Source organism: Neovison vison, chromosome 4 (assembly GCF_020171115.1).
Source record: "Neovison vison isolate M4711 chromosome 4, ASM_NN_V1, whole genome shotgun sequence".
NCBI classification, from domain to species: domain Eukaryota; kingdom Metazoa; phylum Chordata; class Mammalia; order Carnivora; family Mustelidae; genus Neogale; species Neogale vison.
In genome coordinates this window covers 80,708,579-80,780,667 of record NC_058094.1, presented here as the reverse complement: position 1 = coordinate 80,780,667, position 72,089 = coordinate 80,708,579, and the positions used below count along the sequence as shown (strand labels likewise).

At 38.5% G+C, this 72,089-nt stretch overlaps 1 protein-coding gene across 2 annotated transcripts; it reads right to left on the bottom strand.

Moving 5' to 3' along the window:
* Positions 1 to 22,519: 22,519 nt before the first annotated feature.
* On the bottom strand, positions 22,520 to 54,944 carry OPRK1 (opioid receptor kappa 1). 2 transcript variants are annotated; one of them, XM_044244486.1, is made up of 4 exons: positions 54,872 to 54,944; positions 54,216 to 54,485; positions 38,441 to 38,793; positions 22,520 to 25,601 (listed from the first exon to the last, which is right to left on the bottom strand). In XM_044244486.1, exons 2-4 carry the CDS (start codon positions 54,467 to 54,469, stop codon positions 25,069 to 25,071), a joined length of 1,140 nt encoding a protein of 379 aa, XP_044100421.1. In that variant the 5' UTR covers positions 54,470 to 54,485; positions 54,872 to 54,944; the 3' UTR covers positions 22,520 to 25,068. The 2 variants fall into 2 exon arrangements, with proteins under 2 accessions (XP_044100421.1, XP_044100422.1); XM_044244487.1 differs by lacking the exons at positions 54,216 to 54,485; positions 54,872 to 54,944 and adding an exon at positions 40,259 to 40,306.
* Positions 54,945 to 72,089: the final 17,145 nt, after the last annotated feature.

The window sequence follows — 72,089 nt, the reverse complement described above, 5'->3', positions numbered from 1 at the left end:
CAATAATTTCCCCTGTTGCTATAAAACAAAGATAATAGGAAGTCTTAATTTTGGTCCTCAGGAAAGTTCCTTGGTTGCTAACCCATGCATAGTTAGTAGCAATTGTTTTTGGTATAGTTTGATGGTTTATAATTCATCTCAATATAAATCATTGCATCATCTCTTGATAATCATCTTGAGATGTACATACCATCCTCATTTTTCAGGTGAGAAAAACATAACTAAATTAAGGTTTTTCAGTGAAAACATGATTCAGAATGTAGGTCTGCTACTACCATAGCAACATTCACATTCTACTCCATGTAATCCACGCACATGTTCATTTATTTATTCAAAAACATTTGCTGAATAAAAGAAAGGGAATACAAAAAGCATGTCTTGGGCACAACCTAATGAGCTCCTATACAAATAGCTTGAATTTTGTTAGTCATAATCCTCTGAAAATGACCCCTAATCTTTCTATCAAACTAAATGGGAGCCTGTAAGTATGGCATTGTAGTTCTAGGGTAGTTTTACTAAGAAACAGAATGGAAATAAGTATAAGTCGTCAGTGCTATTTGATATTTTCTGAATTCCTAAGGTGATCTGCATGGAAGATGGAATCAAATGAGTCCTAGGGACAGAGAAATTGAGAGAGGAGACAACATGAAAGGAAGAGCAGGAGGCAGACCAAAGGAGAGAGTCAGAACATAAGAAGTTTCACAATGATCTTTCTACCTGGATCCACAGTCTTGTCAGGAAAAGAGTAACTGCCTCCTCTGAATCAACAAGCATGAAATCTAATCTGAAACTTAAAATGGAGACCACCTTGGACATATTCAGAACATGTGTTTGTTGTAGTCACATAATTGAACTTTCAGAGTTGAAGTACACGTTGAACCTATGGACTTTTAGTTGGTTGAACCTTTAGAATTTCTTCATGGTCTTTAGACTCACAGGAATTAATATAATGAAGCATGGATCTTTTTCATTGTCCGTGATTTTAATATGTTTAATATTAACCACACTGGTGTTCTAGAAGCTTTTGTTCTCAAAATTTAAGAATACATTCTCTATACTAAAATGATTGTAATAAGAACCACTCCATTTTACTTGTTTAGTTATTAGATATGTCCTTTTTTGAGCACCTGCTAAGTGCAAGGCACTTTGCTGGGTTCTGTGGAGAAAATTAAGTTCTTAATTGTTGCTTGTTAACCCTGAAAATATAAATGGAACTACTGTGTAAAGTAAGACTCTTAATCGAAATCGTTTGAGTACTTGGATTTTCTATACCTAATATTTGATGTACTCATTAAGACAGAATAAGAATATTTAATATTCAAGCCAGAATGCTTAACATCTCAGTTCAACAAATATTTGTCACACATAGCCTATGGATTCCACACTACACTAGGTTTTGAGGATACGCAGATAAGTATACCACCTTTTATCATGAAGCTCATTGAGACCCAGAGCTATTAACACCAACTATGCTGAAAAATTTCTGCAGTGCCTTAGAAATACAAGGACCTCTCATTGTGTTCCTCAGTGTTAATTTGGGACAGGACTTGGTATCTGTTGTTTTTATGCCTCATGGAGGATTGTAATACCCAGTCAATGAAAAGAATCACTAGTCTCATGGAAATTATTTTGCTTATGACCTATTCTTCATTTTTCAATGAATCGTGTTTCTCATATAACTAGACATACACCAGCCCTATCACTTAGCAGTTTTACTTCTACGTTACTCAAAACAAATAAATACACATGTCCACAAAAGGACATGTACAGAATGTTTATGGAACTTTATTAGTAATAGCTTGTGTGTTCAGCAAAAGGAAAATGGGGGGGTGACCCTCTGATATACAATGAAATACCACTCACCAACTTAAAGGAATGAACTACTGATATATACAACAATGTGAATAAATCTCAGAAAATATAATGCTAAATGAAAGAGGCATTATATAAAAACATGCATACTGGGGGCACCTGGCTGGCTCAGTGGGTTAAGCCTCTGCCTTCAAGTCGGGTTGTGATCCCAGGGTCCTCGGATCGAGCCCCACATTGGGCTCTCTGCTCAGCAGGGATCCTGCTTCCCCCTCTCCCTCCCTGCCTGCCTCTCTGCCTACTTGTGATCTCCGTCCATCAAATACATGAATAAAATCTTTTAAAAAATGCATACTGAATCATCCTATTTGTTTTCAGTTCTATAATAGGCAACCATGGTGGAAAATAATTAAAACAGTGATTGCCTTGGGGACGTTGGCAGTTGAGAAAGGCCAAGAAGGAACTTTCTAAGATGATAGCAATATTCTCTTTATTAAGAGAGATTTGGTTATCCTGGGAAATGTGTTTATCAAAACTCAAAGCATGCTGTACCTAAGAAAAGAAGAAACCTCCAAAAGAAAAAAAAAAAAAGATCTTGGGCTCTAATTGGTAGTATGTAAGTTGAAGTATCTAGGGGAGGAATGTACTGATGTAGCTTACATCGATGGATGGGAAAATGAGATAGATTGATAGCTGGAGGGCAGAATAGATAGATTTAATATAGCAAATAGAACAAAATATTAATGCAGAATCTAGGTGGTGGGCATAGGGGTGTGCACTATAAGACTGGTTCAGCTTTTTTGTATATTTGAAAATTTTTATGATTAAATATTGGGAAAAATTATAAAAGCTTATCTACAGTAGTTAATGTTATTCTAAGCACTTTGTATGTGTTAACTCATTTATTCTGCATAAGTCTTGTGACAGAAAGAGGCTGGTTGTCCACCAAATCCGCTACCTCTTCTCCCTGGTCACACAGATGCCTTCTAACCAATCATGTGTTTACCATGTGTTTACATGACAGTTCTGGCCAGTGGACTGGGAGTGGAAGTGATGGGTACCATCACAGGACCTGGTCCATAGAAATCTTTCCAATCTGAGAGTGGATGGAAACCTCATAACCTTGGTACTTTTCTCTGACCCACTGGAGGAGCAATACTGGCCCACTGGAAATATCTGTCTGGGACTTCTTTCGAGCTTGAAATATACTTCTTGGTTATACAATAGAAATGTGTGGTTTTATCTACTGTTGTAGTTACCGCTCTAACTTGCACATAATTCTACATGATAGGTACTAATAGTATCCTTATTTAATACATAAGGACATAATCTAGAGGTAAGACAGCTCAGCAGCAGCCCTGGGATGCAAAACAGACTCTAGACTCCTGAGTTTTAACACTATCTATGCCTCTTTCTCTCTTGTAGGTACAAGTAAGTAATTGTTTGTTTCTCCTTCAAGCAACAGATATAACTCAGTGGCAGTGGATCCCCTTTCAAAACACAAATTTGTATTCCCAGGAGCAGACTTTTCTTAATAATGACTGAGTGTGCAGGTCTGCCAGTTCTGTTCCAATCAGCCAGGCAGGGTAGACAGTGTCTGGGGAATGAAGGGGGAGGCAGGAGGGAAGAAGAGGACACAAACAGCAGCACTGACCTTTGAGGACACATTATTGTCACTGTTAATCTAAATAAGAATGGGGAGGAATCCCTATTCACTGTATATAACTTACTGATGTCCTTTTGACTGGTGCTTCCCCTGGTCCCCCAAATTCATATCAAAGTAGGGAGGGTTGAGCTTCTCCCTTAACCTCTACATGGCCATATCTCATCAGTAGTGATAATAGCAGAAAAGGTAGCTTCTTCACCCCAGATCAATACTTGATATAAACCATGTTTATTGATTTACTGAACTCCTGGTAATGAAGCAGTGTCTACAAGACCCAAATGTAAAATGGACATACCAAAAGAGAACCTCTGATATTTTGCTGAGCTGAGTTTTGATAGGTTCACCATATTCCAGAGAAATAAAATGCTGAGCATAGATCCTCCACCATGCACATAGAGGCAGGAAGCAGAAAATTTGTACATAAACCTATTACTGTGGTGCTCTGGAACTTTTACTAACCATTGGGCTCCTAATTACCAGATGCCATGGAGCTTTGAGTTACATTTAGGAAATTACTGAGGTTGCCAAATTCATATTTAAAAAGAATAACAAGGCACACAGTAATGTCAGATAGCCTTGTGAATCAACATGGAATCAAATGAAATTCAGCCATGCCCTTTCTGTTTTCATGTTTGTTATGCTTTATCAGGTCACTGAATATGAAAGCAAATCATACAGATACTGTACTTTTTGTGTTTGTTATGCTTTATCATGTCACTGAACATGAAAATAAATCAATACAGATCCTTTTGCTTTACTCTGGTCAGAGGTTGCAAGCCAGCAAACACTTGGTACCAGGATTATTGGCAGTTGTTTCTGAGTATTAATGGTATTAATGGTTAAAAATTTCCGAGCATCTAAGTGATCTGAAATTTCTTAGATTTCAAAATGCAGTTCTCAATTTCCTCAAAGATCTCTAGATCTTTTTCAAACCTTACTCTTTAAATTTAGCCTTTAAAAAACTTTCACAGTCTGAGCCTAACTAAACCAATAGCATTTTGTGAGTGTTGACAGCACCATCAGTTTTTCCCATTCATGTCAGATTTTGGGGTTTGGTTCCCAAGCCTTTGCTAGGTGAGTCCCTAGAGATGACCCTCAAGGTCTCCTACATTGGTCACTGTGAACATAAAGAATTGTATCTTAGATTCTTGGCTCTGCTCTACCACAGAATTTCTGAGAAGTAAATATTTATTTAACTACCCAACTTCAAATAGTGCCCCCCAATCCATGTCCAGGCAGAACCCCAGAAGATGACCTTCCTTGTAAATAAGACTTTTTTTCAAATTTCTTTTCAGTGTAACAGAAAAGTTACATTGTTTTTTTGCACCACACCCAGTGCTCCATGCAATCCGTGCCCTCTCTAATACCCACGACCTGGTAAATAAGACTTTTGCAGATACAGTCAAGTTAAGATGAGGTGACAGTGGATTAGAGTAGCCAATAGTCCACTATGCCTCATGTTTTATTTGTTTTTTAAAAGATTTTATTTATTTATTTGAAAGAGAGAGAGCAAGCGAGCGTGAGCAGGGAGGGAGGAGATAGAGAAACAGACTCCCCACTGAGCAGCAGCCTGATGTGGGGCTCCATACCAGGACCCCAGGATCATGACCTGAGCAGAAGGCATACACTTAACCGACTGAGCTACCAGGATCCCTGATGCCTGGTATTTTTATAAGAGGAGAAAACACAGATAAGAAAGACACATGTGTAGAAGGCCAAGTGACAGTGGGGGCAGGCAGAGTTTGTTTGTCTTCAATTCAAGGATCACTAAGGATCACCAGCAACTACCAGAGCTAGGAAGAAGCAAAGATGGAGCCACCCCTAGAACCTTCAGAGAGAGCCAGGTTCTGCCAATGCCTCGATTTCAGAATGTGACAACAGACTCTGTTGTTTTAAGCTACCCAGTTTGAGGTTCTTTGTTTGGCTGTCCTAGGATCTCATACAGAAAACACCTGATACAAAGATAATGTTTCCAAAGATTTATTATGAAATACTTGAAACCAAATTAGCAAGGAATACATGATGCATTTCTCTTTTTTTGCTCACAAGCTGGCCTCTAAAAACAAAAAAGAAAAAAGTACTTTTGCTGAGGTGGTAGCTAGTGGACTTCAGGGCATTTGTCACCCTCCACTACTGTGTCTGAAGCAATGACAGCCTTTCCATGATAAAGAGGAGCCAGAGAGTATGCCCAGAGCCCCCAAGACCTCTTCTCCAGGGACCAGCAGTATCTTCTGAGATGGTACCTGTGACACTGAACTTGAGAACACCCTTGTTGTTTATAGTCGCAAAGCATAGAGGCATCCCTTTGCAAAAAAAAAAACATTTGGCACTAGGTTCCAGGGCATGAGCTCAGTGGCCCTTATCACACGTTTGGGCTTGCCTAGCTGGCCTACCCTTCCAAAGCCTTAATTTCCTCACCCAGGGAATGCTAGTCATGGTACTGCCTGTCTCTCTTAGTTATTCTGAGAGTTGAATGAGTTAACACGTGGAAAGTGCTTGGATTATAGCTGGTACACAAAGCCCTAAATCAATGGCAGGTGCTATTCTTGTCTAGGACAGCCCAAAAGCCCCAGAAGGAGAGCTTCATACAGAACATTCTTCATTGCTTCATATGGCAGAAGAGTTTGGAAACCACTTCCCTGAAGAAAAAAGTTCAATATTGAGGATAGCACAGTCTAGGAGACATTTTACTTGATTCCTATTTCCAAATGCCTACAAGAGAAGACTGGAACAAGTCTGAGACAGGTATTTATACATTGACCAGAGTAAGGAGGTAGGAGGTTACCTCTTTTGGGTAAGGAGGTTACCTCTGTGGTAAATAACCTTGTGTGTCCCTTGGCACAAGCAGCTTCATAGCTTCCTGACAGCAGTGATGAAATGATCTTTGGTGCAGAATAAGTGAACCTTTCCTTGCACCTTCTTGAATTAAAGAGAGCACTCAACCTTTAGCAGAGCTGAGATCCAATTTTAAATGACATATTCAGTAGAGCTGGCACCAAATTTTTCTCCTACATTGTGGAGGATTCTGACTTCATCCACATTTGCACCAGGTATTTGTGAGGCTGACAGACACCTCCAGTGCTCAGAAAGCACAAGTATCTTCACTGAAAATTTGGTCTGTCTTGCATATTCCGGCTTTCTGAATCTGACAGTCTCTAGTCTTTTACAATATGTGTACCTCCTAGAGAAAAAGTTGATCACTTAATGGAAACAACCAAAAATCTGTCACAAAATTTTGAGATCCCCTTAAAGCAAAAGTTTAATGAGAAAGAAAAATGTAAGTCACACTTCTAAGAAAGTATGGAGTCTATTTAATGCCTTTCCACATAAATTTGGTTATTTAAGCTTAAGCTGCTTAATTTCCTTGACCTCTGTGTTGATTAATTTGCTCAAAGTGTAGAATAATAGAATGAAGTGTCCAAAAGTTGGATGGTATCGACATAGGACTGAGTTTACATCCAAATTTCACACGGCCTGTGGCCAAATGGCTGTCAAGACAACAAAGAACTATCTTCTATTCTCAAGCTACTGCAAGTCCCTGCATTCAGTGCCTTGAATGGGCAACATAGCCTGACTCCATTTTATTTCTGGAGACCTCCAGGTTCCTGTCTAGCAAGTAAAGAGCTCAGATGTGATCACTCCCATCCTTCCCACAAGAGAAAAACTGGAAATCAGTGACTTTTCTTCAGATCTATCCAAGAACTGAGTTGACAAGGCAACTCAGCCTGAAAACTGGAAGGGAGTACAGAGAACCAGAACCCACAGGGAGCAGACACTGCAGCTGGTGGGGACACGTGAAAGATATGTAACTGTTCCGGAGGCTGAGTGTGGATTAGCTCAAGAGGGAAAAAAAATATTCCTGTGAACCCAGTCTTAGGGGTACCTCATACTTCTGTGAGTTTTACCTGCAAGAACCACACCAGATTCTCAAGGGAAAGATCAGATAATAATCCCTGCCTACTTCAAGCAAGAGGAGAGAAAAGTAGCCATTATGAAATATACCCAGAACATTCTGTTCTCATACAAAAAAGCCTGCCATCAAGGGAAACTATCTTCCTAGAACCTCCTGGCTTGGGTTTCACCTGAGTCTGACCAACAGAGGAGAAAGGAAATGCCCAAGACCAGCCGCCAGTAGTCTTTTTACCCACCTAGGAGGGTGAAAAGGAGGTGAGAGATGCCAGTGAAGGTCATAACCCAGGTCCATGAGCCGACACCTAATCATAGGAACACAATGCATCACCCTCCCTCAAACCTTACCACTGTAGCCAAAACATTCCTTTATAGTAATGGAGGATTAGAGCTAAAAAGAACTGCAAGATTCAGACCCAATTTTAGGAGTCCCTAAGAGAGCCTAAACACAATAGAAGAGATGAAAACAAGGACACCAGAGGATATATTAGCCCCTGGAACCTGCCAGCATAGCAAACAGTAAATACAGCCTACCCAGCAACCAGACAAACCTGAGACCTCACACTGAAGGCATATTTACCTTTGTTCTTCTTACTCAGTACATCATGTCTGTCCTTTAATGACAACAACAGCAACCACAAACACAGGCTAAAAAGCAAAAGTACAGATGGGAGAGGCATAACAAACATCACAACTGGACTCAGATACGTCAGAGATTTTGAAATTATCAGACCAGGAATTTAAAATAAAATGAATAATTTGCTAAAGGCTGTCAAGTGGACAGGAAAAACAGAAAGGTGGACAACATGTAAGAAAAAACAGGTAATGTAAGCAGAGAAATGGAAATCTATGAGGAAATCAAAAGGAAATGATAGAAATGAAAACTACTATAGTAGAAGTGAAGAATCTCTTTGATGGGCTCATTAATGGACTGAATACAACTAAGGAAGGTGTCAGTGAACTTTAAGATACATCTACAGAAACTTCCCAAGATCAAAAGCAAAGAGAAAAAACAATGGCTGAGGCTGGGAGCCAGAACCAAATATACAAGAAGAGTGGGAGGATTATTTTGTCTTAAATAGACTTATTTTTTTAGAACAGATTTAAATTTACAGTAAAATTGAGAAGATAGTTCAGAATTTCCCATATACTTTTTACCCAGCTTCCCCTATTGCTAATATCTTACATTTTCATGGTACATGTTACATTTAGTGAACCAATATTCATACATAAGTATTTACTAAAGTCTAAACTTTATTCTGATTTTCTTAGTTTTTTTCTAATGTCCTTTTTTTGGTTCCAGCATCCCACCTGTACACGTTACATTTAATGATGTCTCCTTGGGCTTCTTTTTACTGTGACAGTTGCTCAAACTTACATTATTTTTGATGATCCTGACAGTTTTGAAAATTATTATTCCTTGGGATTTTCCTTGGGTTTTTATCATGATGTGGATTTGAGTTACAGTTTGAGAGGAAGAAAACAGAGGTAAAATGCCATGCTCATCACATCAAGGGTACATACTATCAACATGACATATCATTGTTGTTAGCCTTCATCACCAGGCTGAAGGTAATGTTTGTCAGTTCTCTCTACCATGAAGTTACTCTTTTCTCTTCCCATACTTTGGAAGGCAGTCAATATGTACAGTCTGCACTTAAGGAATGGGGGGTTATATAACACCTCCTTAAGGGAGAAATAACTACATAAAATACTTAGAGTTTCTTTCTTCCTTCCTTCCTTCCTTTCCTTCTTTCTTCTTCCTTTCTTTCTTTTTCTTTCTTTCTTCCAGTATGGACACATAGATGTTTATTTTACACCTTGGGTTATAATATAATACTTTTTTTTTCCTTGCTCAAATTGTTCCAGCTTTAGCCATTCAGAGACTATTCATTTTCCTTTGACATCTTCTCAGAATTATGGCTTTACATATTTGTTTTGAACACATCCTCACTTTCTGGCACTAAAGTTGTACTAGGCCCATCTTATATATTACTTGTCTCATCCTAGAATTGTCTCTGGTCACTGGTACTGGAGGATGTTGTTAGAAACCACAGTCTGGGTGCTAGGCATGCTCATTGCTACTGGGGCTTCATCTCTTTAAGACTATGTCACTTGACAGAATAAGGAACAGATGTTATAGAATAGCACAAGTATATCCACACAACTACATTTTCTATATCCAACTATCTGTATCTGTATTAAGATCAACATGATGTTAGTCTGAGATCTCCATCTCATTGTTACATTGGTTATGCTAGCTTCCTCCCTTTACTTGTCTGTAAATTCCCACTCCAACTTAAAAAACTTGGCTCACACCATCTGCCTTCTATTCACTCAGTTGCTTAATACCAATATACAGGTATGCAGTATCAGCATTGCTAATCCTTACCCTCTTGGGAAAAAAACCTTATCCACTGGAGTACAGTGCTTACATGTAGTTCTTTTGTCTCTAGTCTTATAGACTCCAGTATTTCCAACTAATCAGCACATTTTCCCAACTCCATCAGGGAACTTATTTTATATATTTGTAAATACTTAGATCCTCTTGTCATGATTTGCTTTCCTTCCTGGGACCCCTCAACCTCATAAACTATTCTTAAAATTTGTATATGTTAAGTTTCCCTTATTATACTGTGAAGTACTAAGGGTTTTGAAGTTCATATGTTTTTTATTGTACATCCACCATCACAGTATCAGGGAAATTATTTCACTGCCCTAAAATTCCCTTGTGCTCTGGAGTGCCTGAGTGATCAGTAGGTGGAAGCCTCTGCCTTCAGCTCAGGTCATGTTATCAGGGTCCTGGGATCGAGCCCCACATTGGGCTCTCTGCTCAGTAGGGAGCCTGCCTTCTCCTCTTTCTCTGCCTGCCTCTTTGCCTAAATGTGATCTCTGTCTGTCAAATAAATAAGTACAATCTTTAAAAAAAAAAAAAACCCTTGTGCTTTACCCATTTAATCTCTCCCTCCCCTTGAGCTTCTAGTAGCCAGCAATCTTCTTATTGTCTCCATAGTTATGCCTTTTCCAAAATGTCATCTAAGTGGAATCATATACTGTGTAGCTTTTTAAGAATGCCTTCTTTAACACTGAAATGTGTATTTGACTTTATCCATATCTTTTTGTGGCTTAATAGCTCTTTTTTTATCACTTAATAATATTCCATTGTTTGCATATACCATGGTTGTTTATTTAGTCACATATTAAAGGATAGCTTTGTTGCTTCCAGTTTTCAAATCACTTGGGGACACACCTAGGAATGTAATTGCTGGATTATGTGGTAATACCACATATTTTAAAAATCATTTCTTGTACCAATGTTTTATGATCCTACCAGAAGTAGCATTATTTCCATTTTATAGTAATGGTTAATAGTAATAAAATACAAAATATGAATATAGGGAAAGTAAAAAATAACAGAGATATACCATACCAACACCATTTTCTCCCCAAAATATTCTCAGTGAATTAATGCTTTCTCTTAACTGGCTTATTTGGAATTAACAACAAATTTACATAGTGAGATAGATGCTGATCTATTGTGAATACACCTAAGGGATATCAAATAAATCAATGTATTTTCATGCTAATAGCCATTAGGAAGTCATTTTCTTTTTCAGTGTTTCAAGGAATACTCATTGGCCCATCTCTTGCATTCGGTGGGATAAGTTCATGACACATATTATCAATGTTATATAGTCATGTGACATCAACACCGTGTTTTATGCTATGACTTTTAAAATTGATAACAATGCTATAAAATATTCTTGAAAGTTGCTAAGAGAGTGTATCTTAATTGTTCTCACCACAAAAAAGAAGTAATGGTAATTTATGGAACATGATGAAGGTATCAGCTAACCCTACACCAGCAATAGTATTACAATACACAACTTTATCAAATCAATATTTTGTACACCTTAAAGTTCTAAAATGTTATATGTTAATTATATCTCAATGAAATTGGGAAAGAAATGAGACTTTTTTGGAAAGAGACCTGATGAAATTTGAATTTTCTAAAAGTTTTCTAAAAGCTATACTCCAAAGCATTGTGCTAAGCTCTGAGGAAACAGATATTATGTGTAAGACTCTGCAGCTAGACTCAAAAGAGCTTGTAACTGTATGCAGGTGGCTAAGGGAAAGGGATTGGAACATGTTCCAAAGTGTTTCTGGAAGAAGATAATTTAAGACTAGTATCATATGAATAAAAGAGAAGACTATCACAGGCACAGTTAAGATGAAGAAAGTATTTCCTGTGGAAGTGATCAATAAGGTTGAGATTTCCAACTGAGCAATGCCAAATGAGTGGCTTTGTATAACTCAATAAAAGTCATTAAGAGCCAACAGGAATCTCAATCCCATTTGAAAAAGACACTTCATGAACCAAGCATTCGATTCATAAAGAGAGGTGACCATACTAACCATATTAAATGCCCTGCTATTAAAGTTAATTCTTGACAGTTATTTAACAACTGGACAATGTTACTAATCAAATAGTATTTTATGAAGTATTTCTCTTTTTCAAATATCTGGGTATGAACTTATACATAGATGCAGGGGTGTTATTGAGAAGTACTTAATGAAAATAATGTAAATTAATATGAAAATTAAATATCCAAAGCATAATACTTGAAACTGTATTTCTTTTTATTTTCTAAATAAGATTGTATATGTGGGGGTGCCTGGGTGGTTCAGTGGGTTAAGAGTCTTCCTTCACTGTGCAGAAGCTTTTGATTTTGATGAAGTCCCAGAAGTTTATTTTCGCTTTTGTTTCCTTTGCCTTTGGAGACGTATCTTGAAAGAAGTTGCTGTGGCTGATATCAAAGAGATTACTGCCTATGTTTTCCTCTAGGATTCTGATGGATTCCTGTCTCACGTTGAGGTCTTCATCAAAATGAAAAGCTTCTGCACAGCAAAGGAAACAGTAAAAAAAAAAAAAAAAACAAAGAGGCAACCCGCGGAATGGGAGAAGATATTTGCAAACGACAGTACAGACAAAAGGTTGATATCCAGGATCTATAATGAACTCCTCAAACTCAATCCACACGAAACAGACAAACACATCAAAAAATGGGCAGAAGATATGAACAGACACTTCTCCAATCAAGACATACAAATGGCTATCAGGCACATGAAAAAATGCTCATCATCATTAGCCCTCAGGGAGATTCAAATTAAAACCACATTGAGATATCACCTTACACCAGTTAGAATGGCCAAAATTAACAAAACAGGAAATAACATGTGTTGGAGAGGATGTGGAGAAAGGGGAACCCTCTTACACTGTTGGTGGGAATGCAAGTTGGTGCAGCCTCTTTGGAGAACAGTGTGGAGATTCCTCAAGAAATTAAAAATGGAACTCCCCTATGACCCTGCAATTGCACTCCTGGGTATTTACCCCAAAGATACAGATGTCGTGAAAAGAAGGGCCATCTGACCCCAATGTTTATAGCAGCAATGGCCACCGTCGCCAAACTATGGAAAGAACAAAGATGCCCTTCAACGGATGAATGGATAAGGAAGATGTGGTCCATATACACTATGGAGTATTATGCCTCCATCAGAAAGGATGAATACCCAACTTTTGTAGCAACATGGACGGGACTGGAAGAGATTATGCTGAGTGAAATAAGTCAAGCAGAGAGAGTCAATTATCATATGGTTTCACTTATTTGTGGAGCATAACAAATAGCATGGAGGACAAGGGGCGTTAGAGAGGAGTAGGGAATTTGGGTAAATTGGAAGGGGAGGTGAACCATGAGAGACTATGGACTCTGAAAAACAATCTGAGGGATTTGAAGTGGCGGGGGGGGGGTGGGAGGTTGGGGTACCAGGTGGTGGGTATTATAGAGGGCACGGCTTGCATGGAGCACTGGGTGTGGTGAAAAAATAATGAATAATGTTTTTTCTGAAAATAAATAAATTGGAAAAAATATATACTTAAATTAAAAAAAAAAAAGAGTCTTCCTTCAGCTTAGGTTATGATCTCATGGTCTTGGAAATCTAGGCCCACATCAGCTCTCTGCTCAGCAAGGAGTCTGTTGTTTTCTCTCCTGCTTGCTCATGCTCCTTCTCCCTCTCGAATACATAAATAAAATCTTTTTTTAAAAGACTATATGTGTGTAGCATAAAACTGCCTTCCAAATGATATACGTTCATGTCATTGTAATCATTTCCAATCATTGTCATTTTAATCATTTATTGAGTTTAAGAATTTCTTTTCCATGTAACCTATTGATTATACTGCTTGCTCATCATGGGGTGTCCAGTGCAGACTGAGTTCCCCTGAAAGAATGGCTGGGAGTGAGGGTCTGCTCTTGGGACTAGCATCTCCCACAGGCCCCATGTTCTTGCCCACAGTGTCCCTATCACTGCTCCAAGCTCACCTCCTCTTCCAGTGCCCTGCCAGCTGGAACCTGGAAGCATGGAGCGCCGCCAACCCCAGTGCATCTGCTGCCACCTCCCCCTCTGTGTTCTTGCACCAGCTCACAACCTCTGCTGGGAATGCCATCCTCTTAGGCTCTTTGCCAAATGGTATGGAAGATTTTTCAGCTTGTCCCTCTATACCAGGGCCACAATTTAATTGTGTGTGTGTGTGTTCAGAGACAACAGATGTATATTAGGTAATGAAAGAAATGATCCTATGCATTTAAATTATAGTCTCATTTATGGAGAATAGCAGAAATAAAAACTTCTCCCCTCCCCTCCATCCCCTTCACCTTCCATTTCCATCTGAACATACAAGTCTTAAATGAAAGTCACTGTAAACTACAGTCCAAACATTCTGAGTTTTAAAGAGCTGACTATAAGCTCTCCTGTTTTTTTTTTATTCTGTAAAGTTTTAATGAATTTGCTCCTGTACTCTGTCATATAATCTAATACCCCATCTGCCACTAATGCAAACAGAATAAACTACAAATAAAATAAATAAATTACTCTAAGAGCAAATAATTATGGGCTCTTTGATGCTTCGTTCAGCCTATTAAGCTTTATATGATTTGCCTCAGGAAATGTATTCAACATTGTACCAACATAGGACATATCTATTTGTATTTCTGGTTTTAAGTCAAAATTTCAAACAATCTATTTTATAACAGATTATTAAAGTAGATATTTTTTATTTTCTTTTTTTTTAGTAGGTAAAGAAACCAAGACCAAGAACTGTCAAATAACATTCAAAGTCATAAAGTCAGGAAATGGAGGTGATTCCAAATCCCAACATTCCCACAACATTATGGGAATATCATTTGTGTAGTTTGATACAATATCTAGAAATCTGAAATATATGTAATGATAAATTTACATTTTATAAGCTATTATGATGGAGAAACTATCCATACCCAAAAGAAACTTATTTTTTGTATTCTTATAAAATGTCTATACCTACTGCTTATTTCCATTGTTAATAAATTCATTGCAGTATTATCTCCCACTCCTTTTTAGTTATGTCTATTTTCCGCTGCTTATGGTCCAGTAACATCTAGAGGAAGGAGATTTAATATGAGTCTTGGAAGCCTTAGCATTTATATACTTCTATTCTTTAGAAGGGATATGCACTGGTGAGTTAACAAGGTTTGGAAGCTCAGGGTGATTCCTTTTCTCATAAAGAGGAGTAGTTTTTCATATCTTCCCTATGGAGACATGAACGGGGAGGTTCTGAGTGGAGGCAGGTCATGAAATCTGACTGCTTCTATCTGTGTCTGTTCTGGTTATTATATGACAAAGTACTGCAGAACACTGTGGTGTAAAATGAGCATCTTTTTCATGGTCACTGATTCTGTGGGTGAGGAATTTGGAGACAGTGGGATGGCTCACTCTGCTTCACATCTGGGTTCTCAGCCAGGAGTGACTGTACAATAGGGACTGGAATCACAGGGAGGTATCTTCATTTGTCTGACAGCTGAAGCCATCTGTTGGCTGGGCTTCAGCTGGCTCTTCCACTGACCCATAGCTTCTTCATGCGGTCTCTCTGCAGAGGCTTGTTTGGTCTTCCTCACAGCATGGCAGATGGCTACACGAGAGAAAGGCAGAATTTTGTGGTGTTTTATAACTTAATCTCAGAAATCACTTGGCTTCATTTCCACCATATTCTGTGAATTGAGACAGTAACACTGATCTATTCAGGTTCAAGGGAGGCACATAAAACTCCCAGTAGATAAGAAGAATTTCAAGATAATCACACTATATGAAGTTTACTTGGAATGAAAGATAAAGTCATGCCATTTTGAAAAATACAGTCTGCCACAATGAGTCAAATCTGTCTTGAAAATTACTGTCATTATTTCATAAGCTGTGTGATTTTCCAGCAGCAGAAGTATAAAGAGAATCAATGGTCTGAGAGTATTTTTAAGTTAAATTGTCCATGCCATGGACCTCCTTCTGGAGACCAGTGAAAGTTGATTTATGTCCATTCTTTATGACTGGATTTTTGCTGCTTCTATATTCCTATGATATAGAAAGAGTGATGTAAGATAGCTAATACTTTACTCATTGACTGCCAATCATTTCCTCACCTGCTCCATGATAATGACAAGAAAGACACTAGCAAAGCCTGCTCAAGTATATGTCACCCAGAAAACCCAATGCAACATATAGCTGAATCACAAAAAAATGAAATCCTGGAATGCCTTGACCAAAACAACTTAGTAATAAAGATAATGTTGTCATTCAATTTTTTTTTAATCCCTGACAAAATATTTGAGATTTGGGGCATGTATATATGGGTTGGTATTGTTTAAGTCCTTAGTTATATTTGAACTAATATTTGAATGGAATAATCAAAAAAATGGCCATAAGTCAAAAAAAAAATTTGCCTACATATCAATCCAAATGGAAATACCCTCTATTCCTTAAAAGTAGGCCTTAGAAACAGATGCTTATGTACAGAAGAATGATTTCAAAATGTAACTTAAAGAAACACTGAGATTTATTTTTTTAATTTTTTTTAAGATTTTATTTATTTTATTTGACAGATAGAGCTCACAAGTAGGCAGAGAGGCAGACAGAGAGAGAGGGAGGAGGAAGCAGGCTCCCCGCTGAGCAGAGAGCCCGATGCGGGGCTCAATCCCAGGACCCTGGGATCATGATCTGAGCCGAAGGCAGAGGCCTTAACCCACTGAGCCACCCAGGCGCCCACTGAGACTTATTTTTTAATCTGAAAATAAAGTTAGGTGTGTGAAAGTAGCTTAGAATAAAGGAAGCATACTGGAAAAGATCTTGAGAGGGTCATCTTGTTGTAGTGCATTCATCTAAGCAGAATTCCAAAATGAAAACAGCCTATTAAAAAAAAATCTTCTACTTTACAAAAAAAAAATTGTTTATGAGAGCACTAGTCTTCAAATTATCTCAGAATATAAACATTCTTAATTTTCCCTCAAATGGAAGCATGTTCCAGCTGGCATTTGTCCTGGTTTTGTGTAGGGTTATGGGAAGAATGGCAAAACTCTCCCATCTGTACACAGATTGAAGACATATTATTTTAAGTAATTTTCCCTCATTGCCCCCGTCTTGCAATCTCTTCTCCATGCCAATAAAATGCCTGAATCTCTCATCCTCCAAATGGTGTCTAATTTAGACCTGAGAGTTACAGGATACATTTGGGTATAAATAGCAACAAAGTCTCATTGTTATGCAAGATGTAAGGGAGTATAAAATATGAAAGATATGGAGGGTATAAGAAAAGCACAAATTTTGTCATCACGGTAAGCAATTGTACATTGTGTTTTTATTAGCAGCGCCATTTTTAGTGTTATTTCTAACATCTGCACATATTCATTTTTTTCTAACAGATGTCACTGTGTATTATTTCTAAAATACTGTCAGTGTTAGGACCCTTCAAAAGTATTACTTATTCTGACTTATGTGTTAAATTTTACTTACTAAATTGAAGACTATTTAATGATTCTTTTTTAATATAAAATTTGTACATTTGAATACTAATTGTTAAATAGAATTAATTACTGAAGAATATAAATATTTTCATTGTGGGTTTTCTTCCTGGCTATACATAAATCTGGAGCCCCTTTCCCAGAACAGAAGAGAAATGATACAGCTGTCAGAATGCCATGTTCCCCATCCCTGTGGCAGCTGAGGCAAATGACAGTGCAGTTCTCATTCTCCTCTTCCCACATCTCAGCTCACCCTCCACCACCACCTGTCAATACCATTCACCTGCACATTCCTTTAAATGCTGCTGTCTCTGATGGCTAATGATGATGAACATTTTTCATGTGTCTGTTAGCCATTTGTATGTCTTCTTTGGAGAAGTGTCTGTTCATGTCTTCTGCCCATTTTTTGATGTGATTATCTGTTTTTTGAGTGTTGAGTTTGAGGAGTTCTTTATACATCTTGGATATCAGCCCTTTGTCTGTAGTGTCATTTGCAAATATCTTCTCCCATTCTGTGAGTTGCCTCTTTGTTTTTTTGACTGTTTCCTTTGCTGTGCAGAAGCTTTTGATCTTGATGAAGTCCCAAAAGTTCATTTTCACTTTTGTTTCCTTTGCCTTTGGAGACATGTCTTGAAAGAAGTTGCTGTGGCTGATGTCAAAGAGGTTACTGCCTATGTTCTCCTCTAAGATTCTGATAGATTTCTGCCTCATGTTGAGGTCTTTAATCCATTTTGAGTTTATCTTTGTGTATGGTGTAAGAGAATGGTCAAGTTTCATTCTTCTGAGATACCACCTTATACCAGTTAGAATGGCCAAAATTAAGACAGTAAACAAGTGTTGGAGAGGATGTGGAGAAAGGGGAACCCTCTCACACTATTGATGGGAATGCAAATTAGTGCAGCCACTTTGGAAAACAGTGTGGAGATTTCTTAAGAAATTAAAAATAGAACTACCCTATGACCCTGCAATTGCACTACTGGGTACTTACCCTAAAGATACAGATCTAGTGAGAAAAAAAAAAGGGCCATCTGTACCCTAATCTTCATAGCAGCAATGGCCACAGTTGCCAAATTGTGAAGAGAGCCAAGACGCCCTTCAACAGACAAATGGATAAAGAAGATATGATCCATATATACAATGGAATATTATACCTCCATAAGAAAGGATGAATACCCAACTTTTGTATCAGCATGGATGGGACTGGAGGAGATTATGCTGAGTGAAATAAGTCAAGCAGAGAGAGTCAAATATCATATGGCTTCACTTACTTGTAGAGCATAAGGAATAACACAGAGGACATTGGGAGAAGGAGAGGAGAAGTGACTTGGGGAAATTGGAGGGGGAGACAAACCATGAGAGACTGTGGACTCTGAGAAACAAACTGAGGATTTGGGAAGAGAGGGAGGTGGAGTGTTGGTTGAGCCTGGTGGTGGGTATTAAGGAGGGCGCGCATTGCATGGAGCGCTGAATAGGGTGCATAAACAATGAATCTTGGAACAGTGAAAAAAATAAAATATATATATTTTTTCTTTTAATGCTGCTGTCCCTGACTTACTACTCCCACCAGTCTTCCCCTTTCTTCTTTTGGAGCCACTGAGGAAAGAATGGAAGGTTTGACAAGATTGGTACTGTGGTCGATAGCTGTGGGAGTTCTCTTTCCAGAGTTGTGTCCTCGCTACCTGCTGGACCTCACATGGCATGATGTGTCACATGGCAGTGATGTGTCACATGGCAGTGATGTGTCACATGGCTGTGTGAAGCAGCCCACGGGGAATCTCAGAGTTGTGCCATTTTAGAATGGGAAAAAACTATGGAAATCATGGAATCCAATGTTTTTGCAGTGGGTATAATTGAGAATAATAGTAATTATATTAACTAAAACTTATTGAGTACTGACTTTTGTTATAGGAGCCCAATAATTCCATGTGGGAGATATTCTTTCTGTCAATGTTTAACAGAGGTTACTGTCATGCAGAAAAAATAGTATCTTGCCTAGACCACACAAATCTGAGCTGGATCTGGGATTTAATCAAAGCCATCTAATTCTCAAGTGTATGTTAATGTTTACTTTCTCGATCTCTTCTGTTGCAGCTTACCAACATCTGAGAACACCAATCCTGAGAAATGTCATTATTTTCCATATCATAGTCTCTGCCACTTATTCTGTCACACTGGCAAACTTACTTGACTTTTCCATTTCAACTAACTCATAGGCTCATTGAGTGTGTGAACTCAGAACATAGAAAACACTCAATATAACAATAAACAAGAGGTTGTATAATAATTAGCACTAGCCATAGCAACACTGTTAGTTTAAAATCACTGATTAAAACTGATTAAACTGATTAAACTTAACTGATACTTTTCTTTAGTAAATAACTTCTTTAGTAAATAACTTTTCTTTAGTAAATAACTTCTTTAGTAAATAACTCCCTAGACTTGAACAGCATATTTTTAGACTGAATTTCCAGTTGAGGCACATTATCACACAGAAATATAAAGTTTTATTTGTACTTTCAAGGATACAGAAAACCCACAGTTTTGATGAAGTAGAGAGTCATCTGAGACTTCATGGTGGTCCCTTGGTCCTTCTTTCCCACATCTGACATGGAATCTCTTTCCCTAAATAACAGCTGAGGTTTCTGATGCAATTGTAGGCCCCTTCAAACAGCAAGGAGTGTTTACATTATGAAACATACCCACTTTATGCCCTTCAAAAATATAAACTTACTGGTTTATTACAAGTAATCTTCTAGCCAGTGACATCCTGCTAAGAGCGTTCTTGGATAAGGTCTCTTCCACCAGGCAAAAATCATTATTTCTCAGACATCCTGTTGAGGATATTAGGCAGTTAACAATCTTTGTTTCTGTCCCACCTGTAAAGAGGGCTCCTCTTCAAAGGGATGAATTGATTGCAAACCAGCTATTTTTAACTATTTCCTCCCTATTTCCATTAAAAAATGTTGAAAGTAACTACACTAGACCCTGTAGTTTGGTCTCTGTTTTACAAACACCTTTATAGCACAGGTCATAATTATCAATGTCTCATCATTTAGTATAATTCCAAGATTATATCATTCCTGAATGATTTAGCTTTCAACATATAGCCTTCCTTGACTCTTTAAAACCCACAAAGTCACTTATCTTATTTACTAGTAGTTGCCATTTTAACTATCTTCATATGTAAGAATACCATTACTCTAACTTTTCTAGTAGTTTCAAGTGCAATGTATAGACATAGATTAAAGCATTTTTAAAAGTCTGTCTACATAAATGGATAGATAGAATAGTTTGTATTCTAATAGAATACAAACTTTTAGAATAGTTTGTATCCACTAAGTTGTGCCCTCATTACAGTACATTGTAATTATTTCCTTAATTGTTTGTTTTTCTTAGATAGAAGTATCAAAATTATACCTGTTTTGTTTACCTAGGAAGAATCTGGCATAATTCCTGACATAAATATGATTGAACATCCTCTCAAGCAACAGCTACTGAAAAAATTAGTTACGATATTTGTTTTGTTATCATTATCAACTAGTTTCTACAAACCTCGAGGCTATCTGTAGGAATGTACAGCATAACAAATTACAGAGAGAAGATATCGTAATGCCTAAAATTTGCTGCAAATTGAGTTTTCTCTTCAGTACAGCTATAACACACTTGATATCCAATCCCAAAAGAAATTGAGTCATCAATCAAAGATAAAGTTTGTAACAAGAAATTTGCTGTTTTAAATAAAAGTAGGCCATGCTAGTGTGTTCTCTCCAATTAGCAAGAGGAGTCCCTCTTTGACTTCCTTTCTCTAAGTTTGTTTCTACTTCAAAAAAAAAATCTTCCCTTTGTCAAGATACAGGTTTTTAAATTACTCTTTATGTGTACAAATACCACGAGGCTTCGAAAAAAGTAATTTATGGTGGCAATGCTGTTGTATTAGAAGAAGGGCAGCAGAGGTTGATTTCTTTATGTTTTTAAAATTTTGAATATTTTCCATAATGGAAAAGTGATTTTCCATAGAGAAGGCTGTGTGTAACATTGATTTTTGGATCCTGACAGGATAACTGTGTGGAAAGACATGAATTTTCCTAAGTGATTGGTAGGTTTTAGAATTTAAGATCATAGTTTAGATCCTTACATGTTTTGCTCCTTTCCATTAATTATCCACAAAATTGTCATGGATGAAAAAACAAAGAGACTGTTTTTAGTTTTGAGAAACAGTTAACATTGTTCTTGAAGTACAGCATCATCAAAGCCATTAAAGAATATGATTTACCACAGTAATTGACTTGTGTTTTGAGCAGGCACAATTTTTATTTTATTCAAGACACACAATCTTATATACAATGTTTAATTATCACCTTCCAAAATTACAAGATATAAATATATACAATAAAGAATATGTGATTATACTTTTGTTTCAGGAAAGAAAACTGTTTCAGAGCAAACAGGTTTATGCCCTTTTGGGATAGGATTTCATATTTATGCTGAAACTTCCAAACAATTCTTGTTTAAAAAATAAATCTCATTGGATGGACATACAGCCTTGTCATAGTTCTGTCCTTAAAAAAGTCTAATTTTAGAGTGAGCTAGTAAGGAATACCAATGAAGTGTATTCTAGTTATTCATCTTATTATGTCCCAATACTAGATAAAACATCTATAAATTATCCAATAATGGTTTTACAGATTTAAGAACCTGTATTTCTCAGCAACACATCATAGAATGAAACCACTTTCTTAAGATTTATGTGAATATTCCTTGATTTTTTCAAAACTAACTTTCCAAACTGTGTTCCTTTGTAGCATTATGCTTCGAGTTTTGACTTAAGCTCTCTGCATAGGGGGTGCTTTTAGATTCTTAGGAGTATTTCTGAGACATTAATGCCAGTCTCCCCCAGCTAGAATTATGGGTTTTCATCCTCATTGCTGCCTCCTGCATGGTTGTTTCATTTCTCTGTATCTTTTTATGACCCCTCAATAGATCTTATCTTCCAGAAGTCACCAGGGTGGGAAGATGGAATTTAGGTAGAGTTGATCTTGAGGTTTGATACACACAGTTCTGGTCTGTGTGTATCCTCCTTGTTGTGATGAGAAAGCAGGAATATCAAAACATGGAACATAGACATACATCATCTCACATACACATGCATGCATGTGAACACACAATCACATATATACACACACGCACTCACACTCACACATGCATGCACACAAAATCACATAAACAAAAACACATATACTCATGAATACTCACATGCACAAACATGTACACACACATGTGCATACTTACACAATCACACGCATATATCCACACATGCAGCCATGCACACCCACCATGCACACACAGAAAGACAATATTGACACTTTCACATATGTATGCTCACATGATCACATGAGCACACACAGACATATACACTCATTTCTTGCACACACATGCCCACATACACACTTTTGACAAATTAATATTTTTGTGTAAATGGTATTTTCTTTAACATGGATGACTCACTTTTTCATTCTTTAAAATTGTGCCCTAAAATGACAAAGCCTTTCTCTCTTCTTCCAGTTTGGGGAAATCGGTGCCCACAATAATAGAGAACTTAGAACATCTCTCATGGGCACTCAGAGCTACTTCTCTCTCTCCATGGGCTGCAAACTTAGATATAAAGACATGCAGGATAATCTGGTTAAAGTCCAGACTCTAATAATGGCAACAGATGCCATAAGGGCATGAGGGGTGCTAAGTGAAAGAGAAACCATTACTATAATTACTATAATCTTATTCTATGAATGTATATTTTTGCACTGTGTAAGAATCCTTCAAGAAAATCCCCTGGGTCTTACTGTTCCATAAACAGATTTGTATATTTCTCCCATCAGTAGGGCTTGTTCCTGAAACTGCTCTCTGCATAAATATCCCTTCTACATGGTAGCCAAGATTTTTAACCATGGGGTAAATGCCAACAAATATTTAAGCCGTCCCTATCTACATTTAGTTGTAAGAATACAAGGACATGAAAGAAAATCAGTGAAATTTAAGAAATGTTCAAAGAGCACTGTGGGTTCATTTGGAAGAACTCTGCCTTTTGGCCTTAAGTCATCTGTCAGATGCCATGAAAATCTGGGATATATAGACAAGTATCATCAATAGCCACATATAAAGCCTTCAGTGCAAGGTTTGCTTCCAAAAGAAGTATATACACAAGGCAGAAAGTACACAGTGAACAGAAATTATAGATGTAATAATGTCTATAAGTATGTAGGACCATAAATTTGATTTTCCCATTAAATTCCAGGAGGTGCTGCCCTAATAACATATAAGATTAAGGAAGAGAAGAGACAGGGGTTATTTCTAAATTATCCCTTTCTTCTCCCCAGGCAAATTACAGAAAAAGCCATTACCTTTGAAATCATAACTTTCAGGGGAAAGATGAGGGAATTAATATATCATCTGGAAGTTTTAGCAAAATTATCCTAAATGTGCTCTCATAGCATTATCCTCAGCTGGTATGCTCTTCAAAGAACACAGTGAAAGGTATGGCCAAGCACCACAGGTGACATAATGTCCTTCTTCAGCCCTCAATTAGAAATATTTCTACTTCCTACCAAAAACCACAAAATCCTAGCTCAAGATTAACATGAGCAAAATGCTCTCCCTCCACAGATAAAGAACGTTTGGTAAAGCTATATATTCATGAAGAGATGTCGCATATAAATTGGATTCTGTCAAGTCAACATCCTGGGAATAAGTAAAATATGTTATGGTTGTTTAACACATGAGTTATAAGCACAACTGAATTGCCTACATGGTGCTCAAGGGTCTGAAAAAGACGGAGTCAGACAAAGATGGCATCTAACCAATTCCCAGAGTGAAGCTACTGTTGCCACAAAATGTCTCCACATCAATCGTTAATAACTCCGGGGATATTGTGAGTGTGTCCTCAGGAAAGTGCCTGACTGGGGGGGCAAGCCCAGCCCTTATTAGCATGTATACTATTAATTACAGATGCAATATATATACTTCAGTGGTATTTAAACCACTTTGTATTTCTTGACATCAGGACATGCTTTATCATGAAATTATTTATCTGAAGAGCATGCTGCGAAACGAACCGTGCCTTTTAAGAAATTAAACTATGTTGGAAATCACATTTTGCATGTTTAAATAACTTCATAAATATCAAGATAATTTCCTATTATACATAAACATCAGACACCTCAGGTGTGGGTCCAAGTCATACTTAAGCCAGAGTCATTACTACACAGCCACATGAAATGTGTGTCCACATAGCATAAAGTGAGCTAGGCACATGTCCTGGAAATGGTTCTTGTTTTTTTCAGGTTGTTGTTGTCAATGTAAAGCATCTGGATAGGTCATCCACTAAGCTCTGAAACCAATAGTTTTTCCTTATCCTTTTTTCTAAACAGAGCTTTTGGAACCACACTGCACAGAAAGGCCACAGCAGATGGGTCCTGGACTAAATCTAGGTAACCAGAAGAAAAATACTTATTTCTTTGTTCATCAAGGGAACTGAGAGTCAGTCCTGCCTCCTTGCCTTAGGAAGGCAAGGAAGGCTGAATTTGCTTCCTCAAATCCCTACAGCTTTGATAATTTGATACTTTGATACTCCCACAGACCTGAGTGGCTAACCCAGCCTGCATCTTACAACTTCAGACCATGAGATTTCTAAAAGTTTGTTAAAAATTCTACCTTTCCATCTCAGACTTCAGTACTAATCTGAGTTAACCCGAGATCATTAAACTCTTCTCTTCCTGAAGAACTGTAAGAAGACATCTCCACGACTAGTCATACTGGTTTATTTATTCCATCAACATCCCTCATATAAGTAGGATCCTGAACTGTATTTCTGACTCTACTAGTGCTTTGTCGCTCCATCCTCATCTTAATTGGAAAGCAGAAGTCTCTGAAACACCGCTTGAAGTTTTCATCAAGAAAGGCATAGAGAATGGGGTTCAGGCTGCTGTTAGTATAACCTAAGGCAATGCAGAAATAATAGCTGGAAAGGGCAGCCGTGCTGTGAGACGCATTCCCCAGAGCCTCCACAAGGATGAAAATGTGAATGGGGGTCCAACAGATGATAAAGACTGCCACCACCACCAGAACCAGCCTGGTGATCCGACGGAGGTTGCGATCTTTCTCTCTGGAGCCAGAAAGGAGTCGGACGCTCTTCAAGCGCAGGATCATCAGGGTGTAGCAGATGATAATGATGATGACAGGGATCACAAAGGCAAAGACGAAGACACAGATCTTCATGAAGAGGTCCCACCAGGAGTAATCATCATCTGGGAACTGCAAGGAGCACTCAATGACATCCACATCTGGACAAGGTGAACAAAACAAACAGAAGCACAAAAAGAAAATCTTTTCTTACTACTGTGGCTGCAAAGCATTCTAAAAGTGAGTTTTAATATGTCTGGGTACCAAGATCCAATTATGGTGAGATGATATTACCTAATGTAGATCACAAATTAGGAATGAATGCTCTGTATATTAACCATCCTATCCATGCTTTGATCAGTGAAGCCAGAAAGTCACCATTTATTGTTAACATATGCAATGCTATGAAATACATATTACTAGCTAGTGATAGGAATTATGTAGTTGTGGAAACCAGCTTTATGTGAATGACTTTCAGAAGAACTAAACTGGTAATTTATAGCATAAGCCCTTACTTGCAATTCCAATCATTAACAATTCTCCCAGATCTAAGGCTGTGACAATAAAAGCTAAAGCTAGTATCTATTTGTAATAAAGGAGTAAATGTTGCAAATATAGCCATTCAATTTAGCAAAAGCCAACCTGTCTGAAAACATCAAGTGATTTACAAAAAACATTATGTGGGTAAAAACGTATACAAATTGTGTCTAAATATGATGCAGGAGTTGTGACTTAAAGGAATCAATTGATTAAGGGTGTTGTTGAAACATGAGTAAATTTGGGGGGAAGGAAGAGGAGGAGGAAGAAAAGAAAAGAAAAAAAACAGAACAAGGAAAGGGAGAAAAAGGAGGAAGAAAATCATCTTCATTAACACCATCATCAAGGAAATTCATAAGTGAGACATATTTTTCATTTTTATCAACACTACGTAGCAGATAAAACAAAGTATTTTATTTGATCGATTGGAAAATTGTGTTATTTGCTCTGCTTCTCTTTGCTGGATAGAATTTCTTTGGAGTGCCCTTCATAGTGGAAAGAGCAGAGACCAGAAAAAACAGAGATCCAGGAATAAGCACTTTTTTGATACTTTCTTTGGGGGCCTGCTCACCCCTCTGGGGCTCCCTTCTTCCTCAAGAATCAGCTAGTCCACATTTTTTCCTCTTCCCTCTGAGAAATCATTGAGCACAGAGCAGGAAAAATTCTTTGTCATGATCTGATCCTTCCTTACTGATAAAGTAATCATGGGCAATAAGAGAAAAATTTTTATAATGATATATTCTTCTGACATTGAGAAAAATTACTTCAAAAATAGAACAAGAATACTTTTAAGTAGTGAAACATCTCTATTTATATTTTCTAAAACATTTTAATGTGATCTTAATCAAATATCTCTAAGTAAAAACAAAATGTACCATCTTAGAATTTCAATTAGACATACTTACAATACAAAGAATATAATCATTTTGCCCAATTAAGATGACTATCTCAGAAATTTATCTTTTATCAACTAGATATCAGATAAAACCTTTCATTAATAAATGCAAACTTTCAGAATAACTTGTAATTTTTGATTCTCTGGAAAAAAATCATCATTTAAAGTATTATTACTATGAAGACAATTAGAAACAAACAAGCATCTTTTAAAATTTGTGCTTTTAGTGTTCATGGGAATACTAATAGTTAAAGTCATTTTTTTAAAAACCATCACTATTATTTAAAAAGTATTTATTAAGCAACTTTTGACAGGTGCACATTGCAAAAATCTGAATTTTAAAAATATACCAGTCTGGATTTGACTTGCCTATTGAAACTAGTCTCCTTGAAAGTAGGGAACATGTTTAGTTTTGTTTTGTCCTTTCCAGGCTTAGCTTTTGTGTATACCAACATTGTCTCTTTCTTGAGGTTGGCTTCAGTTTAAATGTCACATCAGAGACATTTATACAGAGTCTGATCCATTTGAATAGTTCTGTCCCTTGCAACTTATATTCTCTCTATATATTATAATCAAATTATTTTTAAATCATTATATAATGACAGAGGCTAGAAAGAATCTCTTCTGTAATAATATGTTACCTTTCCTGGTATTTTTCTCTCCATCCAGAATGCATACTACCTTAGGGTGGATAACCAGCTTGCTGTCCTCAATATATAATCCTTGCCACATAGGGTAGAAAGAACATAGAATGCTTAAGGAATACAAATCTTCAACTAAGAACATAAGGTGCTTAAGGAGTACAAATTGTTAAATAAGTGAATAAATGAATACCACAGGGAAACCCTTGAAAATGGGGACTGATTACAGTAGTTATTATGGAAGAGCAATCTGCTGAGAGAAGTAAGGAAACCTAAGAGCTGATGTTTAATCAGCTTCCTCTTGAAGAAATTGTCCTGCATGTTGCAGGGGCTCAATAAATATGTGGTAAATGGGTGAAATAATCAACGACCACTACTTTTATAAGAGTTTGGAAAACATTCAGTGATAGAGTTAGAAATATCCTCCAGAAATGTCAGTGAAACTAAGCTTATACCAACAAAGATAAAGGAGAATACTGAGGCAATCATCAAGGAAATTCAAGTCCACATGCACCACTTTTTATTAAATATTCTCTTTCAGGAAAAAAAAATGTATCTTTTGCTTTAATGACACACATAGGTTGAAAGTGAAGGGTAGAAAAAGATATTCCATGCAAATGGAAACCAAAAGAGAGCAGAAGTATCTATTTTTTTTTAAGATTTTATTTATTTATTTGACAGACAGATCACAAGCAGGCAGAGAGGCAGGCAGAGAGAGAGGGGGAAGCAGACTCCCTGCTGAGCAGAGAGCCCGATGTGGGGCTCAATCCCAGGACCCTGAGACCATGAGACCAAGACCTGAGCCAAAAGCAGAGGCTTAACCCAGTGAGCCACCCAGGCGCCCCCAGAAGTAGTTATTCATACATCAGACAAAACTGGCTTCAACTTAGAATCTGTCATAAGAGGGAACAAAGTCACTATACGATGATAAAAGAACCAAGTTATCAAAAGGATGCAACAATTGTAAGTATATATGCATCCAACATTGGAGTAGCTAGATATATGAAGCATATATTAACAGAACCGAAAGGAGACAGAGATAGCAATAATAGGGCACTATTTTTTTATTGTGTTCTGTTAGTCGCCATAAAATACATCATTAGTTTTTGATGTAGTGCTCCAAAAGTAATTGTTTACATATAACACCCAGAATAGGGCACTTCTATATCCCACTTTCAACAATGGATAGATCATTCAGATATAAAATCAATTAGGAAACAGTAGACTTGAGCAACACTATAAATTAAATGGGGTGGTGGGGGAGGCCTGGATGGCTCAGTTGATAACGTGTCTGTCTTTTGGTTTTGGCTCAGGTCACAGTTACAGGGGTCATGAAATTGAGCTCTGGGTGGGGCTCACCGTGGAGTCTGCATAAGATTCTTTTCTCCTCCCTTTCCCTCCCCTTCTGCTCCTCCCCCACCAAAATAAATAAGTAAATAAATAAACAAACAAATAAATAAAATCATTTTAAAAATAAATAATACATTAAAAAATAAAATGGACTTCACAAACATATACAAAAAATTCCATTAACAAGAAACAGAATACACATTATTCTTAAGTGCACATGAAATATTCTCCAGTATAGAACATACATTATGCCATAAGTCAAGCCTTAACAAGTTTAAGAAGACCGAAATCATATCAAGTATCTTTTCTGACCACATGAAAATAGACATTAAATAGGAAGAAAATTGGAAAATTCACAAATCTGTAGAAATTAAATAATATGCTCCTGAACAACTAAGGGTCAAAGAAGAAATCAATGAAAAATTTTAAAATGCTTAAGATGAATAAATAGAAATACAATATACTAAAACTATGGGATGTAGTAAAAGTTGTTCTTAGAAGGAAGTTTATAGTGATAACCACCTACATTAAGAAATAAATAACATAGCTTACATATTAAGGAACTAGAAAAAGAAGAATGAACAAAGTCCAAAGTTAGTAGAAGGAAGGAAATAAAGAAAAGAGCAGAAATAAATGAAATAGAGACCAGAAAACAGTAGGGGAAAAAAAAAAAAAGTTTTTTTGAAGATAAAAAAAGTCAAACCCTTAGACCAGGAAAAAAGGAGAGAAGACTACATCAAAGAAAAGACATTACAAGAGATAACACAGAAATACAAAGGATCATAAGAGACTACTATAAACAATTACATGTCAACAAATTGCATAACCTAGAAAAAATGGGTAAATCCCAGAAACATACAACCTACAAAACTGAATCATAAAGAAATAGAAAATCTGACAGACCAATAACAAATAGATTGAGACCACATCAAAAACCTCCCAACAAAGGAAAACCAAGTGCCAGATGGTTTCACTTGTGAGTTCTATCAAGCATTTAAAAAGGATACCAATATATTTCAAACTTTTTCAAAAGTTGAAGAACAAAGTATACTGCCAAACTCATTTTATAAGGCTAGCATTAACTTGATACCAAAACCAGACAAGGACACCACGATATCTCTGATGAACATGATGCAAAAGTCCTACAAAACACTAGCAAACCAAATTCAACAGCACAAGAAAAGAATCATATATCATAATCAAGTGGGATTTATCCCTGGGAGGCAAGTATGGCTGAACATATACAAGTCAAATAATGTGATATACCACATTAATAGAATGAAAAATTAAAAATCAAAAGATCAGGGTGCCAGGGTGATTCAGTCGGTTAAGCCTTTGCCTTTGGCTCAGGTCATGATCTCAGGGTCCTGGGACTGAGCCCCGCATTGGACTCTCTGCTCAGCAGGGAGCATGCTTCCTCCTCTCTCTGCCTGCCTATCTGCCTGCTTGTGATCTCTCTCTGTCAAATAAATAAAATCTTAAAAAAAAATAAAAAATAAAAAGATCATCACAATAAATGCAGAAAAATATTTGACAAAAGTTCAACATTTATTCATGATTAAATATCTCAACATAGTAATTATAGAAGGAATGTACCTCAACATAATAAGGCCATATATATGACAAACCCATAGCTACATCCTACTCAATGGTGAAAGACTGAAAGCTTTTCCTTTAAGCTCAGGAACAAAGCAAAGATGCTCATTCTCATCACTTTTATTCAACATAGTACTGGAAATCCTAGCCATAGCACTTAGGCAAGAAAATAAATAAAATGCATCCAAATCAGAAAGAAAAATATAAAATTTGTTTGGAGATGACACAATCTTACGTATAGAAAACCCCAAAGACTCCATTAAAACACTATTAGAAAAAACTAATTCAGTAAAGTTGCAGAATTCAAAATCAACATACAAAAACTGGTTGCATTTCTTTTTTTTTAATTTATTTTTTATTTTCAGCATAACAGTATTCATTATTTTTGCACCACACCCAGTGCTCCATGCAATCCGTGCCCTCTATAATACCCACCACCTGGTACCCCGACCTCCCACCCCCCGCCCCTTTAAAACCCTCAGATTGTTTTTCAGAGTCCATAGTCTCTCAAGGTTCACTGGTTGCATTTCTATACACTAACAATAAACTATCTTAAAAAGAAATAAAATAATGACATTTATGTTAATCTGCAAATAAACCTAATATATCTGTATACTGACAACTATAAAACATTGATGAAAGAAATTTAAGAAGATACAAATAAATGGAAAGATATCCTATGTTCATGGATCAAAAGAATTAACATTATTAGGGGCACCTGGGTGGCTCAGTGGGTTAAGCCGCTGCCTTCGGCTCAGGTCAATATCTTAGAGTCCTGGGATCGAGTTCCGCATCGGGCTCTCTGCTCAGCAGGGAGCCTGCTTCCCTCTCTCTCTCGCTGCCTGCCTCTCTGCCTACTTGTGATCTCTCTCTGTCAAATAAATAAATAAAATATTAAAAAAAAAGAATTAACATTATTAAAATGTCTAAACACACAAAACAATCTAAAAATTCAGTACAACCTCTATCAAAACCCAAAAGCACTTTTCAAGGCAACAGAATAAAATAATCTTCAGGGGCACCTGGGTTGCTCAGTCAGTTAAGTGTACAATTCTTGATTTAGGCTCAAGTCATGATCTCAATATTGTGAGATTGAGCCCCATGTGTAAGGCTGAGCATGGACGTGGGTAAGATTCTCTCTCCCTCTCCCTCTGCTTCTCCCCACCCTGCACTCAGTCATTCTCTCTCAAAACAAAACAAAACAAAATGAAAAAATAATCCTCAAACTCATATGGAACCACAAGAGACGTTGAATTGTCAAAGGAATCTTGAGCAAGAACAAAGGTATCTTTGTTCATCAAAGGTATCACAATTCCTGATTTCGAATTATATTACAAAGCTATAATAATCAAAACAGTCTGGTGCTGGCATAGAAAACAGACACATATTCCAATGGAATGGAGAATAGAGAGCCCAGAAATAAACCCACACATATACAATTAAGTAATCTTCAATAAGGATGTCACAAATAGAATGGGGAAAGGATAGGCTCTTCAATAAATGGTGCTGGGAAAATGGGATATCCACATGCAAAAGAATGAAAAGAATGGACACTTATCTTACACAATACATAAAAATCAACTCAAAATGGATTAAAGACAATGTAAATAAAACCACAAAACTTCTAGAAGAAAACATAAAGGAAAAGCTTCTTGATACTGGTCTTGGCAATGATTTTTTTTTATATGACACCAAAAGTACAAGAAATGAACCAAAAATAAACAAGTGAGATTACATCAAACTAATTCAAACTAAAAACAAACAAACAAAAACCAAAAACCCAAAACAAACAAACAAAAAACCCCTCCTGCATAGCAAAGGAAACAACAAAATGAAAAGGCAACATACAAAATGGAAGAAAATATTTGCACATCATGTAACTGATAAGGGGTTAATATCTAAAATATATAAGGAAATCATGGGGCACCTGGGTGGCTCAGTGGGTTAAAGCCTCTGCCTTCAGCTCAGGTCATGATCCCAGGGTCCTGGGATCGAGCCTCACGTCTGGCTCTCTGCTCAGCAAGGAGCCTGCTTCCTCCTCTCTCTGCCTGTCTCTCTGCCTACTTGTCATCTCTGTCTGTCAAATAAATAAATAAAATCTTTAAAAAATAATAAATAAATAAAATATACAAGGAAATCATACAACTCAATAGCAGGAAAGCAAATAACCTGATTTAAAATGGGCAAAGAATCTAAATAGACATTTCTCCAAAGAAGACTTAAAAACTGCCAACAGGATTACAAAAAGGTGCTCAACATCACCAATCATCAGAGAAGTGCCAATAAAAATCACAATGAGATATCACTTCATACTTCTTACTGTGGCTATTCTCAAACATTTAAAAAAAGGTAAGTGTCGGCAGGGATATGGAGAAAAGGGAACCTCCATTGGTGGGAACGCAAACTGGTACAGCCACTCTGGCAAACAGTATGGAGGTTCCTCAAAAAGTTAAAAATAGATGCGTTTGTCTGTTTCGTGTGGGTTGAGTTTGAGGAGTTCATTATAGATCCTGGATATCAACCTTTTGTCTGTACTGTCATTTGCAAATATCTTCTCCCATTCCATGGGTTGCCTCTTTGTTTTTTTGACTGTTTCCTTTGCTGTGCAGAAGCTTTTGATTTTGATGAAGTCCCAGAAGTTTATTTTCACTTTTGTTTCCTTTGCCTTTGGAGACGTATCTTGAAAGAAGTTGCTGTGGCTGATATCAAAGAGATTACTGCCTATGTTCTCCTCTAAGATTCTGATGGATTCCTGTCTCACGTTGAGGCAAGATATGAACAGACACTTCTCCAATCAAGACATACAAATGGCTATCAGACACATGAAAAAATGCTCATCATCATTAGCCCTCAGGGAGATTCAAATTAAAACCACATTGAGATTATGCTGAGTGAAATCAGTCAAGCAGAGAGAGTCAATTATCATATGGCTTCACTCATTTGTGGAGCATAACCAATAGCATGGAGGACAAGGGGCGTTAGAGAGGAGTAGGGAATTTGGGTAAATTGGAAGGGGAGGTGAACCATGAGAGACTATGGACTCTGAAAAACAATCTGAGGGGTTTGAAGTGGCGGGGGGGTGGGAGGTTGGGGTACCAAGTGGTGGGTATTATAGAGGGCACAGCTTGCATGGAGCACTGGGTGTGGTCAAAAAATAATGAATACTGATTTTCTGAAAATAAATAAATTGGGGGGAAAAAAACCCACATACTTGAAGAGAAAAAAAAAAAAAAAAACACATTGCGATATCACCTTACACCAGTTAGAATGGCCAAAATTAACAAAACAGGAAACAACATGTGTTGGAGAGGATGTGGAGAAAGGGGAACCCTCTTACACTGTTGGTGGGAATGCAAGTTGGTGCAGCCTCTTTGGAGAACAGTGTGGAGATTCCTCAAGAAATTAAAAATAGAGCTTCCCTATGACCCTGCAATTGCACTCCTGGGTATTTACCCCAAAGATACAGATGGAGTGAAAAGAAGGGCCATCTGTATAGCAGCAATGCTATATAGCAGCAATGCCCACAGTCGCCAAACTATGGAAAGAACCAAGATGCCCTCCAACGGATGAATGGATAAGGAAGATGTGGTCCATATACACTATGGAGTATTATGCCTCCATCAGAAAGGATGAATACCCAACTTTTGTAGCAACATGGATGGGACTGGAAGAGATTATGCTGAGTGAAATAAGTCAAGCAGAGAGAGTCAATTATCATATGGTTTCACTTATTTGTGGAGCATAACCAATAGCATGGAGGACAAGGGGCGTTAGAGAGGAGTAGGGAATTTGGGTAAATTGGAAGGGGAGGTGAACCATGAGAGACTATGGACTCTGAAAAACAGTCTGAGGAGTTTGAAGTGGTGGGGGGGGGGTGGGAGGTTGGGGTACCAGGTGGTGGGTATTATAGAGGGCACGGCTTGCATGGAGCACTGGGTGTGGTGAAAAAAATAATGAATACTGTTTTTCTGAAAATAAATAAATTGGAAAAAAAAAGTTAAAAATAGAGCTATCATATAATCCAGTAGTTCCACTTGGTATATGTCCAAAGGAAATCAATATCTCAAAGATATCTATACTCCCATGTTCACTTCAGCATTATTTACAATAGCCAAGATACTGGGGGGGGGAACTGTGCACCAATGGATGAATGGATAAAGAAAATGTGGTATATGGTGTGTATATACACATACACAATGGAATATTATTCAGTTATTAAAATGAAAGAAATCCTGCCATTTGTGGCCACATGGATAGATCTGGTGAACATTATGCTAAATGAAATAAGCCAGACACAGAAAGACAAAAACTATATGATCTCCCTTATATGTGGAATTTCACAGAAGCAGGAGTAGAGCTGTGGTCTCCAGGAGCTTGGGGCAGGAAGGATGGGAGGCAATGGCCAAAGGTTACCGTTAAGCAAGTAAAAAAGTTCTATAGAGGGGCCCCTGGGTGGCTCAGTGGGTTAAGCCTCTGCCTTCAGCAGGGTCCTGGGTTTGAGTCTCCCATCGGGCTCTCTGCTCAGCGGGGAGTCTGCTTCCCACCCCCCTGCCTGCCTCTCTACCTACTTGTGATCTCTCTCTCTCTCTGTCAAATAAATAAGTAAAATCTTTTAAAAAAAAGTTCTGTAGATCTACTATGCAGTTAGGTTTTATAGCTAATGATATTGTACAGCATACTCAACATTTGCTAAGAGGTTAGATCTTATGCTAAATTTTCTTATCACATAAGAAAAATAATAAGGCAGAAAGAAACTTTAGGAGGTGACAGATGTCTGTGGTCTTGATGGGGTGATGGTTTCACAGGTGTATATTTAACTCTAACTCACTGAGTTGTTCACATGAAATATGCACTGCTTTTTGTTCATAAAGTGGTTTTCTAAAGTCTTTCTTTTCTCTTTATAGTAATATTAAAAGGCTGTAGCTTTCTGTAGCACATGTTCCAATGTCTCAAGGCTGTCATAATTATGGAGTTAGTTCTAATATCTAAACTAAAGCTTGCCTTGTGTTTATTCTTTTTGTTAAGAATAATTCTGTTTCTGTTTGTAGTCATTACCATAACTTAGTAATTATAGTAGTGGTAATAAACAGACTATGAATTCCCAAAATAAATAGTACACACATGTATACTGTGTAAAATGTTATATTTAACATGATATACCCATAAAGTGAAATTCTTGCTGCACGCAAGGGCCCTCATATTGAATGAATACCCTACAGATGTTAATAAACATAAGCAATAAGGCAGGACCAGTTAAAATCACTATGTCAGATAAAGATGCTAGTTAACATTTATCAATGGCTTACTAGACATGGCCCTGCTTCTTAACTTTCCATGCACTGACTCATTAGATCTGGAAAACACCTAGGAGGTAGACACTATTATTTATCCCTATTATGCAGATAAGGACATTGAGGGACAGAAATCTAAGTAATGTCTCCAAAAGGATAGTGTCCATAAATGATGAAATCAGGATTCAATCTCAGGCACTTTGCTTCCAGAATCTGTGGTCTTAACCAAAAAGAAACCAGAAAGAAACTCAGAAGCATTAACTGAAATTTCTCATCAAGGTAGATGTGTTCTAAGGTAGTTGATGCCTGATTTCCTTCAGTAAGCATTCTCCACAAACATGACAGTATAAACTACCAATGCCATTCAGTTCTGATTCAGGGTGCAGAGATTGTCTAAAATACTCCTCTTGGTCACCCAACAGTCTTTGAGTGTCATTTAGCACTCAAAAATGAATGTACTAGATGGTTCAGAGACAATCTTTCATCACATACTCAAAATCCACTTTAGAAAATTGTTTTAAGAATCATCTTCTTATAATTAAAAAAAAGAAGAAGAAACAAAGAAAGAAATGAGCTCTCTACAAAACTACTTTAATTTTTCCCATTTTCCCCTCTGTTTGCTGCACAAATTAATCTCCCAACACTGGTGGATCCTTTCTTTCATGGCATCTGCACACATTCATCTACAGCAACTTCTTCCTGGAAAACCTACATTTATCTTCATTTTGTCTTTCAAAAACTGAATTGAAATCCATTGCTTCTATGATGTCATTTTTCTGACAATGATTAGAGGAGTCCAGTGGCTAAGTCTGCAAGTATGTCATGAAATATCAAAATCAGTTCCTCACTTGCCTAGGGAAAATTGCAACCTTCTTTTATCACTTGGCCCATTCTTCTAGTCCTCATGGGGTATATGCAGCCTCTCCTTTTGAATCCAGTTATTAAACATCAACACCCTAGGCTAAAGCATTTCTTGCAACTATATATCCATTTGTTATATACACAAAGAAACAAAATCCTGTGTATAATTAATCATATTTTAAAATGCTTCTCTGATAAAGTTTGGCATATCTTAAAATTTACCAAATATTATAGCTTAACACCTTCCACAGCTAAGCTGGAAATTCATTTTATAGTTTAAGAGGGAAAAGATTGTGTTTCATTACAAATGTGGACTATACTGGAGAAGCTATGACTTTAGCACCTGCCCTTTCTATGATCTGGTAGGTCCCTACTACACATATTCAATTATCTGTATTTACAAGGTTATGAGCCTCCCTAATAAACTAGACTTTTTAGAGAACTGCTACAACAATAAACAGCATTTATAAAGTCCAAAGTGATGGTTCTGTTCCCCTCTCCCCAACGGATTTCTACTAAGACCAAAGATATTTTCATAGCTTTACTTTTACTAGTAAAGTAAAACTGATGGGACAGTAGTCCTCACCCTGGCCATATTAGAGTCCCTAGGGACATCTTAAAAATCTTAACACCCAGGGGTGCATGGGTGGCACAGATGTTAAGCATCTGACTCTTGGTCTCAGCTAGGATCTTGGGATCAAGCCCCCCTTAGGTTTCCTTCTCCCCCTCCTTATACCTACCCCCCATAAATCAATCAATCAATCAATCAATCAGTCAGTCAATCTTTAAAAATACTTCAATACAAAGACTGTGCTTCTGGTCAATTAAACCAGAGCCTCCAGGCGTGGGACCGAGGCAGCAGTATAGCCCTTGAACAGCATGGGTTTAAACTGCACATGTGCACTTACATGCAGTTTTTTTTTTTTTTAATTACAGAACAGTACTAAAAATTAATTTTCTTTACTTTATGATTTTCTCCATTACACTTTATTTTCTCCAGCTTACTTTATTGTAAGAATACAGCATACAAACATATAACATATAATATGTATTAATCAACTGTTTATGTTATCAGTAAGGCTTCTGAGTCAACAGTACACTATCAGTAGTTAAGTTTGGGGAGTCAAAGGTAGTACAAGAATTTTGACTGCCTGGGGTTGGTACACCAACATTATTCAAGGATCATCTGTATTTTCTGAAGTACCCACGTGAATCCAACATGCAGCCCAGGGTGAGAACCACTACCCTAGTAATACTGGGAAAATATCAGGTATCCTGTTCGCATTGCGTAAGAACTAGTATAACCAAAACCTAAGTTTTGCTCATGTGTACTATCATCCATCAGTGAACCCAATTCTGAATGTCCTACAACCAAATGAAGGAGTTATAATGGTGACATGGAGATTAATCCCTAAAGAAAATGCGTAAAGAGTCAGCATAGGTTTCTAATGATTTAGCATCCTTTTTTAAGGAGAAAGAAGAGGACCAAGTAGGTGTATCTTACAATTGCCAGCATGCAATAGATTGTATTCTAAAAATCCACATGCCTGTGGTTCCCTGCTTCATCCCCACCTCTCCAGATTCTGATAAACTCTTCCAGAGTAGCAGATAGTTTGGGCATCTATGTTTGGGTAATGTCTTTATCCATCCTATGTTTAGACATAGAAAGCATAAAAGTGTTGTGTTTCTCACCTTCCATGGATTTATGCCTTGTGTTTCCACTGGTTTTTGGTTTTTCCCCTAGATATGTGTCCTGCTCATTTCCAAACTAAGAGTTTGTCTAATTAGAAGTAGGATTGTAAAAATGAGATGAACACAACTGTTCTTACCTTCCCTGACTTTGGTCCCTCCAAGGACTATCGCAGATATGCCAACAGATGATGATAAGAGCCAAATACAGATGTTAATGATCTTTGCCTTCATGGGGGTGCGGAAGTCTAAAGCTTTGACGGGGTGGCACACAGCAATGTATCGGTCCACACTCATCATGGTCAAGGTGAATATGCTGGTAAACATGTTATAGTAGTCAATGGAAATGACTATCTTGCACAGCACATCCCCAAATGGCCACGAATTCATCAGATAAACCGTGCTCTGGAAGGGCATGGTTGTAGTAACCAAAGCATCTGCCAACGCCAGGTTAAATATATAAATGTTGGTTGCTGTCTTCATCTTTGTGTATCTAAAAGACAAGAAACAAGAGCATTTCTCTTCAACTTTGTATCAAATCCATGAGTGTGTTTGTAACACAAATCCAAATGTGTTTGTAACAACCTTTGAACTATTGAATTTGTTTTTCATTCACTTATTCTTTACATATTTGTTGAGCATCTAATATGTAAAAGGACTGTTCTAGACATTAAAGGTAATAGGAAAAAAGTAGACAAAAATCTTTGACTTGACTTAGCTTTTATTCTGGTGCTTTGTTCAAAATACAGTGCAAATAAAATAGCATAGATGAATAGATGAATATACATAACAGATCTTTTTGACAGACTCGCACATAATACAGGTTGGTCTTTATTTTGTGACTGGCAATTCATTTTAATCCTACCTGGAGTTGCTTGCTTTTAAGCATTTTTTATACTTTTTTATTTCTTCCTCTTCACTGTGTAAAACAAAAGATAAAGCTTCTACAACTTTTCTACAGGGTCATTTTGAGAAATCCATCATTGTAATTACGTCTTTTGAAAATTCAAAATGGTTTTCATTTTTAAAATACATTCAATTTCAATGGCTAAAACACAGCTAAGTTTGTTGACTTTTGTTTGCCAGTGTGCCATTAGTTTTTCATTGTAAATGCATTATGTAAATAAAGCTGGCTGAGTTCTTCCTTATACACATCACAGCACAAAATGTAATCTAGCACAGTAGGTGAGAACTCAGTTCTTCTTTATTCTCATCTTGAGAGATTTTTTAAACACATAAGTTGTTTCTTCTTCCAACTGAGGGGACAGTAATTTTCAAAAGAGACCAAAAACATTGCCTTTAAGGCCAAATTATTCTTTCCATTATAACATGAAGTTTAGAACAATTCTACTTTCAACTAAAACTGAATTAAGAGGACTGTTTTACCAAGAGAATGCTCCCTGAGGGATCTATAGGGCATGAAACATTCCAAACAGTATCAGCAGGTTTTCAGAGGCCAAATGCCTCTGAATATGTAGGGGAAATCCATGTTAATTACTTTCTATACACCTCAGATTTATAGACCTTATCATAATTAATTCAGTCATGCCCCACATACCTTCTTAATGTTATGGTTTTAACTGTTATTTAGGGTCACTTATAAGGAGCTGTCCTATGGAAAATTGCTTTATAAAATCTTTATAAAATCAATATCTTTATTTATAAAATCAATATCAATGGTTTTTATTGATCACTGCTAGGGTGTCTTTCAATAAATGAATTTCTACATGAGAAATGTTTTTTAACATGTGACAGAACAACCTTGGCTCTCCTGGGAGGCAAGGTGGTCTTCTATGAAGTCAGGTCATCCAGAGTCTGGATTTAGTGTATGACTTTTCTGAGTTTCGTGTCCTGTCACATAAGATAATAAAACCGAATGGTCATACCAGAGGTAAAGGCAGTAGATGACTTGACTCAAAATGTGTGACATACAGGATCACTCTTAGCATCCCACTTACCCTCTCCCAAATCTTCCCCTCCTCTCTTTCCTTCGTGCTAGAAAATGTTTTGTCTGTGCTGGGCTGAAGGCATGGTAAAGCATGGCACAGAGTCAGTATCTGTGGATTTCCATTCTGATGCTCTCCTATTTAAACAGTGCTTTAATCTGGAGAATGAGAAGCTTATTTTAAAATATGTCATGTTTCACCTTTACAATTTTCACTCAAATATTGTTAAGTGGCCTATAAATTTTATTAAATGTGGAGTACCTGTGTGGCTCAGTCCCGTTAAGTGTCTGCCTTTAGCCCAGATCACTATCTCATGGTCTTGGGATCGAGTCCATGTCAGGTTTCCTGCTCAGCTGAGAGTCTGCTTCTCCCTCTGCCCATCCCCTCCCCCACTTGTGATCTTTCTCTCTCTCTCTCTCTAATAAATAAATAATGAGTAAATGTATATGGCCAATGCTCAGAGCATAGGTATTATAAAAGCATAGATAACTAGGGAAATTCGCTTACTGAGACAGAGCAAATATTTCCAATGAGCAAGACGGAAATGCTATCTGTTCAAATGTCTTCTATAAGGTATAATTTTATGTTTGAAAATGGCATCTTACAAGCCAACCTCCTATTCTATCTACTTTCTATCCAAGAATCCCTGTTATTAACAAAGATTATAGTGGGGAGTGCCTCTGACTTTGCTCTCATATTTAGTGACCCTGATATTCTCTTCTTACTTTATGAAGTTAGGCATATGAGACAGTTCCCTGTTTGGGTAGACTTGGGTTCCAGTCCTTATTTTTCCCTCTGTTAGATTTTGGAGAGGTCACTAAAAATGGAGCTTCAGTTTCTCGACTATAAAATGGGAAATACAATGTTTATCTCATAGAGCTCCTGAGATAATTAATAAAATGCTCCTAATCCAAAGAATATGTCCAGTTTATTTCATGGTCTTTAACTCCTCTCCCCCCCTTACGTATGTGGAAGCCATCAGTCAGTCACCACAAGAAGAAAAAAAGGAACCTAGTTTTCGTTAGAGCCATAGTTCAGCTTTAATATGAAAGACAATAGCAAAAATAATGCCTGCAACATATTGGAAGAATGTGAATGAAATGAAATATGAGTTATAATAAAATGTAATATGCACCTTTATCAACAGTAGCCCAAATTATGGAAAGAGCCCAAGTGTCTACTGACTGATGAATGAATAAAGAGGGTGTGGTATATATACACAATGGAATATTAGTTAGCCATAAGAAGAATGAAATCTTGCCATTTGCAGCAACAAGGATGGAAATTATGTATTATGCTAAGCAAAATAAGTCAGTTAGAGAAAGACAAATACCATATGATTTCACTCATATGTGGAATTTAAGAAACAAAACAGGTGAACACAGAGGAAGGGAAAAAAAGAGAAGGAGGCAAAAAAATTTAAAAAAGAGAGAGAGAGAGAGAATGAAGGAAGCAAACCATAAAAGACTTTCAACTGTAGAAAACAAACTGAGGGTTGCTGGAGGGCAGGTGGGCAGGGAGATGGGCTAGGTGGGTGATGGGCATTAAGGAGGGGACTTGTGATGAGCAGCGGGTGTTATAAGTGTGATGAGTCACTAAATTCTATATCTAAAACCAACATTATACTATATGTTAACTAACTAGAATGTAAATTTATAAATTGAGGCAAATATGTATAAATATATATCTTTAATAATAAAATGAGGAGTAATTTTCTCTTAGCTTTTCAAAAGTACTTAAACAAATAAATGTATGAAATTGCTTAAGCCTTGAACTTATAAAGAATCCAAATCCTGTCATCATTTCTCAGAATAAGAGAATAAGTACCTATAACCGAAATGTCTACAGATTACATTAATTTTAAGTATACTGATTGTAGCAAAAGCTCTTCGAGAGAAACAAGCTCTGGCCGGACCATTCATGTAGGAGCTATGACTGTCACCATCCTCCAGGGCCAGAGACATCTACCAGAGACCTAAAGACATACCTGCAGCCTCCTGCCATGGAGATCCCCCAATCCAACAGCATACCAATGTCAGGGCATCACTCTCATTTTGAGATGGTTCATGTTAATGATGACAATCTTAGTAATCACGTATTTCACACACTCCCTGCGTCAGACTCTGTGTACCTCCCACACATTTATCCCATTCAGTCCTCACCTCAACTTCACATGGTAGATATCAGTATCCCTTTTCTACGGATGATGCCACTGAGAATCATGGGAGTTACATGCATTTATCAAAGTAATATGGTTATAAACAGCATTGGAAGACTCAAACCTGGGTGCTGGATGCCAGTTTCCACATTATTAAATGCCCCCAGCACTGTATAATTTACCAAGGCCAGTGCTTTGTCCTCCTTGTATTTTATCTGATACTTACGACAACTGCTTCTCGAGTTTAGCCGGGAGATTTATGTCTTCTCCCTAATATTAGTGAAGCAAGTTAGACTCAGGTAAGTAAAGTGGTGTGTTTATTTATTTATTTATTTATTTATTCAAGATTTGATTTATTTATTTTTCAGAGAGAGAGAGCAAGTGCGCACAAGCAGAAGCAGAGGGGAGCAGAGAAAGAAGCAGACTCCTTGTTGAGCAAGAGCCCAAAGTGGGACTCAATCCCAGGATCCTGGGATCGAGATCTAAGCCAAAGGCGGACGCCTAATTGTTTGAGATTCCCAGGCATCCTAACATGATGTTTCTAATGTTGGCAAAGGTGGGGACTCCATGGGATGATCTGAAAGGGGCAGCAAGGCAAGGCCCCTCTCCCAGGGTTCTGGAAGACACATACTTATAAACCTACCACACAAAAAGAGAGAAATGACAGATACGATTCAAACTAGTGAATAAACTGTAAGTTCAACAAATATTTACTGACAGTCTTTTATGTACTACATTGGACCAGATCCTTGATAATAAGACCTCCACCCTGTGATAATAAGACCGTCTGATTGAGCACTCTGGTTTTGTTAATTTAATCAAAAGGAGATAGTAGCTAGTCCTTTTAGTCACATGTACCCTGAGGGAGGGGGGAGTAAGCTTTTCTTACTATGTTAAGATATGAAATTATTTTCCATTTCATCCATCCTGCTTTACAAAAATGTGCAATATTTCAAATAAAATGGCACCATCTGGGTGGGAAGTTTTGGCTCATGTGGAGAAGCTGGAGGTGGGCTGGCAGGGAGTGGCTGCACTTTTTAGCGTACACACCACAGGAGCATATGGCACTAAAAGAGCAAAGCCTGTGGGCTGTCCTCACTACACTTGTCAATGTTACAAACCCAAAAGTGATGGTAAGGTGTACCAGACGGGAAGCAGGGAGCAGGCTGGGAGGAAAAGTCAACCAGAGAATCCAGGGTGGCAGTCAGGACGAAGGTCATCACCCGGCCACATGTCAAAGGGTATCTCTGGGAGTAAGGAATGTTCCTCATCGCACCTTAATTCAAGACCTTCCTACTGGAGCTCTCTTTACCGAAAATTAAGAGGTGGCTTCTGGACTGGCAGCCATACATGCCCAAGGTTATCTGCTGAGCTATCAGGAACCAATGTCTCCGCGCAGGTTTTCTGGGAAAGCCTGGCACTTGCTCTGAGAAAAATGAGACACCAGCAAGGGAATATTGACCTTGAACTACAGAGTCTCACATCTTCTTGTCCTTCCCATATGCCTGCTGTGCTCAGATACTGTGCAGGTAGAAAAACTCATTCTTGAATTATTAGCGTCCCTTGCTGTTGAGGTGCATTGCCCGAGTGCTTTTTTTATTTTAAAATTAAATGATGCTTCTTTAGTCAGGAGCTCTTTTTTAGCCTTATGACAGCATAATAAACCTATAATCTTGCTGGGTAATGACCATCTATCTTTAAATACAAACTTGTTTTCCATTTATTGATTTCAGTTATTTTTAGCTCTTACCTGAAATTGTCCCCCGTGCTGACAATACACACACACCCTCTCTTCTCTCTGGTTATAGTCAAGCCTCCTCCCCTATAGTCATCATTTCGTTATTTCAACACATTTTAAAGTGCCTGCTCCATATACAATAATATACTGGGCATTGAGAATGACTGAGAAAACCAACAAACTGACTGTGACCTGAGGAGCTTTTCAACCCACGAAGTCAAAATTACAACGTAAACTAGAGGACAAAACAGGGCAGGATCAGGGTGTAGTGAAGCGATGGGGGCACATTTTAAAGAAGACAAAACCTGGACAGGATCTTGCACTTTGAGAAGGATCTGGAGAGAGAGGTTTTCATGGCTACAGTAATGAGAACCTGACAGAGCTGGGTAAAGGGGTGTCAGGGCACAGAGGACCTTGAATACCAAGAGGCAAAACCATGTGGAGTGTTCGCAGAGGGCTTATTATGGGACAACCTCTGTTTTGAGAACTTTATCTGGCAAAATTGTCTTGACGACTAAATGAGACAGTCCCTCAAAGTACACATCCCAGGACTTGGTATTTGTTGATTGATCGCTGGATGCCAGTCCCCTCAGTCATCATTCCTGCTGCTGGTGTCATCGCGGTGGTCATTACCTGCCACAGCCCTAATAAACTGCCTCACAGTCCCATTATATACCACTGCCCCCTCTTCTTCTGAAGAGTAAGCTGTCTAAGAGATAGTTCTCAGGGGTCCTCAGAGTGCACAGCTAATCAGTAAAGGCATTCAGGGCTGTCATTCATAAGTTTCTTAAAGAGGCAGAAATTTCAGAGAATTTATGGGATTTTGTGAATCTGCTCCTTCCAGCAGCTAAAGATTGAAAGCTCTTCTGATAAGTGTGGTAACTATGCATGATGAGGTTAAAAAACATTTGATATGAGGGAATGGGGCATGAGTCAAGGAATACTAATACTGAATACTAGCACACTGCCCATCTATAGACAAAGGCTGTCAAGTACACTACAGTGTTGCAGTTTTCCCACAAACAATACCCATTGTTTGGGTGAGGAAACAGAGTAAAGAGGAAGTAAATGGCTTGCCTGAGACCACAAATTAGTGGACAAAAGGGAGTAAAATCTGTAGCCCTCAAACCACAGCTCCAACAGAATGAAACAAACATATACCTGAGTGGTCATTTTTCTGAATAGAACCCTTTAGTATGGAGAATGCCTACAGGCCTTTAGAATACACCTGAAGAATCACTCTTTGGTCCTGGTGAAGAAAATGAGTGTGACCAAACACTCCTGACCCACAGGAAGCTGGCCACTCACTATCTTAGAAGACCTGAGCTACACTAGCTTCTGAAGACCCCTAACACACCATGCTCAGTAGAAGGAAATTTCTGTGACACCTGGGAAAATGCAATCCTTTTAAACCAACAGTGGACAACTAGCATAATGAGAGACATGCTTCAACATTTTTTTTTTAAGATTTTAGTTATTTATTTGACAGAAAGAGAGATCATAAGTAGGCAGAGAGGCAGGCAGAGAGATAGTGGGAAGCAGGCTCCTTGCTGAGCAGAGAGCCCGATGTGGGGCTTGATCCCAGGACCCTGAGATCATGACCCGAGCTGAAGGCAGAGGCTTAACCCACTGAGCCACCCAGGCGCCCCTCAACATTCTTTTCTCTGCACTCTCAACATGCATGACTTATTCATTTTCCTGGGCATGTTTTCCAGATACAGAGCATTCCAGATTTTATATTTTAAATGATCAGAAATGGTGGCTTTACTGATGTGAATTTTCAGAAGAACTTATCTGAAAACATAATGAGTTTGCTTCATTAATTCTCTAGATAGCTTCCAGTTCATCTCAAAATTGAGTTGCTATGTCTTTTTGGATTATTTACTATTGAAACTATGATTCTTTACTAAGGGGCAATAGCTTATTAATTTTTTAACGGAAGGAAAGGAAATTTGGTTCTTGTTTCATCTGACTCTGAAATTGAATATACTCACTATATTCACATTCACTATGTGAATCCACAGATTCATTCAGATGTCAGGTCCCTCCAGTTCCCCAGAATTACTCTCCCATATTCAAAGAGAAAAAGCTATAGAAAGAACAGAGGAGCAGATGTGTCCCTGAGTTCCACGACTGTCACAGCCTCAGCGACCATGCTGGCAGTGATGTATGGCCAGAATGATGGACATGCATCGCCTTGCAAGGGGGGCAAGCTGTCAGGCAGGGGGGCAGGCTGTCAGGGTGGGAGAATGCAGAACAGTGATTTCACTGCTACAGCTGGTGCCAGGACCTGCTCATCCTCTGTAGGCATGGTCCTGACACCCAGCATCAATGTTCTAGTGGACTCAGCTGTGCACACAGCGTGAGTGTTTATCACACCTGACAACAGTAGAACAACTGTAAATTTCATGTGATTGACATGTTGTTTCTCAGACTACAACTATCTGGATATTTAGAAATACACAGATATCTTAGATGATTTTTTCCAACTTTATACAGAAAACTGAAGTAGCTAAGCGTACCACAGGATGCTGGCAGAGAGGAGACAAGATTAACTTCTACTCTGTGCTCTTATCAGTAGGAAATGCCGCCCCCACCCCCACCCCCGGTGGAAAGCAACATGGTAAGCAGAGAGAGTTCATTGTCTTGTGAAGTTAAGTGAGTAAACACTTAGCAGCTCAGAAGAGTGTTCCCATTGTGAAAAAGGGTCTCTAAATACTCGTAACTCTAGCTGTTTTTAATATGAAGGCCTCCCTTCCCCACCTTCAGACCAGTCTTTGGGGATCTCTCAATTTATCACATGTTCATCACATGCCTTCTGTTTTTCTCATCTTTCATCTTTGCTGGACCAGGGAAGGGTCAGTGTTTACACACACACACACACACACACACACACACACCCCTTTTACAATATTATCCCCACTCCTAAAATCTCCTTTCTTACATAAACTTTCCTTATCTCAGAAATAAGTCAGTATCCCCTCCAAAGAAAGAAACAAAGAAAGACTGGCTGATTTTCTGTGGAGGAATAAATCTTTTGTTAATACACTTTTGAGCCTGCATTACTTGCATCACTGAAACCACATAAGCCAAACTTTAGAAAAAAGACTATCTTGCAGCCACACAATTTTAGGTTTTTGCACTGAGGACAGGCTGAGCCCCCTGGGGCAATGACAATTGAGTGCATCCAGAAGTTAATCTGGGGTGAAAAAAATGCCAGCTACACAGCTCACAGAAAGATACTGCTTGCTACTCAAGAGATACAGGTGAGTGATCAATAGAGAGGGGCAATCATCTCCCAGCCAGAAATAAGTCCCTCCTAAAACTAAGTTGAAGATAGGCACCAGGAAAAATTGTAAAGTCTCATAAGGTCAACAGAATTAAGAAGTGATTTTGAAGACTACGATTGTGCCTAGAGTCTGTTAAAGGTTAGGAGTTCTATGCCTGATGACTTTTTTTTCCTTTCTTTTCCTTTTTTTTGGGGGGGGGGTGGTATACAGCTGATTCTTTTCTGATCTCTGAAACACAAGGATTTGGATTTCAGCTGCAATCTCATGTTCCACAGGGAAAAAAAATAGTTCCGCTTTGCAAATTCGCATCATCCCTTGAAATGAAATCAAGTCTCTCTTTTAAGAGCTTGTAAAATGACAAAATTACCTGGAGAAATGCAAGATAGGCACTTTTGGAAAATAATTTCTGGAGAGATCTTCACTATGCTTACTTTTGAGGAAATGTTCAACATTGATTCCAAAGAGAGGACTTAGGATAAATGAGAACATATTTTTCAATCAAAGCCTGAGATAAGACAGATGTCAGAGATGGAGTAACACAAGGTTAATTATACCAGGATGCCTCTGCCTTTCCTTCAGTGCCTTGCTAGGAGTAGTCTGGCAATATTATCCAAGGTAGGCTACAGTAACACTTGAGAGAATGTGGAATATATGTGTACATACAATTGCCATGATTGCAATGAGAGCTTCGAGAAGGAAACGATACTCTTTTTCATGGATGGAAAAGAGACTCATCAGACACTCTGATTGGGTCAACTCACTTCTTCCTTAATTCTGTGATAGCCACAGTTTCCTAGAACTGACACAAATTCAACCACGGGGCCCAGACCAACTCAGGGGTGACCTGAGTCTGTATATGCCATGTGACCTAAGATGGTCTCTGCAGAGTGGGGTTTCTGTCAGTGGCTTGGAGAAGCACTCTGTTCCCTAATTGATAAGCAAGAAAATGGTTTTTTTGCAAGCTTGAATGGGTTCGCTGCCTTTGGAGAAGAAATTTGAGTTCTGGAAATGGAAGCATTTCCAGAGGATTTTTGTGGTTCTGGTTTTGTTTTTGTTTTGTTTGTTTGTTTTCCCTATGTCTCTTATAAAGCTGCCCGTTAAGAAATTTCAACACTGCCCAGGCTGAACTATAAGAAAGCCAAAGTCTTCTACTCCCAGGGCAAGGGTAGCAAAAGACTGACTCCCTAGAGATCTTTATTGTGGTAGTGGTGAATTAATGAAAACTAATGAGAAAAGCAAAAGGCAAAACTTCAGACCAACAAACAAGTAATTTTGATTCCTGTTATTTTTGTCCTAGTAATTCTTTCCTTGTTTATCCTTATATTTAACTTTAAAAGAAGTATGCCTTTACAAGAGTAATGTTTTCCTTCAAATTAAACAAAAGAGAACTATATACATAATTTTCATGAAAATTGAAGCTTGAGGAGAGTGTTTTCTTAAAGAGAACAGAAATAGAATAGGCCGTGATTAGGGCTGAATTATGTCCCCTCAGATACATGCGTTCAAATTCTAACACCCCAGTACCTCAGAATGTGACTGAATTTGAAGATAGAGACTTCAAAGAGACAAAGTGAGGTAAAATCAAGGTAAAATGGGGTCATACGGGTGGGCTTTAATACAATTTGACTGGTGCCTGTATCAAAGTAGGAGATTAAGACACAGACACACATGGAAAGAAGACCACGTGAGGACATGGAGAAAAGAGCCATCTATAAGCCAAGGAGAGAGGTCTCAGAAGAAACCAACCCTGCCAACACCTTGATCTCGGACTTCAAGTCTCCCGGTGAGAAAATAATTTCTGTTGTTTAAACCACCCAGTCTGTGGACCTTTGTGACAGCAGCCTTAGCACACCAAGATAGGGCAGAGCAAAGGTTTCCCTGAGAAAGAAGGTCCCCCTGCCACAAGCAGCCTGCCTCTGCTGATGCCTGCCTTCCCACCAGACTTGCTCAGCCGGTCCCACTAACATATAACCCAATTCCTTGCAACAAATCTCTTCACAGGTACATCTTCTACTGGTTCTACTGTTCTGAATGAATCCTGACTAATACAGAGAGTGAGAAAAGTGAGGATAGAAGAGCTGAGATGGCTCTGGAAAATATGACCAATTAAGAAACACAAGAAGAGTAGGCTGTGCTGTGGACAAGAGAAACCCAAGGATGTGCCAGGAAATGAAGGACAGGGTGCTATCAGAGAAAGCAAGGGGCATAAGACTGGTCGAGCATATCAAATCTCCACAGAAATCAAGGGACAGTCAGCCAAAATGAGAAGCTGAAACATGATGCTCTAGCTTTGGTAGAGGAACGTCAAGGAGGGAATCCATGCACACAGGGCTGAGGAACATGTGAAAGACAAGAAAATGAAAAAGGATTATCCCTCTAAGAAGTTCACCTACAATACACAGGAGGATGAAAAGACATTAGGTAAAGGAACTCAGAAAAATGGAAGGGTCGTGGATATTGATTACCTGTAAGATGACAGATGCTTGAATATGTCCAGGAGCTTAAAGGACAAAAGCAGTGGAGAGATTACATATAGCAGAGAAATGGGTTAGCTAACACAGCAGAAACCTCAGGAGAGCCCAAGGTGATGAGATTCAACCCTCAGGAGCAGGGATCTGCTATGGATACAAAGAAGGAAACATCTCCACAGAGATGGGATGATATGAGGAAGGGTGGCTGCCAATGCATGTATGTAGGGAGAACATTCCCAGCAGCTAGACTCTAGTGTCACAGTGAACTACTGGGTTAAGATCATCCCATGACCATGATGAAATATGGTTAGGTAGGGCTTAGGAATTAGTACTGATTAAATTAGTTTGGCGTTTTTTGCTTTTTTTGTTTTCTTTTGTTTTGTTTTGGGTTTTTTTGTTGTTTGTTTGTTTTGTTTCAGTTTGGTTTTTGTTTTCTAGTGATGAATAGGAAAAGGTATTGTTCCTTTCTGGAAATAGGAGAGAGACACAGAAACACTAGGCAGACTTGGGTTCAACTACTCTTGAAGGTGGCGACTTTGCCTTCAAGTATATCTTTACAAAGATAAAATTGATTTTATTCAGCAGCACTCAGTTCGCTGGGAATAGGAACAGGAAGGTAAAGTACTAGCTTGATCCAGGGTCGTGGTTCAGTGGAAGAAAAGAGCAGAAGGACAAGAAGGCAAGGCAGCTGAATGTATTGTCAAGAGAGGCTGCAATGATGGTTTATGGTGTCCAGGCAAGGTAAGAGAAAAGGACAGTCTGGGAGAAAATGAATTCTTACTGCCCAGTAAGAAAATATCCACAGGTCTGCAGGAGTGGTATAATGGGCAATGAATTGAGCAGTGAGTCAAAGCACAGGCTCTGGCGTCAGCCTGGCTCCCTGACCAGCAAGGTGTGACCTTTGTCAGTTTATTTAATCTTTCTTTGCTTTCATTTCACCATCTGTTAAATGGGATAGTAATATACCTAAGTTTGTGAAGAATAAATAAAATGATTCCCATGAAGTAGGGAGCTTTACCCGTCTGGCATATATTTAGTGTCCCTCAAGTTTTAGTCATGTCTGCTAGGGGTGGAGACAGCTGTATGCGTGGAAGTTGCAGAAGAATGGAAGTTTTAGATGTCACAGGTGAGACTGCCTGGCAGGATCCAGGGTGTGGGTGGCCATCACAACATTCGCTGCAGGTGACCTACACAGGTAGAGGTGGAGAGAACACAGGCTTAGGATCCTAAGCGTCACACCCATTGGCAAATCCGAGGTATCCGTAGGAGCCAAATATAGAGATCCAGGGCTGAGGTAAGAACCTCCCATCATGGGGCACCTGGGTGGCTCAGTAGGTTAAGCCTCTGCCTTCTGCTCAGGTCATGATCCCAGGGTCCTGGGATCGAGTCCCACATCAAGCTCTCTGCTCAGTGGGGAGTCTGCTTCCTCCTCTCTCTCTGCCTGCCTCTCTGCCTACTTGTGATCACTGTCAAATAAATAAATAAAACCTTTAAAAAAAAAAAAAAAAAGAACCTCCCATCCCAGGTCCACAAATGCCAAAGTCTAGTGAGAAGGGAACATCTAGGTGCTTAATTTTAAGGTTTTCACAATGAAAAGTTACTATGCCCTAATATTAGGCAGTAATGGCAACTGGTACCTATGAAATGATGAAAACTCTTGAAATTATAAATATATTCAGAGGGTACTGAGTGGCATTTCAGGCACCCAGTATGGGAAATCAATGTATAAGACAGCTCTAAAAATAGTCAAAGCTTTTTCCACAACCCTGGGTTACTTCCCAGGTCTGAGATGACCATCTCGGACCTGCAGCTGCCCTGACATCCAAGCATCTTTAGAATGATGTCCTAGATGGCTGAACCATGACTCTTTTCAATGTGTAGTATTTTAAAATAGTGTTCCTCTCAAAACTGATCCTCCATCTTTTCAAGCAGTGTTGCTCAGCCCTCAAGATCAATTACAAATCCACGTATGAACCCTCCCGTTCTGCTCTCAGTTCTGATGTGTACACCATACCCACCTCTCTCAAGTCTTCAGTTCCTTCTTCTGAGCAAAATAAACCCAAGTTCAACAACTTCTCTTCTGAGGTTTTATTTTTCAACTCTTTGACCATGTCTCAGTCTTAACCAACTCCAAATACTCCTTAATCCTCTTAGCTATAGCTGTAAGCAAACTAATGTTTCAGTACATTGGCATTCCTGGATGATAGCAGAACTCCTCACTTTTCATATTTCATCTCCAAGTAGGTAAGAGTGGGGTGGGAGGATGATTGTTACATGAACTCGCTAACTTCTTTGGTATTTTTAGCTGAATTTCTCTCCTTTTAACAAATTTTAGTCCTGGGTATCTTTTGGATACACACACACACATATAATTATAGGCTGCATATGTTATATAAATATGTGACTAATTAGTAAGTGTGCCATATTATGATTTATAATGGTGATTATTCACTATATGTAATTATATTTAATTGTTATATATATTTATATTTCATTTCTATTTCTTTCTTCATATTCATATTTGCCATTAAAAGTCCTAGTTAATCTATAATTCTGTTTTCATTCTGACATGTCTACTGTTCCCCATGGAGTTGTCTTTACACACATTTTAGGATTCTTCATTCCTTTTGATCATATTCTGCACGGTTATACAAACAGTTGTTAAGCAACTAAGAAGCTCTTCTCAAACTCAAAACTTCAGGTGCTCATTCAAATAACAGTAAGATGTATTTATTTTGCTTATGCACTTAAATATAAGTAGGAACACATTTTTTTTTCTTAGCATCTTCTTATTTAACAATATTTTATTACAAAACCACAGCCTCTGAACAGAGATTTTTAAAAATTTTTAATTGTAATTGAGAACACAGCTGTCTTTTCTCTTGTTGCTATAATCTTCTCTCTAAAGGTGAGCAACCCTGAAATTACTAGTGATTTGGAAAAACAACGTGTTTTAAAATATTTTCTTCCTCTGTAGCCTTTACACATCATAGAGCAAATGCCCAAAAAATGCAATACACAATTACGGAAACCAAGGCTAATAAGCCAGAAGCACTAACTGTAGGTGAAATGAGATTTAAAATATGTATTCACAGGCCTAAATGATGGGTTTTAGTTCCAGAGCGCAGATAAAGATAAAAGACCTGACATTCTCAAATCTAGATAGACAGTTTAATGGGCATTTTTTATTATGATGACTTCCTAAGACTCATGCTACTATAGATAGTGTTCTTAAGGGTCATATAAAATATAGAGCTAAAGTTAGAATTTAAAAACAAGAACGTAGTTTTTATTCATCCCTTCAATGCCTCTGAAAAGAGTGACTTGTGTCCCTTATTTCACAAGGATTTCTCAAAGGAATGTAAGCCCCTTATTCACTCTCAACTCTCCCAGAAAGGGAAATACATATCTATCAAAGGGCATCCAGAGCAAGGTTGGGATTTTTTTTTTTCCTTTTCTTGTTTTCTTTGTTGAAAGAGGCCAAAATAAGAATTGCTTCACTTACCAGAAAATTAGCAGATATAGGTGGATATTTGGGTATTTATAATTAGAAGCTGACTTCAATGTAATGCCACCAAAGAACAATACAATAGAACCATCTGCTTCTCTAGATGGAAAATAAAAAGTAAAGCAATATTTGAAAACCTCCACTACCCACACTTTAAAGGATAAATATTGGATATTGGATGGCTTATTTACCAAAAAAATCACTGATATTCTAAATAAATGAGGAAACATTTCAATACTAAAAGGGCTCATGCATGGATACCAACAACTCTAAATAGTATATTGACTTTTGCTCATAAACCATAATACCAATCTGATGAGTCACTTAAAATTCTGAATTATCTCCAATGCATTCGATGGGCCTGAATTTTACCTTAAGAATTATTTGCAAAGGACAGACCAAAGTGCTCCGAACTGGCGTGGGCAACCAGGCAAAAAAGCCAGTTAAAGGAACTAGCTTCCTTTCCAGAAGACACTGACCTTTCTCCACACCCTAGTACTTAGCCTGACCACAGTTTTCAGTAGGGGCCAGGGTTGGGGGTGGGTGAAAAGGAGGGTCGTACAAATGCTCAAACAGCTCCTGGCTGTGCGATTCGCCCTATGTGAATTTCGCAATTCCCCACCCAAAACTCTTCCAGGAAATCCTTTACTTCAAGGAGGCCACCCTCTGAGAATCTCCGGGGTCCTCGCAAGAACTGCAAGTAGTCTCCGCCACCAGGCTGGAGCCCCAACCTCCAGTCCTGGCGGCAGAGCCCGACCTTCCCTCCAGACCCCACCCACTGCGGCGCCCGGACCCCACACTCACCGGATGATCACGAACATGACCAGAGAGTTGCCCACCAAGCCCACGACGAACACCACCGAGTAGACCGCGGTGATGATGACTGGGATGGCGGGAGAGATGTGCGCGGACTCCAGCGGCGCGCCCTCGGAAGCCCCGCTGCTGTTGCGGTCGGCCTCGGCCCAGTCCGGCAGCCAGCTGCCGTTTGGGAGCAGGCAGGTGCTCGGGGAGCAGGTGGGGCTCGGCTCCCCGCGGAAGATCTGGACCGGGGACTCCATGGTCAGGCGACTGCAGCTGGAGGGCAAGCAGAGGAAGAACTGCGGGGTCACGAGAGCTAGCTGGACCCAGAGAGGCAAACTTTGCCCGCACGCGGGCCAGCGCGCGCAGGCCAGTAGCCCGCGAAGCCCGGGACCCCCTGATGCCCACTCCGGCGCCATGTCCTCCGGGGCGGGAGAAGGAGGGTGGACCTCTCGCTGCCGCTGGGTACTGATGATGCGGACAGCCAGCGCTCGCTCCTCTTCCCCAGCTCCAGAAATCCCCTCCAGCCCTTTTCTAGGCACGGTCCCCTGGTGGAATTGTCCCCAGACTGATGCTCTGAGCCCCCAGGAACAAAAAGCACTCGAGCTCAGAGCCCTGGCTCCCCAGGACTGCTCCTAGAAAGTCAAAAGCCCGAAGCTTACCTCCGGCTCCCGAAGACCCGCGCAGTGGTTCAGGGGACGTCCTGGCCCCTGCGGAACCTTGCGCTCCCAGGGCGGCTCAGCCCTCGGAGTCGCCGCGCAGCCGAAGCTCAGTGCTCCGACAGAGGTACCTTTTCTACCCAGCTCGGTCGCCGCGGCTCACGCGGCTCCCCACAACCCGGGGCGGCTCAGCCAGGCCTTTGCTGCTAGGACTCGGCGGGAGCACTAGCCGGGCGGGGGTAGAGCTCAGGGGAGCCCCGCCCCGGGCCGCGCCCCGCCCCGCCCCGCCCCGCCCCGTGCCGCCCACCCAAACCCAGCTCGGCCAGCGGAGGTTAACTGCCCAGCCTCGGGAAGCCCCCAGCTGAGGCTCAGTGAGCACAAACTACCTAGAGCCACAGCATCCTGTCTTGGACAGCCCAAAGACTGAGAGCTGCTGCTCCCTTTAGTTTTAGTAATAAGGAAGGATGTGCCTCAGTGGGAGCATGCTTCTAGATTATCTATAATAAAGTCTAGAACTACTGCGGGCCTCATTCTCCAGGCAGGTCTTCTTTCAAGGGAGGAGAAAAAACGTGCTTTTGTTTATTTGAATGGTCCATCCAAATAAAGTAGCAAAATAGTCTAATTAGAATAAGACCAGGTCATAAAATATTAATGATTTAGTATACATAAATAGAATATTCCTGTACATTCCATTCCTTCTAGTCTTCTCTGAGATGACACACAGACTGCACCTTACAGATATTAACTCTACCTCGTGCTATTACCTGCGAATAAGTAAAACACTCTCCCTACTCAGGTCTCGATGTTGGCTGGGGAGTTGACAATGTCTCTTTCTTTCTTTATTCCCTGCAGTCATCAATTTTCTGTCCCTAGGGTGCCTTCTCTATGAAGCCCCCAAGAACCTGAACTCCCATAGGGAAATTCAGTTATTGTCATTTCTGTGGTTAACTCCACCAGTCAAGGATTGCTCAGATTCTGCTGGGTGAAAGACACCCTCCAATAAAGAGACCCAGCGAACAATGACAAAAATGAAGGAAGGCCAAGGTAAGTTGTACAGGAGACCAAGGACTCAACCACTGAAGTGAAGGTCTTGAAGGACAGTGGGGAGCTTCCCCTTTCCAAATTGGGTATGGGAGTCAGGATGCTGACACAGTCATTCCATTCATCAGTCCACTGCAGAAGAGAGCTCCTACCTTATTCAAGATGTTGTGACCCCCAAAGAGGCATTTGACACCAGGGTCTTAACAACCTCAAAATGCACAGCTCTTCTTAGGAATTTGATTCAAAGAACAACAGCAAAGCTCTCCTTTGCCCAAAATAATCCCTCCAACCCTGGGATCATAGGTGTTTTGAAAATTATTATCAAATCTTACATTGTTTTTTAGGTTTAGATTGCAGATTTTCATTAGAAGATGACAAAACATCAGAATGGTGGGATCTCCATGTGTCTGAGGGTACTTCTGTGTTAGGAAGATGGCAGATGAACCATCTCCAGATGCCTGGGGGCTCATTTCCTGCCCAAACTAACTACCACCAAACTAACCCAGGAAGACATTGTGTTTGAAAACTAAGCAGTATCCAAGTAAGAAAGTAAAAATAATATGTTTAAGTAAAATAGCTAGGAAAGTTGGAATTATCCATCTCTCTTTCTGTCTACTACCTATTTATTTATTATTTCATGCATTGAAAATACCTACAACTGTCTCTGTGCAACACACTTTTGTTTTGTTTTGTTTTCATTTTGTTTTATTACTTTTCAGTATTCCAGAATTCATTGTTTATGCACCATACCCAGTGCTCCATGCAATGCATGCCCTCTATAATACCAATCACCAGGCTCACCCAACCCCTCAACCCCCTCCCTTCTGAAAGAGTATTTACAATATCTATCCTGCTTTTGCATTCACCACATTGGTTAATTTTTGTTGTTGTACTTAGCACCCAGGCGGCTCATACAGCTGGTAACATCACTGAGCTGGGCTCAAACATAGGTGTTTCTGGCTCTTGCCATATGCTGATTGCACAGAATAGTTTCATGTAAGGGAGCAAATGCAGAACAACTCTTCCCCAAAAGACAAAATATATATAGAGAAAGGGTTATTTGGCAAAGATAAAAAAGAGGAACAGGAAAGGTATTACTTGAAAAGATATAAGTAAACTTTCTTTTTTTAAGATTTATTTATTTGAGAGAGAGTGCATGAGTGGGTTTGGGGGGCAGAAGAACAGAGGCAGAGGGAGAGAGAGAGAAGCAGACCCCCCACTGAGCAGGGAACCCAATGTGGGGCTGGATCCCAGGACCCTGAAATCATGAACTGAGCCAAAGGCAAAGGCTTAACCGACTGAGCCACTAAGGCACCCTAACAGTTTTAAAGAGATAAAAAAAACTTTAAAGAAGTTTCCAAGTTTGTACAATTCCAATAACTTGAACATTTTGCCCTCCCATAGTGTGTGTGTGTGTGTGTGTGGAGAGGTTTGCTAGGTACTCTATAATGAAAGCAGAATGCAGAACTCAGCCTGGGACTTCTAAACTATAAGATGATGTTCTCATTCTGATCACCAATAAGAAAACTCTACTAGTTGGGACAGCCTTTTGAAGGCAAAAAACTACCAATTATGATAAAGGAAGTTTTGTTTCATTTGAATACTCCTACTTTTTTCTTTTTTTTACCAAACTAATGGCCAAAATAAAGTGAAGCCAAAATGGGCAGAGCATTAAGAAACCTTCAGGCAGTTGCAGTTGCCAGGGGAACCTGGCTTGTGTCTCTGAACACAGGGAGGAAGTCTGCTTATGTGCAGTCAGGTTGTCAGGAATATGAGATTTTATCACAATATTGGAGAAGAGCCTATAAAATAGAGAGGAAAGACAAACCGCTAAAATGCTGTATAGTATTATGCACTGATACAAAGCACATGTTATTAAACTTACCCGCACTTGATCGTTACCTGCCATTCTGCTCAGGGCTACCACTATGCTTATAACTACAAGGAAAGTACTTTTAAAGCTGAAAAATGTGTTCTCAGTGATTCTTATTGCTTCATGCTACAAAGTAGCTTGGGAAGTGTGTGCTTTGGCATTTCTATTGTATAGACTATGGATACCAGCAGTAAACTGTGATCAACTGGCTTTTTTTGTGGCTCTAAAAATGGACATAAACCTGCAATAAGTATACAGCTGAAGGCAGCAATTACCACAGCTTAAGACCCAGCTGTGGCCAGAGCAGCCTCAGAGGAGCCAGAATGCAGCAGTGTCCTTCATGTTACTAATCAGATATTGCTGAATACAGGTGAGAAGGCAGGACTCGAGGGAGTAACAAAACAAGGGCAGTTTTTCCCAAATTATCCAATCTAGTTGAGAGACAGAACCTAAATCTTTAAAATTTTATGAATAATTAATTAATAACAAGTACAGTTAACTGGTGAGTCTTTTATAGGAAACATATTTAATAAAACAAGATAGTCAACGATGAATGCAACTAGCTTGTGTGAAGTAAATAAAAGGCTCCCCTTCTTCAAGACTCTATCTTCAAATTGCTATAATAAAGATGTAAGTCCCCTTCGTGTCTTTGTCATGAAGACATCCTGTGAGCTATTGCAGGTATAGAGCCTGCACATGTTTGGGGGGCTCCGAAGACCAGATGTCCTCACAACAAAAGCATCAGGGAAGTCCCTTAGAACAAAGAAGTGTTGAAGCTGCCACTTCAAGACGGCAGGTGAAGAGGAAGAAAGGAACATTCTAGGCAGGGTCATTCTAGCAAATGTGAAGAACATGCATGGGCAGAAGTGAAACACATTTATGGAACTGAGGGGAGTCCAAGGTATCTGAGCCTGGTGACCGAGGGAAGTGTGGCACAAGATAAAGTGAGAGTAGAGGTCAAGATTACACTGATCCCGGGCGCCTGGATGGCTCAGTGGGTTAAGCCGCTGCCTTCGGCTCAGGTCATGATCTCAGGGTCCTGGGATCGAGTCCCGCATCGGGCTCTCTGCTCAGCAGGAAGCCTGCTTCCCTCTCTCTCTCTGCCTGCCTCTCCATCTACTTGTGATTTCTCTCTGTCAAATAAATAAATAAAATCTTAAAAAAAAAAAATTAAAAAAAAAATATATAAAAAAAAAAAAAAAGATTACACTGATCCCTGGGGCAACTGGGCGGCTCAGTCAGTTGAGCACCTGATTCTTGAGTTCCACCCAGGTTGTGATCTTGAGGTCAGGATATTGAGTCCTGTGGGTTTCGTGCTCAGCCTGGAGTCTGCTTGGAATTCTCTCTCCCTCTCCCTCTGTGCCTCCTTCTTGTGCTCAATCTCTCTCTCTCTCTCTCTCTTTCTCCCTCTCAATATCTCTCTTATAGGTAAATAAATCTTTTTAAAAAAACAAAGATTGAGCTCTAACAAATATATGGTTGAAGGTTTGGATTTCAGTATAAGACACAGGAAGGGACATGAAGAGTCTCAGGCAGGAGGATAGTATGCTCAGATTTGGGATTTTTGAAATATCACTTATCTTTAATTTGTATACTGTATTGGAAGAAAAAAAGAGCCGATGTGATGAGTCCCTTATTGAATCAACATCATGTACTGTTACCACTAAAAGGCATCTTAGTGTGACACATACCAGCATATTATATAAATAAGGGATAAAATGAGGACTTTCCCATGATCACGGAGCTGAGTCTTAAACCTGAAACTGCCAACCCTGAGCCACTTGATCAAACTGGATCCACAGATTTGAAAATTCAGTGCCAGTCCCATGTCAGGTGCTAGATTGGGGAGTGAGAGAAATCATGGCAACACAAGGCAATACATGACAGTGTTCCCAGTGTTAGAAGCACTGATGGTATTGAGGTGAGAGCCAGGTGGGGGACGGAGGAATACGTAAGGGGAGAGTCCCAAGGACAGACTGAGGAGTAGCTTGCAAGGAAGCCATGGTGGTTTGAGGAGGGCATATCTGAAGAAAAAACATATTAGAACTACTGTAATAGTCTGGGTGAGAGATGACTCAACCCTAAAACAAGGTAATTGCTGCACAAGTAGGGTACATGGTAGTTTTGAGGACCATTTAGGAAATTAGATTCGCAAAACCTGTAGTTTAAATGAATATAGAAGTTAGGGAGGATGAAGAGCCTGGAATTACTTTAGGCTTATGCTTGGGTGACCAAGTGGAGGACAGCACTATTAACTGAGATAAGAAATATAGAAGAAGTCACAGCGAGCTGGGAGGAGAATGCAATGAGCCCAGGTTTCGCAAAGCTGTGTTTGAGACACCCATGAGGCAGTTGTTTGTGTATGTGGTGCAGGATCATCTAACTCTGGGGAGAGTCTGTGTTGGAGAGATGAAAGACAGTTAGAGCCAAGGACAGGAATAAGGGTGCCGGGGTGAGGATGGCAAGAAAGGCAAAGCTGATGAGACAATGCCGAAAAACCACGCCATAGGGATAGGGATCTCACAAAGAGGACTGATAATAGGCATAAATGAAGGAGGAGAAAGAAAAACAGAGTCAGGGAAATCTGGAGAAGAGAGAATTTCAAGGAGAGGTGATCAACAGTGTCCACATGACAGAGAATATAAAATAAGATACTTGACAAAGAAAAGGTCACTGAGGGCCTGGCATTATCTATAATAAAAGTGTGCTTTCTATTTGAGCAATGGAACAAAAATGAAGAGACAATTAAATGTAATGAAATTCTGAAAAGCCACTTGAAATTAGGGTTTTCTGTTGAAGGAGCTCTCACTCTGGAGATGAGGACTTTGTCAGCTGGCTAGTAGAAAAGACACCTTCCTTCTGCCCTACCCAAGGCCATTCCTCAATTTGGTTCTCACTGTGGATACAGAAAGGATCCCTACTGGGCCAGTCACCAGGTGAGGGAATAGAGCACACTGTGGGGTGGGTGGGTGCCCACGCTGTATTGACAAGGCCCCAGCCTGTCAGCCTATATGACGTTCAGAAGTCAAGGACCCAGCTCTGAGGCAGGAGAGGCAGGAGAAGACCAGGTTTCCTGTTTCTCCAGAACCATGCGGATAATTCTGTTTGCCACTACACATCCACTCTCTGTCCTTTTCATCCTGCTCTGTGTCTAGAAAGTACTGGTTGGGTCCAGATACAGAAGCATACTGGCAAGAGATCAGAAGGCAGGTGGAGAGTGAAGTCCTATTTCTGTCCCATGGCTCTTGCACCAGGGTCCTGTGTCAGCCTGCCACTGTGAAGGAACAACTCCTGCATGGCAGCCCCCTCAACACCACTACCCTCTCCGGGTTGCAAGAATTCTTCCTTCATGCCAAAAGGTGGAAGAACTCCCCTCTCTCCTGCTTCTCTCACTGAAGTACTCAATTCCTCCTTTCCTGATTTCCCTCAGCTCTTTCCACACCTTACAATCTTTTTATTAGGAGGGCACTTGTGATAAGCACTGGGTGATGTATGGAAGTGTTAAATCACTAAATTGCACACCTGAAACTAATATAACACTGCATGTTAACTAACTGGAATTAAAACAAAAACTTAAAAAAATTCTCTCAGTTACCAAGTTTACAGTAACTCTCAGGACCCACGTTCCCTGATTCACAAGGATCTTTGCTAATTATACTCACCCTGCTGCAAGGAGGAAGTTGGGAGAAGCGACTCATATGTTACCCTGGTCACACTTTACCTACAATCATAGAGAAGGAAGTTCTTGTGACTTTCTTTCTGTTCATTTTGAAACATTATACTTTTGTGTTTGATAATCTACCTTCCCTAACACCCTAATTAACTGAAAAGATACTGTATTATCCAGCCTTGACTTTCTTGGCTCACCTTTGAGTTATATTAGAATGGATGAAACAATGCATTAGTGTCACAAAACAACATCAACACAAAGACTCCCAAGAAAAGATTTCTTCTCCCTTTTAATTATCAACGCTGTGTGTGTTTCCACTGAGATTAAAACATACTCTTCACACACTGTAGGCCATGACCAGCACTTGGTGCTGACCAAGGAGTGTTTTCACTGGTTATTGTGGAGAGACATGGCCTACCAATCCAACCCTGCCAGGCCATGGGACCACACATGTTGAAGCCACATTGTACCTCAGCTCATTAGGCATGGTGTAAATTATTTGTAGGAATTAGAAAATTTCCATGTGACTCCCAATAATACCATATCTCATATAATTTTATTTTTCTAAAACCTTTTGCAGAAACATGTTAGAATTTTAAGAGATTCTTTTCTCTTTATTTGGTGTATTTCTGTCAAATCAATAGCGTTGTGGATCCCTAGCACAGCTCCAATTAACACCTTATATTAATTGTACTAGGACTCCTGTTCTGGGAATCATGCTCTCTTCCCAGTGTTTGTTTGCCCCTCATTTGGCTTAGAAGACACATAGTGAGAAGGGAATCCTCCCAGGAGATGCTTTTCGTAGATATTCCTGAACCATCTCTTCATCTCTGATGCAAGCCACCCCAACTGGGTCTAGAGAAGAGGAGGGTGCCTCTCTACTTCCATCTTTACTGCCCCCTTCTACTTGAAAACAGCTGGATGCACTTCAGATCTTCAACTTCTGAGAGCTGAATCAGAAGAGCCACTTTAAAACTATGAGCATATTATCTGTATTGCTCATAGTTCATACAACTGTCTTGTGATTTCACTTCATGCATAAAAACATGAATATCAAGAGAGAGCAAGAAGGTCAGGAGTTTTTAATTCAGAAATAATCACAACTACTGATGCACAATGTAGCAAGCAAGGACATTTAGGGCAGGTTTATAAAAGCCTGTCAATTGAGGAATTGAGAGCTAGTTTGAAGGATAACTGGTTACTAGAAACTGAGGGAATCTTTGACCCCAGAATAGCCACTTTCTGTTTTCCCCTTGAATGGCTCAGGATAAGCTGAACAGATACCCCAGAGTGTAGCCACAAACACAAATACAAACACTACTTCCCCCAGCATCTGCCTTACTCAACCTCATCAAATTCACTGTACTATATGCAAAGTGTGGAAAGTATTTGGATTTTGTAAGTATTGATAATGATATTACCACATATATTTCCCAATACAGTATCTGGCATCTACAAAACATATATTGAATGAATGAATGAAGAGTAACGGTGGGTTATATATTACATTTCACAATAAAAAAACAAAAGCAGATGGATGGGCTTAAGACCTGAAAAGGTGTTGATAGAACCTTAGCATGTGCTTGAAAGGTACTATTAATTTGAGACAGTGGTTATGTTTGATTTAATATCACCTTGGCTTATTACTTTAATAGCATTTTCTGTCCCTTTTTCTTACATACTTAAAGCAAAATTATGAGCAAAGTGACAGAACTCAAGGGATAATAAATCTACAGAAAATAAGCTGGTAGTTTCCTTTGAATCTTAGGTGGAATTGTATACATTTATTAAGATCAATAAACTCACTGAGCTTAACAAAATTTCAAAGTTCATGACTCCAAAGAGTTTAGACTCAAAATAAGCTTTGTGTTTGAAGTGAGGGCTTGCCAAAAACGTCATGTGTTTTGCAATAAATTTCACAATTATTCAGTTAACTCCCATAGTCTAGAAATAAAATCTCCTGGGTGGAGAAGCCACAGTAACTCCTGACATAGAGTGAAACCATTTCTGACTGACTCCTTTGTTTTATAGGAAAATGATCTCTAATTTCTAGCATTTTTACAGCCTATGTCATTAAAATTAAAGGCTGCAGACTACACTCAAAGAGTGATATTTGAAAAGAAGATCAAAGCTTAGTTCTACAAACTACAAAAAAAAGTACAGAATGTTTGAATAATCCTCCCTAAGAAAGAGATCATTGCAATAGTATATCAGGTGTCACAGAGGTGAATTTTGTTAGCTTTTATTCCTGATTTCCTCTTCTCCCTCCTCTCGACCCCAGTTTAACAGAAAGTGAAAACAAAAATATTTGAACAGCAGAGGGAGTAGGTGCTATAAAATATTACTTTAAGTAAAGAGATAGAAGTAAATAAAAATAGAATTCACATATAAAAATTTTCAATAATAAATTGAAACCCAGTTTGACTTCAAAGTTACTGTTTTCAAAATCTTTGCCGTATATCAAAGCATCTCCTTGTACTGATGGCAATAATGGTAGCATAAATTTGTGCAAGCTTTTGATTTTGTCAAAGTACTTCATATAACAGTATTTCATTTGGATGTGTTAACTTCCTTGTACTTTAAGCAGAATAACCCTATCTCTATTTTATAATTAAAACACGGGCTCCAAGGTTTTAAGCCACATAGCCATGATCGTTTAGTAAGTGGAGGAGCCAAACACAGAATCATTCTTTTGAATCCCACCCAATGATCTTTTCACCTCCTCAGGATGTACAAAAATTTTAGTTTGAATGAGGGCAGAGATGAGTCATAGGAGTAAAATTAAAATGTGAGAAGTGTGTCAAGTGTTCACTCTAACTTTGAAGTACGAACTGTGGCTTCATTGTCTATTGTGCAAGAGCTAGTTAATATATTTTATGAAATAGAGAAATGGTCACGATGGGAATTATTTTGAAAAATTTCACCAATGTTAGTATATTAAACTCCCCTAAAAAGGAGTTATATTTAGACACCTAGAGTAAGTAGAAGGATAAACTAGTCAGTTCCACAGTAAAGTCAAAGAAAGACACTGAGTAAGTGTTGTACTGCAGATACGTTTATTTGAAGAAAAGTAATTGATATGAACAGGATTATATTACACATGTGAAAGTAATACAATTAAAAATATAGTACAATTTATCAAGTTTAGTTGGTCATTAAGAAAATATCATGCATAGTTTAATATAGAAAAAGATTCTTTTTTATTGGTTTAAAAAGATTGTTACTTGCTTTAGTAATATGAACCAAAAATCCAAACTGTTTACAAAGGTATTGAGATGTTTCGCTCCTTCCCATCCTACCTCTATCTCCCCTTTTCTATCCCTACCTCATAGAAGTAAACTACTTTTTGAGTTTCCTCTGTGTTCTTTTTTTTTTATCCTTTCATGCAGATATAATTAAAGTGCTTTCTCTACATTTTTACACAAAAATTATTCATTGTCCTGAGCCATGCATTTTTCATACAGCATACACACTGGAGATATTTCTGTATCAAGACAGTTTTCTCATCCTTTTAAAAATTGTTCTAATTTCTCCAGAGCATTCCATTTTGTGAGTGTACGAGGGTTTATGTAACAAATCCTTCACAAATAGAAATTTAGATTATTTTCATCACCTTCTGCCAGAAACAATACTGTCACTGTATATGTATACAGGTAGGATAAATTCCCAGAGGTTGGATAATTTGATCACAAGGTAGATAGAGTACTATACTGAAATCAGCTGTTAACATTTTAGGGATATTTAATCATTTGTTAAAAGCAGATATTACTAAAAGTTACATTACAGGGCACCTGTGTGGCTTAGTCCTTAAGTGTCTGCCTTTGGCTCAGATCACACTGCGATCAGGCTCCCTGCTCAGCAGGAAGCCTGCTTCTCCCTCTCCCTCTGCCACCCCCCCTGCTTCTGTTCCCTCTCTGGCTATCTCTCTCTCTGGCAAATAAATAAAGTCTTTTTTAAAAAGTTACATTATATAAACTTACAGTTAAATAAATTATGTTATAAATGAAGGTAATAAATACTTTAAAATGAGTCACTTCCTATAATTTTTTTTTTATTTTGCTATAATCCATGCCTTGGGAGGTAGAGCTATTGTATCAGTACAAGGGAAACTATCTAATGGGCTACTGTTGCCTGTCTCTTTCCAACTTCATGTTCAGTAGCATCATATTTGTAGCTGAAATAAGCAGAAACTGGCAAATGTTACAAATCAGGGTTTAGTTAGTGTTTACCAGAGAGCTGGTTGTTAAACATTTATTTGCATACCACTTGTTGATGACTTGAATCTAATTGTGATCCATAACAATTTTGTAGACTTTACTTTGGTAAACTGAAATTAAATACTTTTAATTGATATCTGATTCTTACTTTCCACAGAGTTCACTTATTTTATTGAGTCTCCTTACATTTCATGGCAATATAGTTCTCGGCATAAACTCAATAAGAGCCTTATTGTTTTATGGCTTCATTTTATGTATAAAAACATGAGTTTCAAGGACAGCAAGATGATCAGGAGCTTTTAATTCAGGAATAACCATAACTAATCATGCATAAATTAGCAAACAAGGACATTAGGGTAGGTTTGCAAAGGTACTGTCCATTGAGGAACTGGACCAACTGCTTCCTTGTACTTTAAGCAGAATAACCCTATCTCTATTTTATAATTAAAACATGGGCTCCAAGGTTTTAAGCCACATAGCAATGATCATTTAGTAAGTGGAAGATAACTGGTAAGTTATTTAGTAAGTGGAAGATAACTGGTAAGTTAGTAAGTGGAAGATAACTAGTTTCCCAGAAACTGAGGTACTCTTTGACCTCTGAACAACTGCTTTCTACCTTACCCTTGGCTGTCCCAGGAGAGGCCATGCAGACACCCCAGAGTTTGAACAATGCATGAACAAAGTGAGAATTTCAGCAAAGAGATAAAAAATATTTTAAAAATACCAAACAAAAACTATAGAGCTAAAGAATACAATAATTAAACTGAAAAAAAATGCAATACAGAGGTTAAACAGCAAACTAGATCAAGTGAAAAAAGAATAAGGCAACTTGAAGACAGGGTAGTAGAATTCATCTAAATAAAAGAGCAAAAAGAAAAAAAAAAGATTAGAAAGGAATAAAGAGAAAGGGATACTATGAAGTTTTCCACGATATACATTATGGGGGTTCCAGAAGGTGAAGAGAGAGAAAAAAGGCAGAAAGCTTACTCAAAGAAATAATGACAGAAAATTTTTCTAACCTGGGCAAAGAAATAGACACCTAGATAAAGAAATCCCAGAAAGCTGTAAACAAGATGAATTGAGACACCCACACAAAAACACATTGTAATTAAATTGTCAAAAATTAAAGGCAAGGAATCTTAAAAGCAGCAAGAGAGAAACACTTTTTACAAACGAGGGAATATCCACAGACTATAAGAGGATTTTTTTAGTGGAAACTTTGCATACCAGAAGAAAGTGGGGTGACATATTCAAAGTGCTGAAAGGAAAAAAAAAAAAAATGCCAAATAAGAATGTTCAACCTAGCAAAGTTGTCCTTTAAAATGGAAGGACAGACAGTTTTTTAGTCAGTAGAATTCATCAGCAGTAGACTGGTTTTACAAAAAAAAAAAAAAAAAGTTAAAGGTAGTTCTTCACACTGAAATGATAGGACACTATCTAGTAAAAGAAAAATATAAAAGTATACCTCTGAGTATAATATAAAAATTTTAGAAAAATATAAAAGTATTACCTCTGAGATAGGTAAGTGTATAGTTAAATTCAGAATATTCTAATGTTGTAACGGTAGTGGGTAAATGGTTTATAACTCTAGTGTGAAAGTTAAAAGACAAAACTACTAAAAATAACTACAGTTGGGGTGCCTAGGTGGCTAAGTTGGTTAGGAGGCTGCCTTGTTCTTGGGTCATGATCTCAGGAGCCAGGGGTCAGAACCCATGCTGGGCTCCCTGCTCAGTGAGGAGTCTGCTTTTCCTTCTCCCTCCGTTTCTCCCCCTGCTTGTGCTCTTTCCTTAAAGAAAAGAAAAAAAAAAAAAAAGAGGAAGTAAGTACAACCAAGTATTTGTTTATGGTTAACAGTGTGGAGGTTCCTCAAGAAATTAAAAATAGAATTTCCATATGGTCCAGAAATCCCAGTTTGAGGTATATATCCAAAGGAGATAAAACCATTATCTTGAGGAGATAATATGTACTCATATGCTCAATGCAACATTGTTTGCAATAGCAAAGGAATGGAAATAACTTTTAGTGTCCACTAATTGATAAATGAATACAGAAAATGTGGAATATTATTCAGTCTTAAGAAATTAGGAAACCCTGCCATTTGTGATAACATGGAAGGTGTTATGCTAAGTGAAATGAGCCAGACATAAAAGACAAATACCATATAGTTACACTTACTGCGGAACTTAAAAGGGGAAAAAAAAGGTGAATTCTTGCAAGCAGAGGGCTGGGAGGTAGGGAAATAGAGAGTTTTGGTAACAGATACAAATTTTCAATTATAAGATGAATAAAACCTGAGGTATAACATGATGACCGTAATGATAACCCTGTAATTTATAACTGAAACTTGCTAAGAAAGTAGAACTCAAATGTTTTCACACACCAAAAAAAAAAAAAAAAAAAAAGATAAAAGATATTATGGATGTGTGTAGACCAGTGGAACAGAGTGGAGAGCCCAGATATGGACCCTCAACTCTATGGTCAAATAATCTTCGACAAAGCAGGAAAAAAAATATACAGTGGAAAAAGGATAGTCTCTTCCATAAATGGTGCTGGGAAAATTGGACAGCTATATGTAGGAGAATGAAACTAGCCCATTCTCTTACACCATACACAAAGATAAACTCGAAATGGATGAAAGACCTCAATGTGAGACAGGAATCCATCAGAATCATATCAGCCTCTTCCATATCAGCCACAGCAACTTCTCTCAAGATATGTTTCCTAAGGCAATGGAAACAAAAGTGAAAATGAACTTTTAGGACTTCATCAAGATCAAAAGCTTCTACACAGCGAAGGAAACAGTCAACAAAACAAAGAGGCAGCCCATGGAATGGGAGAAGATATTTGCAAATGACAGTACAGACAAAAGGTTGATATCCAGGATCTATAAAGAACTCCTCAAACTCAACACACACAAAACAGATAATCATGTCAAAAAATGGGCAGAAGACGTGCAAAGACACTTCTCCAATGAAGACATAAAATGGCTATCAGACACATGAAAAAATGTTCATCATCACTAGCCATCGGGGAAATTCAAATTAAAACCACATTGAGATACCACGTTACACCAGTTAGAATGGTCAAAATTAACAAGACAGGAAACAACGTGTGTTGGAGAAGATGTGGAGAAAGGGGAACCCTCTTCCACTGTTGGTGGGAATGCAAGTTGTTGCAGCCAATTTGGAGAACAGTGTGGAGATTCCTTAAGAAATTAAAAATAGAGCTTCCCTATGACCCTGCAATTTCACTACTGGGTATTTACCCCAAAGATACTGATGTAGTGAAAAGGAGGACCATCTGTACCCCAATATTCATAGCAGCAATGTCTACAGTTGTCAAATTGTGGAAAGAACCAAGATGCCCTTCAACAGATGAATGGATAAGGACGATGTGGTCCATATACATTATAGCATATTACGCCTCCATCAGAAAGGATGAATACCCAATTTTTGTATCAACATGGACTGGACTGGAGAAGATTCTGCTGAGTGAAATAAGTCAAGCAGAGAGAGTCAGTTATATATGGTTTCACTTACTTGTGGAGCATAAGAAATAACATGGAGGACATGGAAAGATGGAGAGGAGAAGGGAGTTGAGGGAAGTTGGAGGGGGAGATGAACCATGAGAGACTATGGACTCTGAAAAACAATCTGAGGGCTTTGAAGGGGCGGGGGGTGGGAAGTTGGGCCAGCCTGGTGGTGGGTATTGTGGAGGGCACGTATTGCATGGAGCACTGGGTGTGGTGCATAAACAATGAATTCTAGTACACTGAAAAGTAATTTTAATAAAAAAAAGAGATTATGGATGTGTCGAATTGATGTGGTGGTGTCCTTGCACAATGTATATGTAAATGAAATGATCATATTGTATTTTAAATACTTTAAAATTTTATTTATCAATTATACTTTAATAAAAATAATTAAATTGAGAGGTGCCTGGGTAGCTCAGTCGGTTAAGCAGCTGACTCTTGATTTCAGTTCAGGTCATGATCTCAGGGTCCTGGGATCAAGTCCTATGTAGCTCCACTGCTCAGCTGGGAGTCTGCTCAACAATTCTCTCCATCCATCTACCCCTCCCCCCACTCACATTTGCTCTCTCTATAAAATAAATAAATCTTTAACAAAATTAAATTGAAAAATATGGCTTACTTGCAACCAGAGGATTGTCAAAATAGTCTCCTAAAACATATAATGTAGGATTCACTTTTTGTCTCCTACTCTTTGCCCAATTTAAATGGACATGCATAGTTATATTATGAATAGTATTTAAGCAATGTACAAGTATCCTGTAAAACAATTTTGCTCCAAAAGCTTCCCTTAATTTTGAGTGCAACATATCAAGTTGGAATTTGAAGAAAATTTACTACTTACCTAAAAAATCATTTATTAATACCATCGTGACTAAATGTAAAAAAGTAAAATAAGTGTTATCTGAACTTTTCTGTCTTTCTTTCTTTTTTTTTTTAAGATTTTATTTATTTCACAGACAGAGATCACAAGTAGGCAGAGAGGCAGGCAGAAAAGGGTGGGAGGGGGCGCAGAAGAAGGCTCCCTTCCAAGCAGAGAGCCCCATGTGGGGCTCCATCTCAGGACTCTAGGATCATGACCTGAGCTGAAGGCAGAGGCTTTAACCCACTGAGCCACCGAGGCACACCTCCCTCTTTCTTTCTTTTTGTCCTTTTCAATACATATTCCAATTTGTTTCTGCAACTTAACAGAAGGTAAATGTAAATGTTCCTCAAGCTTTTGAAGAAAAAAAATTCTCTCCAATGTAAAAATACAGACGTTAGTAAAAGTCGATCAGACATACCTTACTAATCATGTTGTTTTAGTCTTTTGTATTCTTATTTATTTACTGTCAACTTGATGTATTGTGTGAGAATTGAATTAAATTCCCTTACTGGAAATGTGTTTCTTTCTGTTCCTTGTGCCTCTATATTCTGTTTCATGGATATTACTTCCATATTTCTGATGCATTGCCATTCATAGTTATTTATAACTTTTGTTTTCCTTGCAAATTTAACTTATTAACATTAATGTAGTTCTTTCTGTCCTGTATTTGATGTTGTCTGATATTAATATCTAGGAAGAAAAAAGTGAAGCAGTTGGCCAGCAATTCATTTCTCTTCAGTAATGGGATTTGGAGGGTACTCCTGTATAATATATAGAGGCAGGTGGCTGTCTGATTACTTGTAAGCATGCCATAACAGATGCTGTAGAAAATAAATTAATGGAAACAGCTAGGGTGAATATCCTTATTTATTAAATGCTCTCAGCAGGATGTTCCTGGCTGTTGTTTGTGGTAAATAACTTAATAATCTTAAGTTATGTATCCTAAAATATATGAGCCATGGCTTCCTAGAAAATAGCACATAAGTTAGGTACATCTGAGATAAAATGGAGGTGTTTCATAACTTCATTGCTCTCTCTTATGCAAGTAAGTTGATCACATGCCTACTTGGAGATTTTATCTTTTGAGTAGGCCACAACAAATGCCACAATTGAATCCTACATGTTAGGGATGCCTGGGTAGCTCAGTCAGTTAAGTGTCTGCCTTTAGCTCAGATCATGATCTCAGGGTTCTGAATCAAGTCCCACATTGGGTTCCTTGCTCAACAGGGGGGTCTGCTTCTCCCTCTGCCTGCCTGTGCTCTCTCTCTCTCTCTGACAAATAAATAAATGAAATCTTTTTAAAAAATTAATCCTATGTGCTAACACAACAATACTCCTGCTTTCTTTTTTTCTTTTGCATTTCTCTAGTGTAATTTTTCATCATTTTATCTGCAATTCTTCTTAATCACTTCAGTTTAGGAATTTCCCTTACATATAGAATAGAACTGAGGTTTGGATTTCAATTCCATTTCAAGTCTTTTATACATTTATAGATGAATTAAGTTCATTTATATTTATTAACTTCCCAGATACATTTAGACTCAATTATCTCAGATTATTTTGTATTACATTTTCCACTTTCTGTAATTTTTTTTCTTACAACTTTTCCTGTATAGGCTGTTTCTTTTCCTTGTGTTTTATACATAATTCTCCTATTATTTAGGGTGGATTATATGCTTGTATTAGTCAGCTAGAGCTACCATCACAATATGCCACAGACTGGGGAGTATAAACAACAGAAATTTATTTTCTCACCTTTCTGGAAGCTGGGAGTCCAAGATCAAGGTGCCAGCAGGGCTGGTTTCTGGTCAGAGTTCTCTTTTTGGTTCATAGCCTTCTTGCTATTGAATTTTAATTCAATTCTCACACAATACAGGAGTAACCTCCAAACCCATGCCTTTTCGGTGGGCATGTGTACAGAGAGAGAAAGCTGGTGCTTCTTTCTCTTATTGTAAGGATATCAGTCCTTCAATTTTAATATCTTCTTAAAAATCCTGTCTTCAAATACAATCACATTGAGGATTAT

Coding starts and splice junctions, on each gene's coding strand:
- OPRK1 (XM_044244486.1), bottom strand. CDS start 54,469: ATGGAGTCCCCGGTCCAGATCTTCCGCGGGGAGCCGAGCCCCACCTGC. Junction 38,794..54,215: donor GTCATGTTCGTGATCATCCG/GTGAGTGTGGGG, acceptor CTTGTCTTTTAG/ATACACAAAGATGAAGACAG. Junction 25,602..38,440: donor AGGGACCAAAGTCAGGGAAG/GTAAGAACAGTT, acceptor CACCTTGTCCAG/ATGTGGATGTCATTGAGTGC.